This window comes from Hippopotamus amphibius, chromosome 6, assembly GCF_030028045.1.
Source record: "Hippopotamus amphibius kiboko isolate mHipAmp2 chromosome 6, mHipAmp2.hap2, whole genome shotgun sequence".
NCBI lineage: Eukaryota > Metazoa > Chordata > Mammalia > Artiodactyla > Hippopotamidae > Hippopotamus > Hippopotamus amphibius.
In genome coordinates, this window is record NC_080191.1 from 39292698 (window position 1) to 39364786 (window position 72089).

Below are 72089 nucleotides of genomic sequence, written 5' to 3' on the forward strand. Positions count from 1 at the left end.
TATTCTGTTTCATTTTTTCCAAATGAGTAGGGTTTCTACCTCAATAATGATACTAATCACAGTTAGAAAAATCTGACTTTAGAGACTGTACGATCTCACATATTTACATATTTAGCCCACCAATTTTTAAATTCCAATTTGGAAACTTCCAATATGGCCCTCTTTTTAAACAAGGGGCCAGTGCCTTCAATATAGCAAAATAAATAGCTGAACAAGTGTAGTTTCTCAACTATTCATTATTCTGCCAAAGGAAATCATAGGGTCATTAATGACAGATTGATTATGGGTTCCAATTCTTACTCTCCTAACATCTACGTCTTTGTCTTTGCTTCATGGGGAGTGGAAGGTACCCCTCTGTCCTTTGAACTTGAGCTTTGCCATTTGCTCTGTTTTAGCTAAAAGAATGTAGACAGAAATGAAAGTGTGCCAGTTCCAGGCCTAGTCATCAGGAGGACTCACATGTTTGTGAATGTCCTCTGTGCCATCCCCATGAGGAGAACATGCCCCAGCAAAGCCCACTTGTCCAGGGAGGATGAGAGGCACGCAGAGCAGACTGGGGCACGAAGGTATGCAGCACATGGCAGAGTTACCCTAGCTGATCCTACAGATTCATGCACTTAAGTGGCTATTATTTTAAGCTACTGAGTTTTGGGGTAGTTTGTTACACAGCATTTTCATGGGAATAACTAACTGAGTTAATTGTATTTCTAAAAGAAGCCATTGATTTGCTACATATATAAATGGAACATTACTCAGATGTAAAAATGAATGAAATTGGGACATTTGTAGAGTCATGGATGGACCTAGAGACTGTCATACAGAGTGAAGTGAGTCAGAAAGAGAAAAACAAATATTGTATATTAACACATATATGCAGAATATAGAAAAATGGTACAAATCAACCAGTTTGCAAGGCAGAAATAGAGACACAGATGTAGAGAACAAACATATGGACACCATGTGGGGAAAGCGGGGAGGGTTGGGGGAAATGAACTGGGAGATTGGGATTGCCATTTATACATTACTAATAAGAGAAAAAATACCAAATTGTACACTCTAAATATATGCAGTTAATAAAAGTATGTCAACTGTATCTCAATAAAAGTTCTTAAAAAAAAGAAAAGAAGAAGCCATTGAGATCTATTACCCATGCTCTTGCCTTGGGGAAACACTGACAGCACAGAAGTACTGACACCACATGATGGAACACCTGTGATCTAAAGAGCCATTGACAAAAGCTGCAACAGCACAAACAAGGAAAACCTAAAATGAAAATTACCCTTTACTAGGTGAAGCTGAACTTTTACTAAGTAAATGTAACTCCATCTTCAGAAATTCCGAGATATTAAAGTTTGGTTCAAGATATAACACCCAGGTTCACTTATTAACGGTACCTAGGAAATATCATTCATCTTCCTCAAAATTAGTTCAATGTGTGCCTGACTCACGTGTATACCTGTCATATCATGAATGAACGAGAAAGTACAATGCCTCACATATTGGAGTTTATTAAGCCCCAGGAAATCAAAGATCTTATCTGCTTTGTTCATTACTGTCTCTCCATCACCTAAAATAGTCCTGCAAACCATAAACACTCAATACACATTTGCTCATTGAACGATATTGAATTACTGATTAAAGTTATTACTTTTTAAAATTAAACTATTACATTGATATGCAACTCTCATAACTCCACTTGCGTTAATTACTAGACTTCATCGCCAGTCGATCTTCTTTCATTTTAGGTCTAGTTATTTTTTTCATCTGAAAATTTATTTAACCAACAATGACTGGGTGCTAAGCTTGTGAGATGAGAGATAACTATGATTCTTTCTTCCAAGAATAGGTAGCTAATGGTGAGATAGACATGCAAATTAATGGTCACAGTACAATAGAGAGAATGCTAAATGGAAATATAAAGTCTGTGTTATGGGAGCACACAAGAGAGATCTTGTAAGCACATGTGGTACCCAGGAAAGGCTTCACATAGAAGCTGAATCTAGAAAGAAGGTCTCAGAGAATTTCACAAAAAGACTAAATTTAGAATGGGGAAGTACACACAAAATCTTTTTAGTTAGTCTTACTAAACTAATTTCATAGTGGAAAATTAAAGTCCTTTAATTAGTAACAATCATGTTTTAAATTTTTGTTCTTATTCCAGCATCATTTTTATCAACAGAATTGTACTGAGTGTGTACTTTAGGAATTCAGAGTAGTTTCTTTCTGCCTTTTGTTAAACACATGCACACTTAAAAAATATTTAAGCTAGCAAGTGACTTTTTTGCCATTATGTAATGCAGTTATTTTTAATTTTTATTGAAATATATTTGATACATAACATTGTGTAAATTTAAGGTGTAGAACATGTTGATTTGATACATTTATATACTGTAATATGATTGCCATTATAGCAATAATTGTCAATTCCCACTGTCCAAGCACAAAGCTAATTACTTGCTTTCTCCCTTTTGTTGCCTTTGCAAAGAATGAAATTGAGTATCTCTATTTGTATTTGGAATAGTTTAATATAATTTTTATAAATGGCATGTTCCTAAGGGTATGTTGAGATTTTCAAAATATATCTTTAAAATTATTTCTATTACATATGAATAATACTAATTGAGCACTTATTATGAATGGAGTTTATGCTAAGTGCTTAAGTAATACTTTTACTTAATCCTCACAATAATCAAATGAAGTAGATATCATTATTCCCACTTTACAGGTTATGATGAATCTGGGAGAGATCAAGTGGCTTTTCCAATATCACATTACCAAGAAATGGCACAACCAGAAATAAAGCCAAAGCCATGCTCTTAAAGAAGATTCTACACTTCCTCCAGAGACAAGCTCTATAGTATCAGCAGCAGTTCATTATTGAAGGCATCACAACCTCACATAACCGCTTAAAGAAGAGAAGAAAAATGTCATGAAGTGAATTGAGTAAAAGGGAAAATGAGTAAGTAGAGAGACTTGTTCTCGGTAACATGACTGCTTTCTCTCCATCCACATTTTCTTAGATATGAAAAAAATAAAAAAGATCTTTAAGAGAGATTAGAGTGTTTCCACTGAGATAGGCTAGGGCAGTTGGATCCCGATGGTGATGGAGGGGAGGATCTGCCCCCAGGGTACATTAGGTAATATCTGGAGACATTTTTATTTTATTACAGCTGAGGAAGGGGGGACGGGAAGTGTGCTATGAGCATCTTGTGGGTAGAGCCCAGGGATGTTGCTAAACATCCTACAGTGCACACAGGACAGTCCCCACAACAGTTATCCAACCAAAAATGGCAATGGTGCCAAGGCTGAGAAAGCCTGGGTTAAAATGATACACTCCTTATGAGTATTAAGACTGTCTTTAATATTTTCAGAAAAAATAATTTCACATCACCTTCTTCAAGAAAAAGTGACACTTCAAGCAAAAGAGAGACTGCCTGAAATAATAGGCATAGGATAGGACTAGAAGTAAAAGATAATAGAAATAAAAGGATAATTACTCACTTCCCAGTTGTATTGAAAACTTTATACATGGGCACATGGCCAAACTTCTATGAACATCAGCTTCCTAATTATAAAATGAAGGATTGACTGCTTTCAGTTCCACTATAGAATGGCTGTTAGTGAAGGCACAATCCATGTCTCTGGACATGCAGGCTGTCTGCCCATCTGTTCGAGTGGGGCACTCCTGTAGAATCCGTGAGCTCCATGAAGACAGGGAGCTCTATTCACTGCTACAGCCTTAGGGCCTGGCACATAGTAGATGCTCAATAACTACTGATCAGTTGACTGTCTGAGATTTCCAGCAGATTAGATGCATATTCACATCTATAGCACAAGAGAAGTCAGAGCATGTGGTATTGACTTGGAAGGCATCAACTTGGTGGTAATAGTTGAAGCTGTCAGTGGAGGACAAAAAGAGAGAGAAAGAAAAGAGAAAGAGTGAGGAAACAGACTAAAAATAAGGTCATAGGTTTAAAAAGGTGCCATTAGTGATTTTGAAGCAATGTCAGTAGATTATTGTGGACTAGGGAGAGGAGGTCAGAGGAAAGCTAGATTCATGAGACTAGAAAGACAGTGCATAGTGAAAAAATAGAAGTAGCTAGGTTATGTTAATTTTTTGAGACGTGACAGTGACAGGAAGGTGAAAATGGACTATTAGTTTGGAGAGATGAGAAGTTCAGGGACGTATAAGGGCAAATACAAGTTCAAAATAAAAGGCTTAATTCTCCTTTTTGAAAATAAGGGAAGAGACTCCTTTCTCTCCCTTTTCTTAGAGCATTTATTTTAAAAAAAGTGTTGTGTTTTCTCTGTCTCTTTGAAATATATGTAAATTTTTTAAAAGCTAAATAAGCTGGTGCTTGCCAGCTTTATGACCCAGGAGTGCCTTGCTCAAGGACCTGGGAACCATCTCCTTGAAATATAATGACTAAGGAAGATGACGCCCCTAGCTCCCAGTTTCTGTGGGTTGGTAGGAGCCTAACCTTAGCGGCCACTTCACTCCCAAGATGCAAAACTATCTTTTGTCATAAAGAGGAGTTCATATTTACTTTGGATAAAGCTAATTAGTTAGCACAGATGGTCAGCACAACTACCAAGTACATTTAGGATAAACTATGTGTGACAAATGGTGCTGTCAGTCCTTTTTCTTGAGGACTAGTCATTGTTTATCTGGAGAACATGTATTTATTAGTCAGAGTCCTCCAGAAAAATAGAACCAGTTGGTTGTATATACATATATGGAGAGATTTATTATAGAGAGTTGGCTTATGTGATTATGGACGCTGATATGTCTCAGGATCTGCAGGGTGAGCTGGCAACTTGGAGACAGAGGAGAGCCAGATATGCAGTTCCAGTACAAAGGAGGACAGGCTCGAGACCCAAAAAGAGTCAATGCTGCAGTTTGAATCCAAAGGCAGAAAAAAGCCAATGTCCTCATTCAAAAGCAGTCAGGAATAAGGAATTCTCTTTTACTTGACAAAGGTCAGCTTTTTGGTTCTGTTTAGTCCCTCAACAGATTTGTGTTTACCAGAGTGGGAGGAGGGGGAATTGGATGAAGGTAGTCAAAAGGTAAAAGCTTACAGTTTTAAAATAAATAAGTACTTGGGATGTAATGTACAGCATGATAAATATAATTAACACTGCTCTATGTTATATATGAAAATTAAGAGAGAAAATCCTGAGTTCTCATCCCAAGAAAAAAATGTTTCTATTTCTTTCATTTTCTATCTATATGAGATGATGGATATGCACTAAACTTGTGAAAATCACTTCATAATGTATGTAAGTCAAATAATTATGTTGTACACCTTAAATATTTACAGTGCTGTACATCAATTATATCTCAATAAAACTGGAGTTAAAAAATAAAATCAGTTCATCACACACACACACACGCAAACAAAGAGTATGGAGGCTGAAAAGCATAGTACTTCAAAAATTGTGATCCGTTCAGAGCCCTGAGGATTGACCAAATGTTAGCAGGTCTCATACATCTCTTAAAACTCCATTCAGACAATAGATTGACTTGTAAATAAAATCATCCTGATGCCACTAACTCTGAATGTTTTCATAAACAATATAAGGAGGAACTTTGGAGGATTGTTTGTATATTCTTTGGCTACCACAAATAGAAGAATGGAAATGTAATGAGGCATTCGGCTTATATACTTTCGGAAGGATGTTTCCTCTTTCTTAACTGACCAGAAGACACTACACTTTGAGTGCTATTTCTCATTGAATGTCAGTCTATGACCCAGATATTATATTCACATGGACCTACCGAGTGCAGCCTTCTGCAAATTTTTGTAGAATGTAGGTTTTTATACTGGATCCTTCCTCCCACCTCCCAAGGACCCTAGCATGGAGTGACCCAGTCTGAAGTAATCTCATCCTTCTCACCATCTCACCCCATGGGAGGGGGGAGGAGGAATAAACTAGGACATTATTTATAATGGTGGATTTCCCACAGTGTGCTGTTCTGGATCTTCCCTTGCATCTTAGGAACTCTTGAAGACAAACCCTAAACATACCGCTCATGTGGGCACAGGCTAAGCTTAGTTACTCTCAATAATAAAAAAGAGAAATAATAAAGAAGAAGAGGAGGGGCAAGAGGAGAGGTGAAGAAGGAAGAGGAGGAAGAGGAGGAAACATGGGAGGAAGAGAAGGGGAAAAAAAGGAGGAGTAGAAGGGAGAGAAGGAAGAAAGGGGAGGAGAAAACTTTTACTGAACCTGGATCAGCCAGTGGTCTAAGGGAAATCTGTGAAATCTCTAGATTGTTTCCATAACAACTCTAAAGTAATAGATACTATCTTTGTCACTGTCTTACAAAGGAAGGGACTGAGAATTAGATATTTTAAGTTAACACTAATGGGCAGCAGTGGAGTTTGAGTCCACATCTGACTGACTCCAGAGTTTCAGCTCCTAACTACTACCAAGAATTTGGAAAAAAAAAAAGTTTGAGTGAAGGATTTTCTTCCCTATAGCTGATTTCTCCCACAGACGCTCCAAACAGCTAGATAGCGAAAACTGAGATAACTGCACTATTGAGAACTTTGCTTAACATCCGTCTATGGCTAGGTGGGCAGGGAAAGCTTTTTAATTACAAGTTAGGCAGGTGAGATAATAACACACTAACAGTAATTTCAAAACATTTTCAAAATAGGATTTGTAATCATTTTTGTCACTAAAATTATTATAGTATATTTTTATCAGCAGTCTCTAAAGGTAACTTTCACATATTTATTTCAGTTAAAATTGAATTATAAATATTTTCAGGCTAACAGATTTTATTTTTTTGCTATAATGCTTTCATAATCGATCTCTACAACTAGTTTCCTACTACTAAGTATACACGATGTCTGGCTTTTCAATTAATTTTCACTCATATTGCTATAGCATATAAACCCTCAATTAGTTGCCTTTGACAAAGCAAGATGAAATTTTATCATAGACAGGAAGAAAAAAAATCAGCTGGTTCACAATTTCAGTTAAATCAACATCATAATCTGTTAAAACAGTATTTTGTGATACTAATATTTTCATGACTCGATTCAAAGTTTATCCAATCATCCTGTCTACAAAGCATCTTGGATATTGCCCAAATAGTAACTGTTTATCAGATAATCTACCACTATGCTGACAGGTGGCTTTTATTTTCTTTGCAAGGAGTTCAAGGTTTCTAGAATGTATTGATGGCTAAATAGCTATTAACACTGATAAGAGCTCTTGCTGTATTTCTGTGACTGGACCGCCATACGGAGCTGATTTCAAAACAGAATGATTAAAAGAGCTCACTCTTAACCATGTAAGGGAACACATTGAGTACATTGTCTCTGATCCTTCTAAACTCACCTCCCCAGTCTGAAAAATTCCTACTCTTTCTGTTGATTGTCTTCTCTCAATGTCTCAAGGAAAATTTGTATTCTCCATGCCACGTCAACAGATATGATCAACTAAATTCAATCTTTCTTCAGTGTGTGTATATATATTTTATATTAATTGTATACTTTCACCTTGGCCCTCACTCTGCATCCTATCAAAGTTTGTGGCTGTTAAAGCTACAAGATTGACTATGAGGAATGTGGTGTATTTCTCTCATAAAGGTAAGGATGCAATTAAAATCTAACTTCTATAATCATTAAGCAAAATGTCAGTGTCCAGCACTTCAATCAAACAGGATTAACACTGAATCCTTCAGGAAGCAACAGTCTAGTATGGCTATGCAAGAAAACACTAGTAACCTAGACTGCTAAAGAGCACATTGGACATGAATTTCAAAGATTCTGGTTTGAGGATCTGATATACATAAGTTAAGAGATCTGAATACAACACTTTGCTGTCTAAGCTGAAATAGAGGAAAATGTACCTACTTTATGAACTAAAGGAAAACGCATGTTAAAATGTTTTGTAAACTATAAAACACTATACACAAAGCATCAGTGATGTCTTTACATATTCCTGGCAAGAAGATGCAGGTATAATTGTCTTCGGATCAATGAAAAGGGCAGGGAAAGTCTGTGCAACTGTTGGTATTGGCTTGCAATTAGCAGGTACATGGGACGGACAACAAAGTAATGGGGAGAGAGGCAAGGGGTATAACATAACTATTGGTTAGATGATAAAGGAAGGACAACTAGCAGCTTTGGTGACTCATGGCAGACATTAATCATTTATTGAGCGATTTCTATATGCTAAAGTTGAAGAAGAATGTAAGATACATGTTTTTGAGGACGTTACATTCAGTGATAGACATTACTAGTGCTAGCCAAAATTTATGAATCACTTCCCTTTCCTGGACATGCAGGGGAATTACACTTCCTACTTACTTAAATTTGGCATGGCCATGTGACTTTCTTTGGCCAATAAAATATGAGTGGAAATGGCATGTATTACTCTGGGTGAAAGCCTTTAAAAGGCAGTGTGCAACTTCTCCATATTCTTTTCTCATGCTCTAGAAATTATGGGAGCACTGTTGATAAGGAGATGACCCAAGATGAAAAAAGCCTGGAGTTCTGAGCTGTGACATACAGGCTAGCTGCACTAAAATAAATTCTGAATTAACAAGAAATAAACTTTTGTTTTAGTAAGCCATGAGATTTTTTTATATAATTTATTATTGTGCCATGACCTAGCATATCCTGACTAAACCACCTTCTAAAGAGAAAGTATAGCATGGTGAAGGAGTACATTCATCCCTCAGCATCCAAAGGGGATTGATTTCAGGACCTCCTGTGGGTACCAAAATTCTCAGATGTTCAAGTCCCTTATACAAAATGGTATATAGTATTTGTATATAATCTATGCACATCCTCTGGTACACTTTAAATCATCTCTAGATTACTTATAATACCTAAAACAATGTAAATGCTATGTAAATAGTTGCCAGCACACAGAAAATTGGCTTTCTGGAAATTTCTGGAATTTTTTTTCAAATATTTTCAATCTGCAGTTGGTTGAATCTGCAGATGCACTAACCACAGATATGGAGGGCCAATTGTACACACATTGGAGGCAAAAGGAGCTTGATGTTTTATCTCATCTTAACTACTTATTATTGCTTGATTTTGAATATGTTACTTAGCCCCTCTAAGCCTCAATGTTATCCTCGTAAAATGAAGATAATAATGCTTAAACAATTGTTTCATGTGAGAAAGTGCCTATTTTTAAAAGTAAGTTAATTAAACAAGGAAGCCATTAGACTTAGGTGATTCTGATACCTTGGCAACGTATGTAAGCAAACCGAAACCTAAGCCTGCAAATGCCCAGAAGTTAAGAAATCAAAACCTAAGGACAACTAACCACAAACAGCCAGCTAGCCTTTCCCAAACAAAGCAGCCACTCAAGCTATCTCCAATCAAATAGTTTCCTGCTTTGCTTCTTCATCTTCTCTATAAAAGTCTTGCCCCTAATTCCTGTCAGTGGAACTCTCCTAACCACTTCTGGTTTGGTACTGCCTCACTCAAATTGATTTTGGCTCAAATAAACTCTTAGAACACTTAATATGCCTCAATTTATCTTTTAATAGTTCATCCTTGAAGTGCTCATTATTATTATACCTTAACAATAATAAAATACAGTTGAAACATCTCAAAAATAAACACAACTCTTGTGGGTGCCACTACACATGGATGTCCCAGAGCAATGGCCGCTAAAGAGCTATCGAGCGCTGGAAAATAGTGACCATCTTTTGAAGGCAGGAAGGGTGGGGTATTCCCTGGCTCCAGGAAATAAGGGTGAGGGGTCCACACGTTCCTGATGGGGCATTTTTCGCATTTTGCAGTGGTTTAATTTTTTCTTTCTTTTTTGCAATTTTGAATTTTTTTGTGTGAGACCAGGGGCTCAAGACAAGTGGGAACATCCTTACCATAATGAGCAGACCACAGGTACTTTGAAACCTCACCAAGCAGTGATGATTCTTGGAATCTGGAAGTTCTGTTTTGTTTATGTTTTTGTTTCTTTTAATTTTTATACAGATATATTCGGAGATGTGAGGAACTTTTTCCCTTCCCTATCTTCTCCACCAACCTGGAAGTGAATGCGTTTAGCAAAGGAAGGAGGAAAATACCATGGCAACATTTTGAAAAGTTTGGGATTTTTTTTATGAAAAAAAAAAAAAAAAAGGAATGAATTGAGATGGAGAAAATGTCCACACCGTAAGCCCACATTAATTCCTCTTTCTCACCTCCACTGGCTTCCTAAGTCTCTATTAAAGAAGACATTGAAGGCACTCTCCTATCATCACAAAGGTGCATTTAGTAAGGAATGAAGAAGACAAAGAGTTGGATGAAGAGTCACTGTCCATTGGTTCCCCAGTCAGTGTTCTCTGGCACTTAGGATGTGAGAACTGGCCATCATGACCATAGGCTCCACATTCCGCAGCTGTAGCTGGCTGCTCAGCTGGCCCTTCTATCCTGGTCCTGGCATCTGGGCTCTCTTCACCCAGCATCCTGAATCAAAACTGCATGAAGAATCCCACCAGTCCAGGTCAACTGTTGTCAGCAAACCACCAGACGTGGAGTCACGTTGATCCTGACACCATTCATGTCTCTTCGGGGTATGAACCAGATCATTGAGATCGTGCTTTCTCCAGCATCCCTGCCCAGGAAGCATTTGACTGTAGGAAACCCGAGTTATCTAAGGTTGAACTGAAACCACAGTCCACGATTAGGAAAGCACACAAAGTCTTTAACCCTGGCCATTGAAATTTATCAAGTCCTGAGATATGACTAGAAAGAGCAGTACAGCAGCCAAGTGCTCCTGCCACGCCTGGAGCCTGGAGAAGAAGGAGACAGTGGCACAGGAGAACTCAGCCCTCCAAGTGCAAGCCAACTACTTTTCCCTGTGGGATGGCGTGTTTGATTGTTGGCTTTTGAAGAGACGTGTAGATTGTCTCCTGTCTGAGAGGACCATACCCAAACAAACCTTTCTGTCATAAACACTTTTCTAGAAGTACAAACACACTGACTCACATTTTAATCCTCACCTGTGTCTGACTATGTGCCCCCCACACGTGCTCTGGCCTGTGTGTGGTCACCGAGGTGTGTGCGTGTGTGTGCACGTATATGTGAGTGAACACGTGTTCTTTTGCATTACCATCCATTTTAAAAGCCTGCATCCTTAGCTAAAAAAAAAAAAAAAAAAGCACCACATTTTTATTAGATTATGGAGAACACTCATGGTTTTCCTCCCCTGCTTTTTACTTTCCTCCTACCCATTCAGTGTTGTTTCACATTAGGCCTTATTTACTTTTCCATGCTGCTGTCTTTGGATTCACTGAGAACAAATCTGGTGAGAAAGCAGATCTCAATTTTCAACAGTACAAGCTCTTATTTGTTTACTCTTTAAGTTACCATGATAAATGGTATACAAAACAATAGCACGACACTGCAGCACTATCAACATATAGGTTGTTTTCCTCACTTTTTAAGTTTTACTGATAATTGTCTTCATATTTAAAGTGCTATTTAGATTTATTAAGTTCCATATTTACTTACCATTTTATCTACTACATTTCACTTTAATAATGCCATTGCCGGCCAGGTAAGAACAGAATTATTAGAACACAGATTTGGTTTTGCACTGTCTGAACCTAAATCACTAATCCCATTGTACACAAAAGCATGCAGCCTAAGTATAATTACTAGTGGGTGTGAGGTATTTTCCGCATCTAAAAATCTTCTATTCTTTTCAAAAACAAAAATTAAAGTGATGCATTTGGAACGTGCCCAGATCATCTGCAAGATAGAGGATTAAAAGAAATGTGAGGAATGAGCAGTTATTTTCTGTGTAAGAGTCAAACGCTATATTTCAGAACAGTTTGACATTGATATGACTTCCTATTTGACCTTTTCCATTTTCCCCTTGATATTCAAAACACTTCAGTTTTTCAAGTGCAGTTTTTCAATTTTTAATACATACTTTTACAGATTATTTAGAGGACAAAACCTTGAAGATTAAAAAAAATCACCTAATTAAGTAAACATGCTGATTTTTTAAGACCCTTTTTCCTAGTAGTGTCAATTCCTGAATTAATCCTCACTCTCAGAAATTGCATAAGATAGTTTATTGTTTTAAGGTGTTAGGTTGGGTGTAACTTATGTCACAATGGGTAACTAATATATTTGTTAAGATTGAACAGAAAAAGAAGCATTTAGGGTTTTTTGAAGCCTTGAGTATTTTAAACCTATTACTGATCCACATCAGCATGTTTTCTATTTTAAATTAAAATTGCAGGATAGTATTGAAGGTTATCATGCTGATTCCTATTCCTAAATACATAAGGAGCTTCTTTATTTTCAAATAGGTTTTTTTTAAAATTCACTGTTACCCAAAAGCACGAGATGAATTTTACTTATATACTTATTGGGCGATATAGTATTTTTTAGGAAAAACATCTGCCACAAAAATGTCTATTTCACAAGGGTGTATTGCTGGCATGGCTCACTGCTGCCAGTGCCCTGCCCTCCCTTGTAGAAGATCATGTTTTGTACAGTGTGAGGATGGTATCAGGGCTATGTGGATATTTTATCAGTTGAGAGATGATTTCACTTCAAAGATGTTGTTTCAGTAAGTTGTATAATGTCAAGAGATCCTGCTGGTACTGAAAAAGAACATTTAATGCCAGATTGACTGCCTAATTTCAACAATGTGACTTTCTGGTTTCCCAACTCCAGACGATTACCAATAAGCGGGTGGCTTCACTATCAATTCATCAGCAGTGCTTCTCTAGGAGTATCTAGCGGAGTCTTGGGGAGCCGAGCCAGGCTAGCTGGATATTCTTACTAGGTAAACATTTTGTTCAAGGTTCAATTAATGGTGGAAAATGGAAAGGGGTGTTGCAATTTGTATGAGTTTGCTAGGGCTGCCATAATAAAGTACCACAGACTGGCTGAAACAACAGAAATTAATTTTCTCCTGATTCGGAAGGCTAGACGTGTCAGCATGGCAGATGTCTTCTGAGGGCCTCTCTCCTTGGCTTGCAGATGGCTATCTTCCTCTGTGCCTGCACCTGGTCTCTACTCTGTGCATGTCTATGTCCTAATCTTCTTTTCTTATAAGCACACCAGTCATATTGGATTAGGGCCCACCCTAACTACCTCAATTTACTTCTTTAAAGACCCTATCTCCAAATACAGTCACAATCTCAGGTATGGAGTTAGGACTTCAACATATGAATTTCGGGGAGACATAATTCAGCTCATAAGAGAACTGAAATGTATTGTTTAGGTAAACGGCATATCACATCAAAATCATTCGGAGTCCTAAGCAGAACAGAATAAAAGTTATGTGTTATAATAAATGTGGTAATGAATTCAGACTTATTGTGGGTAATAAGGCTCAGAAACTGTGTAAGAAATAAGAGCAGAAGATTTAATCATGGAGAATCTGTCCATGGAGACTGGAAGTGAGGATCACGGGGGGGCCATCTTGGAATGGGCTGCCACAGTGAGTGCGTGTGTATGTGCATGTGTGTGTGTGTGTGTTTTACATCATCATGAAGTTGATAATGTAAATTATATCATTAAATGAGAAAGTGTCAAAAATTACTCTCTGGACCTTTAAAATTCATCAAGGTATAAGTAGATGATTTTTTAAGTATATTTGAGCATTGGTCTTTCTTTGAATTGGGTTGTTTGTATCAAATGAGCATCACGAATATTTTGTACGAAAGAAATAAAAATTACAGTTAAAAAGCACATCAAAACTATCATTAAAAAACATATACGCGTTAAAGAAATCCAGAGTGGAAAAGTAATCAGAGCTGGATATGGATGTATGGATGTAATAAATAACATTTTTTAAGAAGTAAATTCACTGCTGCAATGTTTAATTTTAAGAAAAATTATTCTAAGACAAGCAAGCAAATTTGTCACAGAGAGAAATATCAGGTAGCATATTAATGTAAGCAGTTCTTTGTTGATCTCCAGGAAAAATTTGAAAATGAAAATTAATATAATTTCTTTCAGAAATTTTAGAAGATACCAATGCACCGAAAGACTATGCTGTGGTATGTTACATTGATTAGATATTAATCATGTTTATAAAAATTATATTTACTTGTTTGGGGTACTAGCCTAATAGGCATATTTGGTCATAAGTTATTCAAGGTAATGTTTTTGTGATATTAATATAACAGAAAGCAAATTAAAATATTTTATTTCTTCTGTGGTGGAAGAATTACAAGAAAGACACTCAAGGATTATTTCCCGTTGATTTGTATTAAAGGTTTTCAAGACTATAATCCACTGTTATTTAATACTTTAGAGCAGGAGACAGCAACCTTTTTCTGTAAAGGCAGTAAATATTTTCACCTATTTTACCCACGTGGTCCCTATCACATCTACTCCATTCCACAATTGTAGCATGAAAACAACCAACAACAATACTAAACAAATAAACATGACTGTGTTCAATAACACTTTAGGTATGGAGACTGAATTTTGAATTTCAAATAATTTTCACGTGTCACAAAATATTAGCCTTTTTTTGATTTCCTTTTTCAAATCTTTATAAACAAAAAACCTTTCTTAGCTCATACAAAAACAGAATAACAGGCCAGATTTGATAAATGTCTATTTTAGGGGCACCCTTTTAATTTGCTTACAGGCTGACAAGACAGGCAAAGCATTAAACAGGCAGTAAATCACCACTGAAAAGCACGTAAAAAACATTAAGGCTCTCCAGCAGATTCCTAGATATAAGCCCAGTTGCCTTCTGGGATACATTAGTGCTAATTATCAAGCCACACCCAGCTGGCTGATGTTGAGTTCATTGATTTTCTAATTGAAATATACAGGGTGGCTGAGCCGTCGAAAAATATAAGCACTTTGAGCAATCAGAGGTAATATAATTTTAGCAATAAATACATCACAATTGGTTTTTCTGTGACAGTCCTATATTATCGTAATAGCTAACACACATAAAGTGCTTTCCATGAGCCAGGAACTTATCTAAACACTTTAACTGTAGTAACTTATTGAATTCTCACCCCAAAAACCCCAACAGGTGGGTATAATTGTTGCTCTCATTTTACAAATTTTACCTTTCAAAATTCTTCCACCATTTACCTGGCTTATATTGCGTGGCACGCACACGTGGATGTGTGTGTGTTTATTTGTCTAAACAGGAGAAAAAATGTATTAGTAATTCATTGATATGATAGACCACAACCACTATTATAAATCCCAGACCCAGTCTTCTTTTCACATGCATTTAAGTGATCCAAAGTAAAAGAGAGAAAATGTAAGCATTCTACCAACCTAATGAGTACACAATAGGTATTATAACTATGAGCATTACTCTCAGTGCTTGTGCTGTGAGGTCTGATAGAGCATTGCGTGCACTATCCCTCTCATATAACCTTCCAAACAGAGTTACTGTCAAGATAGGTCCAGATGGTGACTTCAGGTTGAACAAGCGTCCGTCACTTGACACCTAATTAAAACAAAGGGAAGTTGAGTAAGAATAACGTTCAGTTATACAACCTCACAACACACTCTTAAGATTCAGTACAACTGGAAGACAAAACAATAAAAATAATGGCCATATTCTGTTCCATCTGAAATATTTGAAATGGTGCAGAGTATAACAAAAATTGGAGCTAAGGAATTGACACTGATTCATTTATTATTGAAATGCCCATAATCTATATCTTACCCTTTGCGCATCTGAGAAAGCATCTGATGAGTTAATAAACATAAAACAATGGATTTGAGAATATATAAGAGAAATTTTTTTCTCTCTGACAAGAAAAAGACTCCTCCAGAGGGTCAGGAGGGCTTGACTGCCGGTGGGGTTTGAGCTGAGCCTCTATCGTCCCGGACACTCACCACAGCCTCCCTACCTGAGCATTATCCCCAACACCCCACCGCAACTGTTTGGACCAGAAAAGGGGCGTGAGATTGGAACCTGTGGGAAAAGTCAGGAGCAGAATATGGCTGGACACAGCACTTGTGCAGTAATAAATAATTTCTGGCATATTAAAAAAAAAGTTTTGCTCTCTTGCTAATTCAACAACTGTCTGATTCTCTCTCAGCTTTTCCTTCTTTCCTTTCCTCCCATGGTCACACCATGGAGATGGACTTCACCCACACCATGAGAAGTATTCCTTTCAGCTGCCCCAGGCTATCCTTCCCCAGTGACAAAAAGAGGCTTCCTCTGGTGGGACTGGTCCTGGAACTCTTTTTCGAGTCTTCTTTGTACTCTGCAGGCTTTAAACAGCCCAGCCTGCTCCATGAAGTCCCCACAATAAGATATATTTCTTTATTCTCAAGGACACAGTAGTACTTCTCTAAAGGATTTCCAGACAAGAGATCCCGTGTCCTCAGTGTTCTTAGTGAGCCCTAAGGACAATCTTACCTTTTCCAAGTGAAGATTTTAATGATGTTTGTAAGCACTTGTGCAGGTTTTCTACTCAAAAGATGCTTCCTCTTACATAAAATGAATTAGCAGTATTAAGCAAAAATAATCCTACCTGAAATTCTCCAGGTGCAAGCTGAATTTCACTCAGCAACACCTCAGGGAAGACATACTGGGTTCCAAAAGTGCCACTGAGGGAGAACATTTCAAACCTGGTGGAAGCAGTTTCAACTGAGTCACCACAAGTATGTAAGTCCGTCGTTTTACACTTCAATAGAGTACAAATCTGGGAACGTAAAAACAAAACAAGTCTTAGGAAAGCCAGTTGAAACACTTTCTTGACCTAGAAAGCAATGCCTATGACCATTTGTTTACAACGTTTGTTGTAATATTACTTCCTAATTAGGTTAATCTGATTCGTTGCTGAATATTATTGCAACTAGTAATAAAAATAAAGGACTTCAGACCCTAGTGCTTTCTGCAATTCACTGTAAACAGGTTAAACCACGTTAAGAAATAATCAGATTCTTGGTCTATAGCCATGAACAACTGTACCCTGTTTTCAAGTTAGCCATGCTTTTAATAATCAAGAGGGTTCAATTAATTTTAAAAAGTTTAGACACTAGTTTAATTTCTACCTTAGTGCCTACTTCTAACACTGAGGGTACTTTGAAATTTTCGTGAACCCTATAGTTGATCTAGAGACAACTCTTGTGATCTGGAAAAGAAACATCCCTTATACCTGAGCAGGGGCTGAAACAGTTCCCCTTATCCTATGTAGTTATACTATATTACACTATATTATACAGCTATTTGCATGTAAATCTAAGTGTATGAATCATCTCACTATGCAGGTGCAAAGTTCTCAAAAGGAAGATCCATCTTCCTTAACTCCATCTGTACTGCATCTTCAAAGTTTTACTCCAAGCCTCTTTTATTTCTTGCCTGACTAAAGCAATAGCCTCTAACTGGTCTCCCTGCTTCTACTTTTGAAGTTGGAGAGCAAGCGTTTTAGGGCAAGTGTGTCAAGATGGGATACAATAACTTTCAGATAAAGGTAGAATGAATACATGCTTTGATTCTGTTCCCTTGCAATCCTACTAAAACCAATATTTTTTTTTAGAAGATCTAAACCCACAAGGTTAGGAGAACAGGAGGATAAATAGTACAAGTTTAGAAGTTGGGGTGTTGATGCAAAAATGGTAACTGAGGAAGAAACCCAAGTGCCCATCAACAGACTATTGGATTAAGAAGATGAGGTACATATCTACAATGGAATATTACTAAGCCATAAAAAAGAATAAATAGTATCATTTGCAGCAATGTGGATGGACCTAGAGAATATTATACTCAGTGGTATGTCAGACAGAAAACGTGGAATCTAAAAAATGATACAAATGAATGTGTAATAAAAAAAAAAAACAGAAACAGACTCATAGATATAAAAAATAAATTTGTGGTTACCAAAGGGAGGAGGGAAGGTGGGAGGGACATATTAGTGGTATGGGATTAACAGGTATACACTACTATATATAAAATAGATAAGCAACAAAGATATACCATATAGCACAGGGAATTATACCCATTATCTTGTAATAACCTATAATGGAATAGAATCTGCAAAAATACTGAAACAGTATGCCATACACCTTAAACTAACACAAGTTCAATTTAAAAAATGGTAACGGATATAGCAGACCTAAGAAAGCCAAGTTTTGAACCAACTATGGGGAAAGCCAAGAATCAACCTGTCTACACTGCAGAATACTCAAAAGATTCCACCCCTGGGAGCACTAGGTACCTCAGGAGCTGGGAGTAAACTGGGTGCTTAAAGAAAGGGAAATTGATGGGAAGTTGTTAAGGATGCCTCAAACACTGAGTCCCCTGACCCATGGATAGCCAATTGCCCTTCCCCTGTTCCTGTAAACAATGGAACATTTATTTCCAGAGAGGCTAAAGCAGATGATGTTTACATGGAGGTTTTGAAAGACATAGTTCAAGGGGATTCCTTGAATGAGTCATACTGAATGGTAAAAACATCTCCCTCCACCCTGCAAGGGCATTTCCCCCACGTGACTATCTAAATGTCTTAACAAGACACTTATCCTTCAGAAATAGGGTTGCCAGATAAATTATAGGACAGGAGTCCCCGTTAAATCTGAAGTTCAGATAAACTAAAAAAACTAAAACCAGTTTTTAGTATAAATATGTCCCAACTATTGCATGGACATTTTTTTTTTTAATCTATTGTTTATCTGAACTTTGAATTTACCTGGGAATCCTGTATTTTTATTTGCTAAATTAGGCAACCCTATTCAGGAAGGGAATTAGAAGAACTTTGAAACCTGGAAAACCTAACCATCCCAAAGGGATGTCTCTAAAGACACTCACCTCAGGGATTCCCCTATTCAGAAGCCCCAGCTAGACCGTCCCTCTGTGAAGCTTAAAATTGGAAGTATCACCCACATGCTCAGAACTTTTATCCAGTCTTGGTAACCCTAAAAAGTCACCACATCCATGAAGAAAGGGTCTAAATTTAGAGTTTTAAACTCAAAAACCTGTCTGGCACCAGTGGCTTAGCTAAGGGATCACTATCCAGCAACAATAACAGAGGACTTTGTTTCACTTGACAGCACTAACCAACCTCCCAGCACCAAGAAGAGACCTACCGCTGATCCCCTCAAGTGGAGCTAAGACTCTGGGACAGGCAGAGAAGCAGACAAGACTGAGAAGGAAGGATGGAGAAGAGACAGGAAGAGCAGAGAGACTGCTGTCTTGTCTTACAACCAATTTTTTAAGCTTAAAAATAGATCACAAAATAATAAAAAATGATATCACAATTTTTTAATTTTAAAAAGTAATATGGAAATATAATACCATATATATACACCACATATATAATGCAATATATGTCAATATGCCGCATAATATATGATATTTATATGGCAATAAATATTTTTCTACGACATAATTTTTTTAACTAATTTCCAATCATTGGACATTTTCTACCTGTGTTTTTTATACCATTTTTTCCCCTTTCTTCTAGCAGCTCAGAGCACTAATAAGGAATATTGATTCTGTGGATATTTTCATCCTTTCCTTTTTTGTTGCTTTTTCCCTTAGGCCTATAAAGATAATCAAGTCTCTCTCATTTATTGGAAAAACAAAAAACAAAAAAAGCATTACCATGAGTCTCTGTCTAGCACCTGCCTTGTTCCTTTCTTCCTGTATCAGACAAGATTTTTGAAGAAAAATTATTCACTCACTCTTTCAACATCCTCACTTCCCTATGACTTTTCAACCCACTGTAATCTCTTTCACTCTATCATTATGAGCCCAGAAGATTTCAGCAGAATTATCCTCATTCATGCAATAATGGTAAACATAGTGCACAAATACAATTCACAGTTTCCTCCTGAGAGTCTCTAACTTCCTTACCTTCCATAAGAGTTCTCTTTAAGTTCTCCTTTATTTTCCAATCACATATGCAGGTTCCTATTCTTCTGTTTATTTCCTGCCCAACACAGGAGCTTCAAAAGCTTCCACCTATAGCTCACTGTTCTTCACTGTTTATTAGTCAGCTTTTGCAATCAACTCTTATGGGTTTACCACCACCTTCGTCCTGCTGATTTTCAAAACAATATTTCTAAATCTAGTATCTCCCTTAAGTATCAGACCCATCTATTCAATAGCCTATTGGAAGGCTCTAACTGAAAGTTTGCAAAGTTCTTCAAAACCAGCACATCCAAAGCTGAATTGAGCAACACCCCCGCCACCCCCCGCATCCAATTTGCTCCTTCTCTCACATCCTATCCATCAAAGCATCACATTCATCCAGCCACTCTTACCAGAAACCTGGTACATTCTAGACCCTTCATTCTGTTGGCTTGTTCCATGTCAAAAGCTGCTAAGTTTAGTTTTCCAAATATTTCTTGACTCCATATGCTGATTTTATTCATATGAACATAATCTTGGTCCAGCTCCTAATAGGGCTATTTTAATAATCTAACTAGTCATTTTGCCCTATGTACCATGATCCAAACCCTACATACCAGTGCAACCAAAACGATCTACTCAAAAACAGATGTGATAGCATCATTCCCTTGCTGAACACGTCCCAACAGAAATCTATCACTGATAGAATAAAGTCCACATCTTAGGACCCTGCAGGATGTGATCCTGCCTCTGCGCTCATCCTCCACCCATGCTTGCTTCTTATGCTAACGCTCAAGTGACGCAACTGTGTGCTCCTTCCTGCATACCTTGCTTTTTGATACATCCACCCCTTTGCTCAGGCTCTTCACTCTACCTAGAATTCCCTCCCACTGTTTTTCACCTGGATGAAATAGCGTAAGCTCAAGCCTCATGTCTTCAGAAACTTCCCTGGATCCCCAAATTAGGTTAAGTGCAGCTCTTTTGCATTCCTACAGCAAAACATGCCTTCTTTGTTCTATCACATGCCAACCTGTACTGAAATTTTATATTCATCTGTCTTTCTCCCGTACTAAATTCCTCAAGAGGAGGGTCCATACTGATTCATCTTCATCTCATTAGCACTAAATATATACCTGGTAGGTGTCTGGCACTTGAAAAATGTTTGCCAAAATGAACAAGCATTGGTAGAGGTGCTTATCGTACAGCAAACAAAATGCTACACAGTGGGTGTAGCTCCAGCACTCAAAAGGCTTTCAGTGTCAAACAAGTATATATAATTTGACATGACATGCCTTCGATAAAGTTGAGCCTAAGATATTTGGGAGTATATAAAAGAGGTACCTAACCCAGCTGGGGAGTGGGAGTGTCAGAGAAGCCACCTTGGTGAAGATAACACCTGTAAAGCAGTATGAGTGATGAGTAGCTGGGGGCCATCAAAGATTTAAAAAACAAAAAAAACAAAAAACCTGTGCAAACGTCTGGGGGTTCTACAGATGCTGACACAATGGATATGGGAAATGTCTCAATATGATGGGAGCCCAGGGTACATGTGGGTAGAAGTGAGAGATGAGGATAGAGAGTAGAAAAAAGCACATGTTAAGACTTCATGAGACTTACATGTTAAGGAATTTGATTTGCCCATTAAAAAACAGTGAGGAATTTTAAGCAAGTGAGGGAAATAATCAGAAATGGCTTTCAATGATTTTTGTAATTATAGTGCAGAGAATGGACTGGATGGAGCTGAAACTATCAGTGGGAAGTCCTCTTAAGAGGACACTGCAATAATCTGGGTGAGGTAAGATGGGGGCCAGAGCAAGGAAAAGAAGAGCAGAGTAAGAGAAACATGGAAACTGCCTGTTCTTGGAGGTTCCATCTCAACCAGCTATAATAGCTCCCTCTTTAACTTGAGGGCTCTGAGATATCTGAATCTTTGCAGCTATTCTACTGTACATCGCAGAGGTCAGCTTTATATATCTCTGGGACATACTCAGTCTGAAGCTTCTTATAAAACAAATAGGCATCAGCGACCATAAAGGGGAAATGCCTTAATATGTTCAGGCAGGAAATATTAGAGGTTAATTGTTCATTGAAATTATCTGTAATTTGATTAATATATCATTTTAAACACTGGGACTACAAGTAAATGTTCTGACTTTTCCCAACCTGTTTAAAATTGGACTGACATGTAAGATTGCAAGCTTCAGCAAATAAAAATTCAGGAAACCCAATAAACTGGAATTTCAAATAAACAACAAATTTTTTAGTATACATATATCCCCCAAAGTGGGACATATTTATAATAAAAGTAATTCATTGTTTATCCAAAATTCAAATTTAACTGGGTGTCCTGTGTTTTATCCAGTAATTCCCCAGTCACCAAAACAATCATTACCTGTAAATAATAGCTCCCTTCTACAGTATGTAGTCCATCAAATGCCCCTAGCGCATAAACTTCATCTGATCTGTACTCAGACATCTTGTAACTTAGATGACAGCAGAGATCTTTCTGACAAACTGTGTAATTTCCTGCAACTCCTTTGAGCTCCACGAAGGTGAACTCATCAAAAAAGGCGATGCCCTTAAATTCCTGGTTTCCCATCGAGGAGGCGTCTATACCACTGGCATAAGAAGCCCATTTCACCACTGCTGTGGGGTAGGGGTGGGAGTCCAGTTGTGAGAGGAGGAGTTTTCCCTTCTCCGTTTTCATATCGTAATGAAATGTTCTTGGAGAATCAGGTGCATAAATGCCACTTCCTGGAAATGCCAAGTTGGATATAACATTTAAAACAGTAAAGCAAAAAGTGATTGCATAGTAGTTATTGTCATTCAAAACTCATATTAACATTTTACTTTCTCTAAGCTATTTATTTCATTAATTTCAGTAAAATATGCTGATAAAGACAGACAGGTGAGATGAAATCCAGTAGAGTATGACACCAAGAAGCCAAGAGGAGAGGGTTTTATGTAAGAAGCAGTGACTTTTGAAAAAAAGAAAAAGAGTGTACACTCAAGTTGAATAAAACTAAATCAATTTATGAAACAATTTAGGTTGAGATTGATTCAACAGTGTGTCACCAGCTAGATATGCAAACATTAAGAGTTGGAAAACATTGTATTGAGGAGTACATGTTAGCTAGAAAAAAGATGATTTTTTTTTTCCTTTTTTGATTACATCAAAATCTCAAAGATGACACGTTACCTGTCATTTTCTTTACAGGGTAATGTAGGTTGGATGCAAGAAAATTGACTCCCATGCCCATAGCCCAAGCTGAGTGGAATTCAATAGCTGACAAATGTGGCAAAACATTCATCCAAGCTGTCGGGAAGAGTATGGTGTCCACGTGGGAATCTTTGACCAGAGTCACAGCAGGATCATGGAAGAGAATATCAAAGCACGTGAAAATGCCAAACTTTCCAAACGTGGTGTTGAAAGTCACGACCTCAGCTTCCTTGGGTTCATTGAAGTGATCTTCACTGAGGAAAAGGTTTTGCTGCAATGAACAGAAGATGATTGGAGAGGGGTGGGAATCTTTTCTAAGAAGTTGGACCAGATGTCACTGCATTTAAAAAAGTGCAAGCTCACATCTATTAAACAGTGCCAATCTCATCTACCACCACTGTCTCTACAGGGAAAGAGCATTAGAAAATCAGGGATTTTCCAACTGATAGGATTACTATGTCTTTGGTTCAATTTCCACATTTGATACATCTGTACAAGGCAGTTCTTATTTATTCAGGCCTTCTTGAATGTTAAAGACATAGGAGTGAAATAGATAACTTCTATTTGCCATGAACATGTAACAATTTTCCATAGACAAAGAAGTTTCTTAGGTCCTTTCCCTTTAAAACCAAGACTATCTGGTAAGGAGTTTTTACTTCTAGCCTTGAGCCTTTGCCATAGCATGTCATTAAAAGGAGGAAGTTCACAAGGCAACATTTTATTTCAATGCAGATATCTTCTACTGATTATCACTCACTCCTAAGGACACATTCTTGTGTTCTTAAATGTACAGGAAACCTCCTTTTTCTAGGACCTTACCTCAGATAATCATTATTTTCTATGCTTTCTCTCCTCTGCTTTTAAAATAAGCTTGTTGTTATCAACAATGGTGATTTTTTTGGCGGGGGGGGGGGGGGGGGGGGGGGCAGGGCGGGGGAGGCCACAGAGTGCGGCTTGTGGGATCTTATTTCCCAGACCAGGGATCGAACCCTGGCCTATGGCAGTGAAAGCACTCAGTCCTAACCACTGGGCCGCCAGGGAATTCCCTTCCCTTCTTGACCACTTTATTTTGTTAAACAATTCAGTAGTTGAATTATCTGCAAATGAATTCTACCTTATGGTAGCGGGCCACCAGTTTTCCCTCAGAATCAAACACGACATCAGTATTGTATTGGTAACGACCATCAGGGGGACAGTGAGGATCACCGGTATTGCATGGCTTCTTGTCCCCAATATTTGCCAAGATGTAGATGGAGTTGTCCTTGGCCAGACAGCTGAGCCTTTCTTGCACAGGGGTACGGCCAAATCTGGTATGTGTTCATTGGAAGAGGAAAAAAAAAATCAAGCTTAGCTTCTAATAAAATTCAGAATGATAGTTGCCTGAACTTATATGATATACACAAAAATAAATTCTAAATAGCATATATAGAAGGGAAGGATTAAAACAAGAAGAGACTTCAAAGGAAGTACATGCTTGTGGGAACTTGGTTGTAGGAAACTATTCTGGGATAAGACTCCAGGCCATGTAATTTTAATGGCATTTATCATCATCTATAATCATAGATTCACTTATGTGCTCCTCTTGTATGTCACATCTTATAGATATTATGGGGCAAATACACACATCTCCTGTTCATTGAACCCACGCGTGAAAGAAAAGAGGTATTAAAAAATATTTTGAATGAAAGAACAACATCTTGGAAGTAGGATGATTCTGAAAAGATGGCAGAATAAGAAGCACCAGGAATGCATCTCTCTACCCAGATAAAACTTGCCCTACCAGAATCTAGCTGATATAACTATTTTGGAAATCTGGAGTCTGTTCAAAGACGTGAAACTTCCAGGGAAATGCTTGGAAGGTAAATTGCAGTTAGTTTGAGTCAATTTAAACACTTAGCTCAGCAGGGGCTAGCCATGTCCCAGCACCCCCAACCCACCCCATTACAGGCAGCCATGCAGGTGTTCTTGGAGCAATTTGCAGGCAGTCTGTAGGAGTGAGGAGGGCCATAAGGACCCTGTCTTCCAAATATCAAGGATCTGGTTCTGATCTCTGATAACCACTCTGCTCATGGAGGTACAAGTGCAGAGACAGGCCATTATTATATATTGTTGCAAGTACTTCCTCCACTGGCTGAAATGACTTCCACGGGATTTAAAGCACCAGTACCTTCTTTTGTACACCTTTTTGGAGCCAGACTTTTAAGGACTAGGACATGTAAAAGCAGCCACTATTATAGAATTTAGAAAATCACTGCATATGCTCAGGGAAAGGCATAGACTAAGAAAACATCTGAGAAGACCTTAAGGTTATATCTCAAGCTTATTCCCAACACAGAAACAGCCTACAACAATCAAAACAAACAAGCAAAAGATATAAAACCATGGAGAAGGGGGAGAATTTGATTTCTAGGGTTATCACATTATAAGATTCAGATGCCCACTTATCAATAAAAAAAATCATAAGACTTACAAACAAACAGGAGAGTATGGCCCATTCAAAGGGAAGAAAATGAACCAACAAAAACTCTCCTGGAGAGAGACCATATGGCATACTTTACTGGGCAAAGACTTTAAAACAACTGTCTTAAAGATGCTCAAAGAGCTGAAGAAAGATATGGAAAAAGTCAAGATAATGATGTATGAACAAAATGGAAATACCAATAAAGAGATAGAAACCCCCCCCCACCCCAAAAATTCTGGTGCTGAAAATTACAGTAACTGAAACAGAAAATTTACAAAAGAGATTCAAAGACAGACTCAAGCAGGCAATGATCTCTAAAAAGGATGAACTCAAAGAGAGCCATATTAAGACACATTATAATAAAAATTTCAAAAGCCAAAGACAAAATAATAATTTTGAAAGCAGTAAGAGAGAAGTGATTTATGGCATACAAGGGATCTCCGATAAGATTATCAGCAGTTTTTAATCAGACAATTTGGAGGTCAGGAAGCAGTGGGCTGATATATTTAAAGTGCTGGGAAAAAAATACTGTCAACTAAAAATCCTATCTCTGAAACAACTGTCCTTCAAAAGTGAGGGAGAAATTAATTAATTCTATGTTAATATTAAACAAAACAGACTTTAAATCAGAAAAAGTTATGAGAAACAAAGGACATTATATGTTAATATTAATATCCAGAATGCAAAGGGAACTCTTAAAACTCAACAACAGCAACAAAAACCTGATTCAAAAATGGCAAAAAAAACTTGAATAGAATTTTCTCCAAGGAAGAATATACAAATGGCCAATAAGCACATGAAAAGATGCTCAACTTCATTGATCATTAGGGAAATGCAAATCAAAACCACGTTGAGAGATACCTCACACCCATTAAGATGACAACTATTTAAAAAAAGAAACAGAAAAGAACAACTGTTGGTGAGAATGTGGAGAAATTGGAACTCTTGAGCACAGTTGATGAGAATGCAAATGGTGCAGCCACTGTGGAAACAAGTCTAGCAGTTCCTCAAAAAATTAAAAATAGAACTACCATATGATCCAGCAATTACACTTTTCTGTATATATCCAAAAAGTTGAAAGCAGAGTCTCAGAGACCTGCTTGTACACTCATGTTCATAGCAGCATTATTCACAATAGTTAAAAGGTAAAAGAAACCCACATATCCATCAATGCAAGCAAAATGTTGTCCTATATACATAAAATGGAATATCATTCATAATTAAAAAGAAAGGAAGTTCTGAATATGCTACATTGTAGATGAACCTTGAGGGCATTATGCTAAGTGAAATAAGCCAATCACAAAAAGATAAATAAGGTGCAATTCCACTCATATGAAGTAACTAGAGTAGTCAATCATAGAGACAGAAAGTCGAATGATGGTTGCCAGGGGCTGAAGGAAGGGGGAAGTAGGGAGTTATTGTTTTTTTGCCCCTGGTTTCATTGAGATAGGAGTGGTATATAACACTGTGAAAGTTTAAGATGTAAAATGTGGTGACTTGATACATGTATATATTGAGAAGTGTTTACCACAAAATGATTATCCTTCACCTCACATAATTACAATTTTATTGTTGTTATGGTGAGAACATTTAAAATCTACTCCCATAGCAACTTTCAAATACACAGTACAGTATGGTTAACTATAGCCACCACGCTGTACATTAGATCTGCGAACTTACTATTATAAGAAAATCTGGTGCCATCTGCTGGCAATATAAGCAAAACCATGGCAATCATCCACAAAACATGTCATTGAAAAAGACCAACAAGGATGGGAAACCACATCTTAAAAAGTTATCTTAATGCATTTATATAAAAAATGACCATTTGATAGTTTCCCCCTTGTTTGCTTCAATTCATATCTGAAATGCAGATATAAATACAATATATTGAACCACTTGAAACATTCATCCCATGTTTTTTCAAATCATCTGAAGCAGTAGAACAGGTACATGAAATAGAAGCCTACTGTTCTGGATTTCCAAAACAGTCCTGATTACACATTTTCCTCCTGTCTGTATTAATCTTGAAAGTGCATCATATATTTTAATACATTTCCATTTAAACTACATTTTTCAGACTGTTTGCTATACTCAGAAAAGCTCCAAAATTCCTTGTTAGACTTGGAGTTTAAAAAATGCATTTTGCTTACGTGAACCCGAAATCTGCTTCCCACTTAATCTTTAATATTTGCTGAGCCCTTAATGTATGCAGAGCTCTGTCCTAGGACTACTGGAAACAGAAGAAGGAGGTGAATCAGAAGAATTAAAATGTATTGTCGAAGATTGCTTTCAAGGTGTTCAATCTCAAAACATAAAAGTCATCAATTATTGAAGAAGATATTAACCAACCTTAAAAAATTTAAGAAATATTCAAAAAAATATTTGTTGGGTCCAAACACTACAGAAAGCAGCATGCTAGATATGTGAGCATCTGGGGAAAGGACATTCTGGGCAGAGCTTTCCAAGCGCAAGTGTGAGAGATAGAGTGTAAAATATGGCTGGCGCACTTCAAAACCCTCTAATCTTACTGGAGAAAACATGTATGCACACAAAACCCCAAATCAACAGTACAAAATAATACGCAATCAAATATCAAAATGTTTTTTCATTTGAGCTAGCTAATTAGGCACTTTTTTTTTTTTTTGACTTATTGAAGTAATGACTGACTCTTTAATCTGCAGGCCACATCACCTTGATCAGAGGTATAGATGTTCACTGCATGAAAGGATACAAGGACTCCTTATACCCTTTCTCTTATACAAGGACTCCTAAATACTCACACAGTGGAGTACCCAGTACATAGGAAATAGCCAAGAAAAGAAAAAAAAAAAGCTGAGTAAGTAAATTCATCTTTGAGTTAGGTTCCCAGGCACAGTTTGTCTCTCAAGAAACCTACACGGTTTCTTCTGTGAAGCAATGAAAGCTTCTAAGTCAAATTGTTCCTCTCAGCCTCCCAGGAACTCTCAGAAAGGTACTGTACGTTCAGTTGTAATGGTCAGCCCACTACCTCGCTGCCTTGTAATAACTACTTCCTCTACCTTCTTCAGGCAGCTTTTACTTCGTGTTTATATCTAAACTGTTGTGTTTTTGAATTGTATAAGATTTAACAAGAAGCCTCACATCTTTCCGGAAGCATGTGGAGTATAAATGCTAAATAAATAAATAAAATTAAAAAGAGCAATAACAAGGGCCTGTGCCCATAACACCCAGGTTAAGTGGTGATGCAGACTCCCCCAAAAGGTTGGTGACTTCGAGAAAAGAAAGCAATCAACACTGGGTATTTCACACATACTCAACAAGGCATGATCTCTGAGTATGAGAGGGGTAAAGGAGTTGGACTCCTCTCTGCCTTTCACATCCTACATTCAATCTTTGAGCAAAACCTATCAGAGCTGCCTTCAGACTTTATTTGGAATTGGGTCATTTCTTAATATCCAAACGTCTACCATCTTCATCCAAACACTGTCATCTCTCTTCCTAGATTACCACTATAGCTTTTTAACTGTCCCCTGGTTCTTTATGTACATATTTTCTGGAGCCTATTCTCTATGAGGCTGTCAGAGTGACCCTTATAAAACTCAAGTCAGAGCATGTCACTTCTCTGCTCAAAACTCTCCAATGGCTATTTTCTCACGCAAGTACCAAAGTCATTATTATGGTCCACAAAGCCTTATGTAATCAGGGCCCTCCTACTTGTCTGCCTTTCTGCCTCCATCTCCTACTTTTCTCCCTCTGCCTCACATCATTTCAACCACACTAACCTTATTGCTCTTCCTCACATGTCAAACACACACTCTGACCACAGAATCTTGGTATTTAGAATTCCCTCGATCTGGAAATTTCCTTTCTCAGATACCTATATGACCTACTCCCTCACTTCCTTTGTCTTGCTTAAATGTCACCATGATAACCTAAAACTCTAAGCCTCATGCTTGCCACCATATTTACCTTCCCTGCTCTATTTTTCTCTGTAACAGTTACCTCTATCACATATCATAGATAGTTGGTTAGGTGTAGAAAACTAAATAGATAGGTATTATCTTTTTTCTTTCAGTTGGATATTTTCATACTAGAATATAAGCTCCAGGAAGATAGAGGTTTTTAGCTCTTTTTGTTCACCCCATTGCCCAGAAGTGTGCCTGGACATAATAGGTATTCAAAAAAAATGTTGAATAAATGAAAGCAAGGAATGGAGATGTCATTAGTTGATGGAAAAAGGGAAAGGCTACCAGACTTCTTGAAATGGAACAAATGGAACACCCTGGTGGGGATTTTCAGAAGACCCTAGGAAATTTGGTTCCAGGGAAAGGTCATTCAGAAACAAATGAAGTCAATTCTAAATGGAAGTGCTTGCCCTTTAGAATCTGAAGCTCTGGTATAGGACACGGCTTAATAAGAAATAATTATGATGCAGTGAAATGCAAAGTAGATGATTAAGATAAATAATATTGAACTTTGTCAAAATCAAGTTGTCTCTCTAAGCAGATACAGTTGTTTGTGTGGTTTTGAGAGCAGTTCCAAAAAAGGAACCCTTAAAATTTTAGCAATAATGCATTTGGAAAGAAGTGAGTTAACAGACATGCTTCTCTTAAATGTTATACAAAGTTTGTATTGTTTTGCTTGTATTAAAAATAACAGTGCTACTTTTATCAGACTTCATATTTCTTATTCTATGCTTGATTTAAACCACTTACACAGTTCTGCTATATCACCTCCTAAGTTGTCACCTCAAGCTTTAAGAATTTTATGTACATTAACCTCATCCAGCTATCTTATTGATGTGAAAGGATAAATTTTAATCTTAAACTGACACGTGACTCTTTCACTATTTTCTCACACAGTTTTAAAAGTACAGACCTACATAGAGAAACAATGTTTCTGTTCACTGGGAAGGAGTCAGAAGAGGTGAGTTTGGATATGATTCTTCCTCTAGCCAACCACCCTCTGGCCCTAGGTAAGTTACACGACCATCTCCCCAGATTATTCCCCCAATGAAAATTCACATTGAATATGATCATTTCCATGTTACCTTACAACACTGACTTCTGTGATGTCATAATTCAAATTCACTTTCCTAACACATATCTGTAGGAGATGAAAAATTATAAAACTATCTTGAAACTTAGAGTTGATGGTAAATCTTATACAATGATCTTCTACAAAGTTTTCCCAGATAAAGTAAGTTCATGTTCATGGTTAAATTTTCCTCAATATGTTTCTTTACCTGTTGGGATTATTGCAAGGGATCCAGTTCACTTGAGGGTCTGGGATATCCTCCAAGTATGGGTAGATAGATTCCCTGCTGAAGTTAAAGCCATAAATAGCATCTTCTGGAGTCACAATAATATGCGCACCCTGTTAAAAATGGAGCTGAATCAAGATATTTCTCAAATAAACAAAGAATTAAAGAGGGGGCTTGCAAGCTGACTTGAGTGGCTGAGAAACAAACATTTGGGTTTTTTTTTTTTCTTTTCCATCTTACTCCTTTGTTTTCTATATTTTTATAATTTATTTTCTTCGCCCAACCACCTTCATTTTCTAATCCCACAGTCATCATTTCTATGCAACTTATTCATCCTTTCATAGCCGTTAAAATTTTTCCAGGCTACTTGCCACTCACTGCGGTTGTTAACTATAAACTTAACTCTTCCCCGGATAAAATCCCTCCCTGACCTTTGGCCAATTATTAAGCCTGAGTATGTCAGGACTGATTTATCACTCATTCCTCCGCTCCAGCCTTCCCTGCCTCATACCCTGCAAATGTGATTCCTGCTTCTCAGAAGGGGGCTCTGACACAGTTACCTGAAGGGTGCCGGGACTAGAGGCACAACCTGAGCTTACCTGGGCACCTTCGGTGGGAGAATCACCCTGGAAGCTGTTGTATGGCCTTTAAGGAAATAGTTGGACTGAAGGTGAAAAAGAACCTCAGAGTTCTTAATAGCCTTTTAAATCTTTGCATGTAGAATAATGTATGTTGATAGATATATGTTATATGTATATATCCATGACTTTCATCAGATTTTATATATTCCTTGCTTACCTAATCTACAAATAGCTTATTTCAACCACATTTCTCCAAACCACACACTTAAACTTAACCCTTCATTCAACCCAAGAACTTACTATGCATTAACATATGTACTTTTGTCTTGTAATTAGAATGAAGTATGAAGTATATAATACACACTGTTAAGTAATTTGCAACTTTAATTGTCTTGGTGTTATGATCTAGCCCAAGAAACTATAAACCCTTAAGAGCACAAAAGTACACCAAGGCCACAAATACTCTAAGAATAGCAACAAATTCCTAACCCATTTATCTTTTACCCTCCATCTGTAGCAGCAAAGAGCAACAAAATTGTTGAATTTACAGCAAATTCCTCAGAGGTTTGTCGCTACTTAATAATAACCAGCCGTTCGTTTAAAAATGTTGCTCTCCTTATAAGGAAAGCATATAATAGTGTCTTTGCTCTAATAACTAGGATGGGGAAGAACTCTGATTGTAAACCAAGGTCTTGGCTACCCTGAAACATATGTCATTCAACAGTGTAGTTGACCCTGACAGTGATTCTGCCTCCTAAGACCCACCCTTTTCTCTACATAGAAGCCAGCACACTGGAGAAATTGTACCTGCTTTGATGCAGATGTGATTGCTCCCTCCAAAAGGTCCAGATTTCGATTCATTAATACCAAGGCCTCTTCCTGGGACACCGGTGTTAGGGTGGCATTAGGCAGTATCACTGCGTGCTCGTAAACAGCTGCAATAAAGGTATCCAGAGAGCTGGCTTTTAAGACACAGAAAAACAAAATTGCCACATAATCCAGCAACTGAGACTTAGTCATGCTGAAGTCCAACGATTGCTGATAAACAGAGCAAGCCCTGATATTTATAGGGAGAAAACACAGTAAATCACGTGGTTCTCAGAGCTTAGTACTTTAAAAATAAATTGCAAAAGCTGTGTTTAAGAAAGCCTTGGACTTCTAGGTGGCGCAGTGGTAAAGAACCTGCCTGCCAATGCAGGGGACACGGGTTTGAGCCCTGCTCTGGGAAGATTCCACATGCCACGGAGCAACTAAGCCCGTGCGCCACAACTATCGAGCCTGTGCTCCAGAGCCCGTGAGCCACAACTATTGAGCCCATGTGCCGCAACTATTGAAGCCCATGTGCCTAGGGACCGTGCTCCACAGCAAGAGAAGCCACTACAATGAGGAGCCTGCACACCACCATGAAGAGTAGCCCCCACTCTCAGCAGCTAGAGAAAGCCCGTGTGCAGCAACGAAGACCCAGCGCAGCCAGTAAATTAAATAAATAAATAAATAAAAATTGGAAAAAATGAAAAAAAAAAAAGGCTTATGGTTTTATATCATAGACATAGGTGTAAACAGATCTTACATAACAAATGGACTTTTTTTTTTTTCTTGCAAGGGTTTATGAGGATCAAATAAGAAAATGCATGTGTGTTTTCATTTGCCAGGGTTATCACAACAAAGTACCACACACTGGGTGGCTTCGGCAAGAGAAGTGTATTGTCTCTCAGTTCTGCACACTAGAAGTTTCAGAAGAAGGGATCAGCAGAGTGGATTCCTCCTGAGGGCTGCGAGGGAAAGATCTGTTACGCCTCTTTCCCTGTATTTTGCTGTCCTCTCCCTGTGTGTCTTCACTCGATATTCTCCCTGGGTGCATGCCTGAGTCCAAATTTCCTCTCTTTACAAGGACTGGAGTACTGCCCGCCGTACTCCAGCATGATGTCGTCTTAACGAATTACATCTGAAATGATCTCATTTCCAAATAAGGTCACACTCTGAAGGTACAGGGGGTTAGGACTTAAACATATGAATTTCTGGAATTCATACATTTGAGAACTTCAACGCCTAGTCGTCTATGTACATAATTTGGAGAATAAATAACTTTTCAATTTTGAAACGACTCTTACTATCATCATGTGAATATTTGAGCTTCATACTTTTTCACGTTAGTTTCCTCAAAATGGTGAAGAGTCAGGACAGAGGGGAATATAAAAGGGTTATTCGTTGTCTATTCCTATACAAAAAATCACGCCCCCTCCCCGCCCAAGTTAGTGGCTTCTAAGATCAAGCATGAGTGATCTCACATTTTCCGTGGGTCTGGAGTCCTGGGGCAGCTTGGCTGGGTGCTTCCGGCCCAGGGTCTCTTTCACGAGTCTGCAAGGCCTGTGGTTACCTCAAAGCTTGACGGGGGAAAGAGTCAGTTCTAAGCTCCAGGCTCACACGGCTAATGGCAGGCATCTGGTCCTCATTGTCTATGGTCCAATAAATTCTTTGTCATGAAGGCCTCAGACCACACTAAAAGGACACTCACATTATGGTATCTGGGTTTCCTCAAAGCCAGAGAGTAAGAGACCCCATCACCCAAGACAGAAGCCACAGTCTCTAGTATGTCATCTGGGAAGTGACAGCCCATCACTTTTGTTGCACTGTATTCATTCAAAGCAAGTCAGTACACTTGTTGGGAAGGGATTACACAACGGCATGAATGAGGCAGGGACCATTGGAGATCATCTTAGAGACCACATACCATACGGGTCATAGAGGAGGGAGTATAAAGAGTGAGAGGGAGAACCAGAGGGAGATAGAGAGAGGACAGGAAAACAGTAGAAAATAGAAAAATAGATTATAGATTTTGATATGGAATAAGGAGGCAAATTTTATTTTAGTCATGAATTAAGTATAACCTATTTTTTACATTTACAGAATTAGTGTTTATGATTATTCTTTTTGTTTTTTAGATTTCACTTTGGATGGTGTTTTTACAGTTCAGTTTGCAGATGGGTTTTGTTTTGTTTTGTTTTGACTTCAGTACTATAGTAAATTTATTCAGTGGCTGCCAAAGTAGCCAAGAGGTTGTGTTTGTCCGGTCCTTCTAAGTCTACAGCAAATAACCAGCTCCCTCTGCTTGCTGAGCCCCTTAGGGCTTTCTCTTCCCAGGCGGGTGGAATACACATACTTTAACACAAGGATGTTGACCCAGAACAGACTACCAGTTATCTCTCCAGCAAAGATGCGCTTATTCGAGATCAGCAGAGAATTACACTTTGGGACCTGCCACCATGGTGAGCACAGCAAGGAAAGGAAAATGCTTTTATAGAGAGAAAAAGGAAGTTGGGAGGGCTAGTGTAGCAAACAGAGAGTCCATGGCTTTTCCTTGGCTGAGTCCTTGCCTGGAAGAAGAGAAGTGGTCTTCTTCCTGTGGGGCTCTGCTGTTGTCACAGGGCACGAGAACTCCCCCTTCTGGTCTCCCAACTCTACTTAATTAAGGTTTCTGTTTATTAATTTTTTACAAGGAGATGCAGTCATTCCATAAGAATTTATAAAGGAAGCTCTGAAATAAAAGTTAAAACTGGAATGAGTCACCAAGAGATTAAAAAAAAATGACTTCTTTGATCTTAGGATAAAAATATTAAATAAGAAGCTCCCACTGTGTTTCCAGTCTGATACAGGAAGAGCTTGGAAGTCATCTCTCCCATTTTCTCAACAAGAAAAAAAGCTGAACAACTGAAAATCAGCAACATTTTTTAGCTGCATCAGAGAACTGAAGTCACAGGACAAATTACTGCCCCCACAGTTAGAGAGACAGGCTTACCTGGAATAAAAGTCCACTGTTGGAGCCAGTCCTGGTATGATCACTCCAGCTGTCTTGACAAATTGCTGGAGGCTCAGTATGGGCAGGCTTGAGTGATAAAAATGGGGGGTGAGGGGTGGAGGGTGGAGGAGGTTTCAGTATTAAGGAACCCCTCACACTTTTGTGACTTTTACCCCAGAAGCTCAACCAGGTTCTCCAGTGAATGATGAGGAAGTAAAGCACCTTGTGCTTCTTATAGGAGGAGGAAAAATACACCTGCTTTGAAATAAGTCCAGAGCATTCCGTTTTTTTAACCAAAGTCTATCTTCAACAGAAACAATTCAATAGTGCCTAACCTTTCTGGGGGACAGTAAAATCCTATCTCTAACCTCCTCTAGCCTGCCCGTCCCACCTAAGGAGGAAAGAAAACAGCTGAGAAACCCTTGAGAAGGTCACAGCCTAGGGGCACAAGCCCATACAAGACAGAGATTTAACCAATGGGCTGTAGAACCCTTCCCCTCCCCGCACATCTACTACCACATCAAGCTGGCATTTCTGGCCTACCTGGTACATTCCAGCTGGGAGAAGTCTTTAGGTGGACAATTGTGGTTCTTGCAGTAGAATGCCATCCATCAGCTTAAATTAGAATTGGTGGGACACCAATAGCCTCTCCTATGATGCCTGAGCTGAATCTCCTGACTCCTAATGTTACCCCCAAACTGGGTTTGCCTCTTGGTGGAGGTTGAGCCAAGAGATACAATCAAGCCAAAGAGCAGAAGGAAGGATTTTTGTTTTACTTGCAAAGAGTAAGAAGAACACGGGGGATATTTCCCAAAGCAATGTCTCCCAAACAGCAAAATTAGGGAAGTTTTAAACTAAGAGTACATTCATAATCATGAAAGGCCTTGAGCAAAGAAGAATTCAGCACAGACTAGGGGCCAAGGTTGGCGGAGTTCAGGCTCTAGTTGATTGAAGTCAGGAGGGTTAGTAAAGGTTTGCGTCATCCTTACTTAGGTTCTAGTCAGCCTGGTGGTTAAGTGCTCAGTGGAGGTTTGGATCCTGCAAAACAGCTCAAAAATGTGCTTCAGGCTGACCTTTACCTTCGAAACAGAACTGGAAGTTTTTACAACTGGTATATTGTCTCTGATATGGTTATCGTTCAGGCCTGGTAATAGTTGTTTGTTCTTTAATTCTCTTGTTTCCTTAAAACCATTATTTACCAAGATCTATTCTTATGTAAAGACAAGCATTGTGGCCAGGCTTAGATTACAAAGTGGCTTAGGTCAAAAATGGCTTCTCTCATGTTAAGAAAGCTACGTCTGGTTCTTTTCCTCCAGAGGACCCCCTGTCCTATCTGCCTATGGCTACACAAAAGAAACAATAAATGTGGCATTTAAGGGATTAGACTAATTCTTGCCCCAGCTCTGCCACTAGTTTGCTGTGGGACATTGAATAGTTTATTTCCCTTATCAGTTATCTCCCCAGTTGATCCAGCTAATCTAGTTGATCCAGCTGATCCGGCTGATTTACGGCAGTGATCTCACAGGGTGCTTTCCAAGGATGAGATGAGATGAGCCTTTGAGGACATCTGGTGAACTCTGAATATCCATTTGAATATGTGCGGATATCTGCGCACACACATATGTGTTTTATGTGTAATACAGTGACTTATAGTCAGAAATATATATTTGGTCTTTATCCTCCACAGAGATTTTAAAATCCTTAGAATTTTCTGTGATGAGAGCAATAAAGATGTCTTTTGTTTGGTTAATGAAGTGACTTTTGGAAAGCACCTAAGGCTGGGAGCTGGTTGCCAGGAGAACCAACCAGGTGATTAGAAGCTTGGAACTTTCAGTAGCATCCCCCCCCCACCCTCCCGCCCCCCCAACTCCCCGACCTCCAGAGAGAGGAGAGGAGCTAGGGATTGAGTTCAGTCACCAATGGTCAATGGTTTAATCAATCATACCTATGTCATGATGGGGTTCAGAGAGCTTTCTGGTTTGTGAACAGGAAGATGTATGGAGAGAGCGGCGTGCTCCAGAGGGCATAGAAGCTCAGCGCTCCTTCCCCATACCTCACCCTATGCATCTCTTCCATCTCACTGTTCCTGGTTATATCTTTTTGTCATAACTGGTAATCAAGTAAGTAAAGTGTCTTTCTGAGTTCTGAGCGCACTCTAGGAAATTCATCAAACCTAAGGAGAAAGTCCGTGAAACTTCTAATCTATAGCCAGGCGGTCAGAAGGACAGGGGACAACCTGGGCTTAAAACCAGAGTCTGATGTGAGGAGAGGGCAGTCTTATGGGATCTAACACCATCTGCAGGTAGATGGTGTCAGAACTGAGTTGAACTGTCGGACACCCAGCTGGTGTCAGAAAATTGCTATATGTTGTGGGGGAAAAGTCCACACATCAAAATCGGGTATCACAATCTTAGCTAGTAATCAGAAGTGGTATCAGAGTCAGAATTCTAGTGTATGTGATAAAAGATTAGAAATCTGTCTCTCTATTGCTTCTAAATATATGAACCTGGACATTAATATTTAATGGCTAGAACACTGTGCCAATTTCCTATGGACATTAGGTTGTTTCCATTGTAAGAATATATATGTTTGCCATAGGAATTAATAAAAGTTTTATTTTTGTTTTTGATATGACCTCTAATCATTATTATGTGGCTTGAATTGGCTCTCATGAAAAAAAAAATTTTTTTTTGCCTACCAGTGAATTATACTCTGCTGCCTCAGAAACATTAGTTGAAGCCAGGAAGAGTGGCTTCACTGTCCAAAGAAAGAATTTCAATGAGGAAGACACAGCTGTAAGGGCTGAGTCTAGCAAGGTCCTCATTTATAAGTCGTGGTAAATAAAATGAGAACTGTGGAGAGAAGGGTGAGAGGCAGAAAAAGAAAAAAAGAGGTCAAATAAATAAAAGACATGGGATATTAAAAGATAAAGGGCAAAACGACTATCAGAGGGGCACTGTGTTGTTTAGTCATGGTGAGTAAGAGCGGAGAACACCCATGGGACGTGGTGATTCTGCAGTTCCCAGTAGTAGAGAAGGGGCAGAGGTCAGCTTACATAAGATGCACAGGGTGAGCGGTGGTGAGGAAGCTGGGGCCACCAGATATTAGTGCAAGCTCCAGACAACTGCCTAGAAGAGTGATCCTCTCCCACACATCCCAGAGAGCCACCCTGCTCTCATGGGTGTCTCTTCCCAGAGTTAATAAGTGACTTACCAGGAAAAGGACCAAAGGTAACTGGGAGAAAGGTGACAGGGTGGCCTTTTCTAACGAAGATCCTGTCTGACACAGGCTGCAACAAATTCCTGAGTAGGAGGGGGTTTAACCAGGGTTGGGTAAATTTTAGGATAGAATAATTTCAGAAAGAAACAGCATGTGGTCTGAAGGAGCTCATTTATTCATCTGTCTCTCTCTTTTTTTGTCATCTATCTCTTTTTAATTTCCATTCACAAGTATTTAATTTCCACGCAAATATTCCATAAAAGTAGAATAAAGAGATAATGGAACAATTTTAATTTGTTAAAAAGTTATTCATAATCACTTTAAAAGATACTCTTGTTTTTTCATTTCCTGTATCCTAATTGACTAGGACCAAATACCTTCTGCATTTTCAATGCTTACTCTGTGCATTTACAAATGAGAGACACAATACTTGCATACATTAGAGAAGTTACCACAAAAGGACTCTTCCAGGCTCCCCTCCCATAAGTACAATTTGCACTATACATAGACATACTGACACATACTTAAGTGCACCCACACAGAAGATGAATGCAGCTCCCAGAAATGAATATGTAAAATGTAAAATGTTCACATGCATCCATCGCTTTTTAAAGCTTCTTAAGTTTGTTGTTTCAGCAAAGTGATGACATCTCCTCTAAACAGACACTAAGGGCTCTCTCTTTTCCCTCCCTCTTTGCCAGGTTAATCCTGAAAGGACAGCAGTGAAGGGGATCATGATAGTTGCCAGGGTCCCTGCCCTAAGTGCAGGGGGCCCCTCTCAAACACTCTTCCCTACAGGGCCAGGACCAAGACAGGAAAAGGGCCTCCACCTTGGCTCCGCAGACGTCCATCTCTTGAAACCTGATCAAAGAAAGCAAAGGATCAACTTCAATGCAGAGTTGGTATCCAGCCCAGAAGACTTCTCTGACAAGGTCACTCTAAAAGCAACATGAAGTAGTCAAAAGCGCACAAAATTTGGAGTCAGAAGACCCCTGTTTCAGATCTACATGTCTAATAACATCAGAGGGACTTTGGATGAATGTGCAGCAAATAAATCTATTGCCCTGGGGATTAAGTAAGATAATGCATAAAAAAGAGTTAAACTTATGAAACACTATACAAAGTATCGATTATTATTCTCATTATTATAACTTCTCAGAATAATGCACCCATGAAATAAGGGATGCATTATTTAATGTATTCAACTTGGACTTTCTCAACTATGCATATAAAGAAAACATTAGTTGCTGGCTATCATTGGCAATCATATTTTTATTTTAATTCCTCCATAATCTCCTTGTTCTCTTTGGATCTCAAAATCACATTTATGTAGAAAAATAAACCCCAAATTCTCCATCACAGCCTAAAGACAGTCTAGAACCACAGCTTGTCTTCCATATCATAATTTCTTTGTATAAATTGCTTGTATAAGGTGAACCACAATGTTGCAATGTTGTCTCATTATTTCAAAGATTTTCTTTATGCCAGTCTACTCCAGCTGTTGCAAGGAATTTATCCTCCAGAAAATCTCCTACCTCATAATGTCTTTCAGGGGCAAGCTGACTCCCACTAAGAATGATCTGTGGGAAAACATAACGCGTTCCAAATGTGCCCCTGAGGGAGAGATCTTCAAATTTGGTAAAAGCTGACCCCACAGGCTCTCCACAAGTTCTCAGGTCAGTGGTTTGACACTTCAGTAATGTGCATACCCATGTAGGAAAAGAAAAGAGAAGTGGTTGGAAATCTTGGAAATATTTTCTCAGCTAAAATTACAATTTCAAAAAATAGAAGAATATTTGTTAGGTTGTCTCTTAAGTAGTGTTTTGTTTTGTTTTGTTTTTTTGTTTTTGTTTTCGTTTTTGCAGCTCATAATCTATTAGTGAATCCCAAAATTAACTTAGTGAGTCAAGATTAGCTCCTCTTTTTCAATGAAGCAAAATGGAATAGACTAGAATTTTCAAAATTAGAGTGTGTTGAATATAATTATAGCTATTTCTAATTCTGATTTGAATTATTTTATAAAATGTTTGTTTCAATTAAGTATCTCTTTTAACTTAGCCTACATTTTGACTGCACTGGGCTGTGATGTGAAATGGACTTCTTACTCTGGACTCTAGTTGAAGACAGTTTGCAAAACACAGCTGTAAAGTAACCTGATGCAAAAAGAGGATATATGGGGGCTGTAGCTTTTTAAATTTGAACCCCAGTCTGCTGAGAACTAATCAATCTGCTTCATGTTGTTACCTTACAGCTCTAATTCTGTTCTTGCTAAGACTCAGCAAATAAAGTGTTCCAGGGAGAAAAGTTCAGTGACAAATGTAACACCATTCCAATTACTGAATCCAGCACATTTCTTAAAGGAATGCAATGATGACCTAGAAGACAAACTAGTAAAAAAGCCATTCTAACATATGCAAGTGTTTCTACCTGTAAGTAATATTGACCTTCTACCGTGTGCAGTCCATCAAAGGGACCTAGTACATATACCTCATGGGTTCGTTTCTCAGACATCTTGTAAGTTGTGACAACACAGGTCTTTCTGACAAGCTGTGTAATTTCTTGTGCTTCTCTCAAGCTTGGTGAAGGTGAACTCATCAAAATAAAGCATCCCTGGAAAATCCAACAGTTTAGATGGGAATGGTTTGACACCTCTGGCATAAGCACTCCAGTCAACAGCTGCAGGGTAACTGCGTTCTCTTCGAGGCCACAACTTCAATTCTGAGAGCATCAGCTGGCCACTCTCTGTTTCCGTGTCATAGCACACCCACGGCCTCTGGGGTGCAGATTCCACTGCCCATGTGTGACATAAAGAAATACAAATATTGGTTTCAAATTTTGCATGGTGACAAACTAATAATATCACTTCCGTAAGAAATGAAATATAAAGTTATGAAAGGAGAAGCTTTCAAGTAAGGAAGGAGATAGCTGTTACATTGACCTAAATTCCAATTTGACTTTGAGTCCTCCATATGGAACTGCTTATGCTGGAACTATAATTTGACTTGGATGGCACATTTTATTTATTTATTTATTTATTTATTTATTTATTTATTTATTTATTAAGCTCCCCTTTCTTTAGTCAGTTTAACAACAAACTAGAAAATTCCTCAAGCATGAAGAACAATTTTAGCTCTCCACTGACCTAATTTATGGGTGTTTGAGATTCTTCACCTGGATTAATGAATAGCAAAGCAGTCAGGAGGGGAGCCTGCTTTACCTTGAAGGTGGATTCTATAAAGGATAAACTCTAAAAACCTGATTAAGGGGCTTAATGATTAAGAATTCGTCTACCAATGCAGAGGACACGGGTTCGATCCCTGGTCCGGAAAGATCCCACATGCCCCAGAGCACCTAAGCCTGTGCGCCATAACTACTGAGCCTGTGCTCTAGAGCCTGTGAGCCACAATTATTGAGCCCACGTGCCACAACTACTGAGCCTGTGTGCCACAACCACTGAAGCCTGCACACCTAGAGCCTGTGCTCTGCAACAAGAGAGGCCACTGCAATGGGAAGCCTGCACGCTGCAATGAAGAGTAGCCCCTGCTTGCCACACGTGCAGCAATGAAGACCCAATGCAGCCAATAAATAAATAAATAAATTTATAAAAAAAAAAACCTGATTAAGTCTAAAGTGATTTTATCACCTCAACAGCAAGACTTATTTCAATGTTACTCATGGGTGTTGGCTGCAACATTCTTTAGCTCTGGCTTTTTTTTTTTTTTTTTTTACATGACTTGACTTCTCTCTAACTCCAATTTCCCCTCATGTGAAATTGAGAGTATAATGTTCACCTCCTTCTTTACTCCCAGGAATAATGTTCCTTAAATACTGTTGGTATAGAAACCTATGCTTCTTTTCATTTTGCGACGTTAGAGTTAATAAAAGAATCGTTAAAGAGAAGTATGACTCGAAAATGAATGAAAGCTTCCCAAGGCTGTGGCTGCCCATTGGGGCAGGAGCGGCATGAAGTACCTGTCACGTGCATGCTGGTGGTGTGGGTATTGGCGGCTAGCAGATTGACTCGCAGGGCTCGGGCCCACGCAGAATGGAAGGGGACCGCCGAGAGCAGGGGCAGTGTGTTGTACCAGGCCATGGGGTGGAGAACACTATCAACCTGTAACTCCTCCACCACCACCATAGCTGGCTCATGAGAAAAAATGTCAAAGCAAGTGAAAATGCCAAACTTCCCAAAGGGTGTGTCAAAAGTCACAAATTCTGAATCCTTGGGGAAATCAAATTGAATTTCAGGTGCAAAAAGATTGTACCGTTAAACGAAAAGCAAAGAAGGGGAAGAATTAGTAAGAAAATTGTCAAATGGAAGTAAGTGATCAACATCTGCAAAATCTTTTCATGCATGTTGCTGTGCATATTAAAACTGTTGCACGTAAATCAGTGTAAATTATACCCAGTATACCAGTGTGTGTGCATTTTCTTACTGTGACATTCATCAAAACACTTCATTTTCCCATAACCAGTGAATCAACCAATGAGATCACATCTACAAATGATATTTAAAAGGTGAATATTTGTCTTAAAATCACTTGAAATTTTGAACCTCACAAATTTCTGATGATTTTCCACTCTATTCTTTAAATATCAACAGCACTGCCCATGTGAAGTTTAACACATGTTAATAAAATAAACTTTGTCATGTCTCCCCATGGTACTGCTAGGTTATATAAGTGAGGTGAAGTAGACTGGAACTTAATTTAGACAATATAATAGCTAAACCTTATTAATTAGCAAGCCATTAGAAATTTTTTTCCAGCCTGATTGTTGCTCCCAAACTCCACCTACCCTGGGCTCAGGAGTACAGCCTTATGTTCTGCTCAGGTTTTTATTTGGCCTGATGTGTGCATATGTGCTCAGGCAACACCCCACCCCCACCCCACCAGTAAACATCCCAAGCTCCTCGACCGTCGGCTCAGGTGGTAGCCATCTTTCATCCCCAGGTGAGGCATGTGGCTGATTTGGAGTCAAAGAAGGATGAGGTTTTTGCAGGGTTTCTAGGAAAAAGAAATGCAGTCTTCCCCTGGATTTTGTTGCTATTAAGATATGTGCTTTGTGATAAACAGCCATGTGGCTTCTGAAAGGACAGTCAGCCTGAGAAAAAGTTGCAGCAAAGGACTAAGAGAACTAAAGGGATGCCTGACATCTTCTGGGCCTCTGAGGGACAGACTGCATCGGAAACTAAACCTACCCTTTCTATGTTTTATATTTTCTCCAGTACCTAAGCAAGGAAATTCTGTTTGTTTGTTTTTTAAGCCAACTTCAGCTGGGGTTTTTCTATCATTTCAATCAAAAAAGTCCTAATGGAATGAATGACTAAAGCTTAATCCCAAATACTAACAAATATGGTCAAAAAAGTAACTCTAGTATTAAATTATGTGATGAAACAGCATTTCTTCTTCTTTCTCAGCCAAAATTAAAATCCTCGGAGGCTATCAGCACATCTGTTTTAATATTCTGCCAGATTCTATTTTATGACTAATTCAAATTCAGAACCCTTATACGAAGCCAAAGTAAGTTAAATCTGGGACTTTCCTGGCGGTCCAATGGGTAAGACTCCACGTTCCCAATGCAGGGGGCCCGGGTTTGACCCCTGGCTGGGGAACTAGATCCCACACGCATGCCGCAACTAAAAAAAAGAAAAAAGATCGCACATGCCACAACGAAGATCCTGCGTGCCACAACTAAGACCCGGCAGAGCCTAAATAAACAAATAAATACATTTTTTTTAAAGTAAGTTAAATCCCTTTTTCAACTAAATGTTGAAATTATTAAGAAATGCATTCGTAAGAGTTCCCTCACCAACATTCAACAGACAAGCATACACAGACATCACAAACAAAAGGAGTAAATCAAGCTTAGCTAAGGCATAAGTAATTCTCACCTTGTGGTAGCAGGCCACCAGCCTACCCTCAGAATCAAACACCACATCAGTGTTGTATTGGTAATGACCGTCGGGGGACACTGAGGGTCACTGGTATTGCATGGCTTCTTGTCCCCAATATTTGCCACGAAGTAGATAGAGCTGTCCCTGGCCAAATAGCTGAGCCTTTCTTGCACTGGGGTGCGGCCAAACCTAATTCAACAGACGCTGTTTTAAACTTCCTGTGTGCTGGTGATGTTGGAACTTCCAAAGTGATACTTGCCCATAACCTATAACACACAACAAACAGCTCTAGGCTAAGAATCAACAGTAAAGATTTAAAAACTCACATGCAATACAATCTTCTCTTTTATGAAGGCTAACTCATTTTAATTGCCAGACTCAAGACGGCAGTGCAAAACTGAAGCACAAAGCAGATAGAAGATGAAGAGGAGAAGGAAGAGAAGCAACACATTTTCTTATGAAGTTCTCCCAGGAAGACAAATGAAGAAGGGCCTGAAATTTAACACTTTCCTAATGGGGAGAAACTTTTCCGTAATCCAAGCCACAGTCCTTCTGGGAGGCAGTAAGTAGTTGGTTGCAGGCCAATCATCTTCTACAAAGAATGAATGCAGCATTAGGTACCAGAAATATTTTTAAAAAGGAAAGAAAAGGAAAAAAGGATTTCACTATGCTGTCTCAGCATCCCCATCTGTCAATGCAACACAATAGCTTCCCTTCTACCTTAGAGGGCCCTTGTGTGAAACCCTGGGATAAATACAGACTAGGAAACTGCTTTTCAAAGTAATGCCCAGACCATTGAGATTGGGGATATTTATTCTAGAAATAAGAAGGGATTGAGATGAGGAAATACGTGGGATTATAGCTGGCTTCAAATACTTGAAAGACTAATTTGAAGAAGATGAGTCACGTATCTGAACATACTATAGAGGCATTATGAACACTGAAGGAAGTTATAGAGAGACTTCAGTGGAAAATAAGATTAAAATTTCTAGCAATCCATGCTAAGAAGTGGATTCACTAGTCACTGGAAATTTCAAGATGATGCTTCCAGACACTCAGAGTCCATTCCATTAGCATGACTCAGTGGAAATGGCTAATTAGTGAGGCTAATTACCAATTGTGAGACCTTCAGCCCACTTCTTTTCCTCATATTTAAAATGGGAACAGTTATGCCTGCTATATAAATTGAATGAGATAATGTGCATAGTGTGCCAGGTACAGATTCTGGAACCAAATAGGTGCTCAATAAATAAATAACGGCCATTATGGATTTTGTAACTACAAGAAGACAGTCCAGGACACGGGTGATTTGATTGTGTGTAGAGGCCTTTCAGACTCTCCATGGTCTCTCAGTCCCTCTGCAACTGATGTTGAACTAATCTTTGACTAGAAAGAAGAGATTTATGACTATTACTTCAGACCATTTCTTTTATTTTGCCTTCAGGAAAAACAGGGTAATATGGTCAACATTCATATTCATTAAGGCCTTGCTAAAATTATTATATATTCTATTTTGGCTTTCTTTTTTTGGCTAAATAATTAGGGTACTTTAATGTTTCCTATTAGTTCCCATGGGGAAAGCCCAAGGAAGAATGAGATGTGTCAGTATTCTAAATGATAGTATTTAAATACACAGGGATGACTATGTGGACTTTTATTAACCCCTTTAGAAATGGATGTTACTAGGGAAGAAATGGTGGCTTTCTTTACCAATATTAGCATTATATTTAAATACTGGATTTTTCCTTTCTGTACAGAGAGCTGAAAGCTTGCCATTTGAGTGTAAAGAAAGAAAATGCACCTCCTTTTTCAAGTCTTATGCAATTTCCACTCACCATACTGATTACATTGCATGCCAATATCAAAGCCCCTTTGGAACATAAACCCACTTCTTTTCACCATTCCTGCAAAGGAGGCAGGTGTTCATGGGTGAAACTACTTAGTCACATTTGAGAACATGCGTCCTAGATGTCACAACTTTCTCACTTTGTTGAAACCCAATTAAGCACATCTATTATAAAAACTGTGTACACATGCTATTCATGAAAGAAAACTACAATAAATAACCAGCCAAACATCATCATCTCAAGTCCTTTACCAAACAGGAGACAAGCAAGATGGTACACATTGTGAAGAATTAGAGAAGTCTAAATCCAATGCCATTATTTGTCAGCAAGAATAATAGTCAAGCTTACTGAATTTGTTTAAAAATCAAAGGGTAATGACATTACCTCTGGGAATCTCTACATGGAATCCAGTTCACTTCAGGGTCTGGGATATCCTCCAGATAGGGATAAACGGTGCCCCTTGTGAAGACCCAGCCATAAATTCCATCTTCTGGGGTCACAATGATATGCGCGCCCTGCTCAAAACAAGTAGGAGCAAAAAAGTTTTTCCTGAATTCTAAACACTCACATTCCTATCATGTTTCAAATGACCTTTCTAATATCCCAGCCAGTGTAGAAAGGGTAATACCCGCCTGGCTGCCAGTTTAACTGCTTTCTCTAAAACATCTATATTCTTGTTCATCAGGAGCAAAGCTGCTTCTTTCGGCACAGGTGTTTCTGTCCTGTTTGGTAATACAACAGCGTGCTCATACACTGCAGCAATGAAAGTGTCCAGAGCACCGGCACTCAGGACAAAGAAGGCCAAAGTGGCCGCATATTTTGGAAAATATGATATAATCATAGCGAACATCCAGCACACTTTGATAAACTCAGATTCCTGTACTTGGTATCCCTGGAAAAACTTTTATGCTAAAGACCTGCCTGTCTGCTATCACCTGTTTATACTTCCTCACAAACAGATTACACAACACAGGGTTGAGAAAGCACATTGTGAAAGAAGTGCATGATCGGATTGACACCCGTGTGCGATGTTGTTGGCATCGTTCAGCGGTCCATCCAACTCTAAAAGTGGAGCTAATGAGCCAACCAGATGAGTCCGCCCATTCCCAAACACACTGGCTATGAAACTCTTTGCTTTTAATAAAATATATTTTCCTGGTAGCTCAGTATTTCCGTTAATAGGGCCAATATGGGATCATCGTGGTAGGAGCTATCACAGCAACAACTTGTGACAAGGTACATATTTGGCTGTGAGAGACACAGGACAGAGTGTAAGGCAAGCCTGGTTTTAACAGAGCTCACAAAACGGCTCACAACATATACATGCTCACGACCGAACTCAATGATCATGACCAGTGGCCCTCAATTTCCGCTCTATAAGAGGCTGTCAGCAGAAACCACAGCTGCCAGTTTCTCTTGGAAAGACTGCCTAATAGTCTGAGAGGCTGGAACTTCACCTGAACGCTGTGTAAAACAGAAATGATAACATGGCCAGTGATGGCACGTGCCCAGCAGGTTGAGTCTCCCGGCCTCTGGGGAACCCAGCTAACGCTGTGGAGTTTACGTGCAGAAAACCAGGGAGCCAGGCTTTGGGGTCGTACAATTTCTTCATCTTGATAGAATATGCTCATTTTTCAAGTGAAGCCCTCTTCCTTAAATACGTATACTAGTACATCACTGAAAATCTCATTTTCAAGAGGTCGTTTCCTTATGCCTTGTCTGATGTATGGAAACTGGTGGGTTTGGCATATTTGTGTCTGTTTTGTTTCTTTGGTTGCTTCAGTTCTGTAATTTTAAACCCTTTCATTCCAATAACCTTTTTTCATTATCTGAATATGCCTTCATTCTCTCAGACACCCTGGTGAGTTTCCATGTGTCCTTATGTCCTGAAATAATATCCATCAGACATAAATTCATTTCAGAAAAAAATATTTGAGGACAAGATGAGAACTGTGTAAGACAGATGAATTGCTTTATAATGAGAAGGAACTTATTTTCATCTAAGTTGAAATTCTACCAGTTGTTTCCGTTGACCTGACTTTCTGAATAGAATCAAAAAGAAACAAAGTAATTTCTCTTCACTCTCCCTAATTCCAGGCAGTGTACCAACTTTTTACTATGTAGAAATCAATAGAAACATGCATTAAATATTCTGATATCAAGTGTGGTTAGTAATGCCTTTGCCTCATGTGTATATAAGGAATAGGGATTGTGGATGCTAGTTATTTAAAAAAGATTTGAACATAAACATCCCAGTACATAACTTGAATGACAGGTCGAAATTATTGTGAGATTAAGAAGTTTAGAGTCTAAAGTTTTGTATTGAAATAAATATAATTCTGCCTTTAAATATGTAAGGTAAAAATTTTAAAGGCGAGAAGGGCCCTTAGAGTAAAATCTCTAAGTCTGTTGGCTTTCCCTAGGTCTTTAGTTCCAATATCCATCATAAATCTGCTCTCCATTTTTATTATCCGAGTCCTGACTGTGGCCAAGAGTTACTCTTACAGGCTCTCCATCAGCCCTTCTGATCTTACTCTTCCCAACCTAATCTTCAATCAACACTGCTATCAAGTTCCCTTAGTTAAGTGAAATGTTTCCCATGTGTATATCAGATCAAGGCAGACAATCAGAGCCTTCTCCCACTCTGTCCCTTTTCTCCTTTCCTGTTCTTAGCTAAGACCACCCTTATTATATTTTAGTACACTTACTACCACTCTGATCCCTCGATAAATTGATTCCTCACCAAATCCTGCCCCTCCAACTTGTTTCTCACCTCTCATCTCTGTTGCTGTTCACTTCTTTGAACTCTGAGTGCACGTATGGTCAGTAGTCACACTGATAATTACTTTTCATTCTTTATTCTACCCTCTCGACCCCATAGCAGATCCCTTTCTACTTCATACCTTTAACTACCCTCTATGCACTGGTAACTACTGTCTCTGTCTTCAGCTCAAACTTCTGTCTGGAACTCCAGGATTGTTTATCCAACTAAATAGAATTCCGCAAGCTTCTACAAAGCATCAGTCCACTTGCCAGCATCTGTACCTATCAACTCCGCCTCCCCTCCTCTCACGATGAATGACTGCCCATGCCCCTCTCTAAGTCTGTACCCTATCCTTGTCCACCAGATCCCAAAAACATTGCTTTAGAAATTCTCTCTCTTCCTCCTTATCATCAATTTTTTCTTTTTCTGTTGGGTTAATTCCATCAGCATACAAATATCTTGTTGTATCTCCCACCTTAAAATAAAACAAAACAAAACGAAAACAAAACCCTCTCTTGATCTGACATCCCCTTCCAGTTCCTGCCTCATTTCTCGGTTCTATTGTACAACAAAACTCTTTTATGTGGTTGTGTGTATTCTCTGTCTTAATTCCTTCCTTCCTATCAGGATTTTGCCCCCATGACTTCACTGCCTTGTCAAGGTCACCATTGATCTCTGCGTTACTAAACCAGTTGGTCAGTTCTCAGTCCCAACGTGGTTGACAAGTTGGCAGCATTTGGCACAGCTGCCACTACCTCATTTTTGAAGCACTTCCTTCCCCCACAGTTTCCTCATTCTTTCTTCTTGGTTTTTGTATTTATTTACTTCAGAGGTTTGTTTTGTTTTGTTTTGTTTTTGCGGGCTTCTATCTTTCTGCTTCCTTCTCAGCAACCCTAACCTCTTAACATTGTTTGCCTTGGAGCCCAATTCTTAGAAATCTTCTGTTCCTACCTACACTCACTCCCTAGGGGATGTCATCCATTTTGTGGCTTTAAATACAGAACTAACATATAAAACAATTAGAATTGTCACCTATATGGCTACCCTACATTTAGAATTTTCTCTTCTTCTCCATCCTCCAAACCACTAGCAAAGTAATTTTTTAATTGAAGTGTAGTTGAGTTACACTGTTGTGTTAATTACTGCTGTATAGCAAAGTTACTTACATATACAAAGTTATACATATACATACATTCTGTTTTTGTATTCTATTCCATTATGGTTTATCATAGGATATTGAATTTAGTTCTCTGTGCCATGCAGTAGGACCTTGTTGTTTACCCATTCTCTATATAAAACTACAAAGTAATTTTTAAAACTACTTAGTTAATCATGATACTCAACTCTAAAATCCCTTGATGTGTCTTTTAGCTTCAGGATAAAGTCCAGACTTCATTTGTGCTTCAACGATCTGGATTTTGCCTATTTTTCTGGCCTCAGATTTTTTTCACTGTGTCTCCTTACCCTTTCTCCTTTTACCCTCACCCTGCCTTAATATATTGGTCTCTACTTGCAGCATGCCATTCTTGCATGTCTTTGCACGTATTACTAACTCTACCTAGAATGTCCTGATTGACTTACCCAACTGGTCTCTGACAACTCTCTTGTCTTCCAAGGCAAAACTGACCCATCATCACATTCTGTGATGTTCATCGCCTGTATTAAACGAGATACTTGAAAACGTGTAACAGTGTGAGGCATATTCTACTTGCTCAACATCTGATTATCATGATAACAAGTGACTATGGTGATGGTGACGCTCTGTCTCCTCCTCTAGACTGAGATTCTTGGAAATGTTCGTTTTATTTATCATCACCATCCAGCACAGGACCTTCCTGACCAGTTGTAGGAATCCCCAAAAAAAAAGTTGAGCTTCTTAAGACGCACAGGGAGACATGTACAAGAATGCTCAGAGCAGTTTGTTTATAATAGGAAGTAATATTGATAATAACTATAGTAAGTCAATAACCCAAAAGTAAAAAACCTAAGCATCCATTGAGCTGGGCTAAACCACAGAAACAAATACAGGGACAAAGACTGTTGAAATCGTTGATTCAGAGTCAGCTGATGTTACCTTTTGACTCAGATGTTATTGAGAAATCACGTTAAGTCCCACAAAGTATATATTCAAGATCAACCATGTAAATGGCCACAAAGTCTGTGTTCTCCCAGAGGTACACCCAAAGTTTATGGAATCAGTAGTCCTCCTGTAGTTAAGAACATGGCAGCTCAGAGGAAGCCAGAGGATGTGTCTGCTGCTTTTTTACCGATGTGTATGCCAGAGACCGTGACGACATGCCTGGGACCACCACTGCATCACCGTTGACTGCTTCCACATTTTGTTCTTTGCTACACTATCAAGCTTACCCAAGATTTCAGTGCAGCAGTTTTGGCCACGCCCACCATATTCATCAGTAGGAGAGAAGACAAATGAATATTCTCATCCGTTGTATCAGACGATATGCAACCAAGAAAACAGAATTCACACCAGTTATTTTAAGAGACTCTAACACAGGGATTTGGTTAAACAGGTATTAGATGAATGACGGACAAAAAAGGAACACTGAGGTAACACAGACAGGGCAACTGAGGAGAGCAGCTACCACTCCTAGTATTTGTAAACACAGGGAAGAGGAGAGTGGCAGAAGCTAGAAGCTTTCCAGGGGACCTTGCAGAGCTGAAGCTCAGACCCCTGGGGAGGGGGTGCTCTCCAGCTAGTGCTTATAAGTCGGCTCTCAGAGGAGGGCCCCCGCAGACCTAGGACTATATGTTGGGGAGACACTAGTTAGTGCTGGTATTTTTGAAGGAGGGCAATGACACTGGTTCTGAAAGTATGGACAAAACTAAAAACTAGAACCAACTGTTACTGGAATGAACTACTGTTGTCAGGTACCTTACTGTTGATGGGACAACACTGACAGGTGAGCAAAGGGAAGTCCCTCCACTCCTCAACCAATCTTCTGTTCCCTCTAGCGCCCTCTATTGCCAGAACCTAAGAGGGAGCCAGGTGGCAAAGGACAAATATGTTTGCCTAGTTCCAGCCACATCATCACAGAGCAGAACACAGAAAGGTGGGTTTAGAGCTGAGAGACAATAGAAAAATAACTGGCACACTAATGCAAGTGTACAGTGTACACTGTGAAAATGCATGAAGTATATTGATGCTTATTTGTATAGTTAATCCTCACAATTTCTTATGTAAAAATAAGAAATGCAGAATGATATGTATAATTTGATGCCATGTATACAAAGTTTAAAAAGAAGCAAACTAGTACTTAGATATTTATGTACATATGTAATAAACTACCAAGAAGTCATGGGAATGATCTAAAATAATCTCAGGATAATGACTTCCTCTAATAAAAGCAAACAGGGAAAGGAGAAGATGCAATTGGAAGGAAATACAAAAGGAGCCCACTCTATTCATAACATCTTATTCCATAAGCTGGGCAGAGGGTACATATTCTTTCACTTGATTTCTTGTACTAGCACTGTATCATCTTTTTTCAGCATATTTGGATTCCTTTCAAATTAGTGAGATGTTTAATTGATGGATAGGTTCCTAGCCATGAGGCATGAGTTAGGACTTAATACTAAGGCACACATCTTCCCTCCAACTACACACTTCCTACTTCTATTTTCATGTAGTCAAGAGTACACTTATACTAGATGTCTCCCAGCAGGAGTAAATGATAAGCAATTGCTTTTACATCATGTCCAGATGACAGTGCTCTCACTAATTCACTGATATGTTCTATAAATCGTTAAGATACTTAAATCTGAATTCATATATGGTCATATTGGAATCGTGGTCTGGTCAATGAAAGATTGGTATCTCATAGAGTAGGATCTACAGAACTATAATGTCCCAGATATAATCAGACACCCATTCTGGACACCCATTCTCTCTGCTCCATTAGAAATACATCATAGTAATAAAAGAAAATAAGAAAAAAAAAAAAAGAAAAAAAAAAAGAAATACATCATAGTGAGTAAGCATAATTTCTGTCCTTGAGAAGCTCATTTCAGTGGTAAATACATCAAATGTAATGATTTTTATAACATGAAGTGTTACTAGTACTTACAATGCCATGAGGGTTGTAAGAATTTATAATGGATGTAAAATCTTGTAGAATTCATTTATTTTAGGCATCACATTCTTTGCTTTAAAATCTACCATTTCTTATATGTTTAATAAGCCTCAGATTTCTGTAGCTCTGGCTTTTCAATTCTAGCAAATGGTAGCTTACCTGTAAGCTTGAAGTTGTGATAGTGGGCCTCCTAATTGTAGATAAGGGAGCAGCAGGCTAAATGCAGGTGGGTGGGGGATGAAAGTCAAACAAAACAGCCACCTGAAATGTATTTTATGTAAAGTCTGATGCCAAAAACAGTAAATTCCTGTCCTATCATTGGTAACCTTGTGAGTGTCTTATTGTCTATGAAAACCCCTATTTTAGCCTTCTGGAATTCAAATATTTTATACATCTGTTATACCTGCTCTTGATTTATAAAGCCTTTCTGGCTCATTAGTTATCCTGGGTAGATGTATTTACATTTGCACCCTGATTCTAGAAGATATATAAACTGCCATTTTTCTTTGTCATAAAAAGAGTATTGACCTCCTTTTTTGCCTCTTTTCTCTTTGTTCATAAAAAAAATCACTCTCTTAGAAACCTCATCTTCAAACTGTATTATGAAAAACTCAATATTAGCAATCTCCTAAAATGTTTTCATTATTTATTATTTATTTTATTAAAAAGATTGAAATTATAGTGTAAGATGACCTTAGCATAAGAATTCCTGAGTCTCCAGCTAATGGACTGAATTTGAGTTCAACAGGAATAAATGAAGGGTAGGGTATTTTTTTAAAAATTAACATCTGAGATTTAAAATAAATGAAAAGTACATAAGTGGAGCAGAGAAACAAGGGCTTACAACTCTCATAACTGATCAAAGCTATCACCAGGGTTGTTCAACCCATATTTATATGAGACGTCACAAGATTCTTGAAGACAGGTAAATTAATATCACTCAGTTCATCCCTACTATTTTTCTCCTTTGACTTATCATCAGGTGGCCTGGAAATTCTCTAGGAGATGGTTAAAATATTTTCTTTCCTCCTCCAAGTGCTACTTCATGTCTTCAGGTCTGGTAACTCAAGAAATTCTCTTCACAGTTGTTACTGTTTTTATTCAATACATCCAAGTATCTTTCCAAGAATGCCTTTGTTAGATGTGTGTGTGTGTGTGTCTTATGACCATATTTACTTAAGGAGGCGTCAGCCCTTAAGATTTTTTTAGATGACTATACCTAGGACAGATGGTCAGAATGGAGTTAGATAATGTGAATGGAATTTAAGAGAGGCCAAAACAGAAAAAAAAAATGTCACTGGAAATCACTTCTGTAGATGAATGAGCTGACACCATGAGGATGGGTCAAAATGCAGAAAAGGAATAAAAAAGCAGAAAGTAGAGGCAGTGATCATTGCAGAGTAGGCTGTGAATATATCACAGAAATTACTGGACTAGATTATTTCACAGGTGCAATGTCACAGAATGGTAAAGAGATCAAAGAGAATGCATAGACGGTGTCCCAGTACCTAGTGCCTGAAACATAGTATGAAATCAACAAATGCTACCTGAATGTAAGAACAAAGGTCAGAGAGTGAGTGCTGAGGGAAAGCTGAAGCCAAAGGAACAACTTTGCAGTACAGGCACCCGCAATAGGGAAGCTGTAATAGAGCTTTTCGGAGAAAAAAGCCTGGCCAAATCCAGGATGTGTGCAAACCAGCACCTTGTTTATTCCCTCCAGAACCACAGGAGACTCAAGGACTAACATGAAATTTTAAGATGAGACAGAAATATGCTTATCAAAGAAACTGGACTCTGACATTAGATTCTTTAGAAACTAAAGAGCTACTCCCTAAACTCCCTAAATTGTCTTGGCCTGGTGAAGCCCGCCTGTCCCCCTTCTCCTAGCCATGTGGGACCCTCTGAACCCTGGAAGCCCACCATGTGGGGGAGCTGTGTGTCTGGATCCTTGCAGATGTTCAGGGCCCAAGAACTGATTTAGAATCCACAGTGGGGTTTTTTTTTTTTCCTTTAAGTTAATTCATTTTGCACAAAACACCAAAAAACAGAACAAAACAAAACAAAAACTTCAGGTGCATTTCCCTAAACCAATGCCAAATGAAACTGCATTTGAGTTGTTTGGTAAAATTAAATGTGTGTGTGAAAACCACTGATGAGATATGGGTTAAAACATTGTGATGCAATTTTATAACTGAGTTAAGTACTTTTAATTTTCCTTGGGACTGCTGCTATTTGTTTTTCATTTTTGTTTTTGTTTTTAGTGAATTGAAGTACAGCTGACAGCACTAAGTGTGAATCAGGGGGAAAATTGTCCCTTTGAATCTGTGAGAAAATCCTTGCTTGTAACTTTCTCAAACCAGCCGGCTGAGTTTCAGCGGTTGACTGGCAGTCGACCATTGAAATTTCTGGAAGTGGAATATGGTTGCTCAAGAGTCACAAAACATACCACAAAACCATTGCATAATGTCTAACTTCCTCAAGCAAAACCTGGCAAATCTGAAATAGTCTATATTTTATAAGGATATAAAAGAACACACAATTTTGATGATTATGTGATTTTGGACTATTTACGTACATGTGCATGCACCACCACAAAAAATGCAGATATTCGATGTCGAAACTAGTGTTACCATTAACAGTCATCGTCTATGGGTTATGGGATTTGTGTCTGTTAAATTACACCATGGCCTTCAGGTAGGACTGTTTGAAGCTATGAATACCCATGAACCTGGACTAGCTGCTATTTCTTCTAGAACATCTCAAAACAACTTTCATTGTTAAGATAAACTTCAATGTTGGAGTTTATGTTTCTGATGAAACTCCAATGAATTTATGTTGCCATCTGACTGGAAAGCAAATCCCTCACAATCATTAGCATAGAAAACTAGATGAGGGCCTCCCTGGTGCCACAGTGGTTAAGAATCTGCTTGCCAATGCAGGTGACACGGGTTCGAGCCCTGCTCCAAGAAGATCCCACATGCCTTGGGGCAACTAGGCCCATGCGCCACAACTATTGAGCCTGTGCTTTAGAGCCTGTAAGCCACAACTACTGAGCCCGTGTGCCGCAACTACTGAAGCCCGTGTGCCTAGAGCCCGTGCTCTGCAACAAGAGAAGCCACTGCAATGAGGAACCCACGCACCACAATGAAGAGTAGCCCCTGCTCACCACAACTAGAGAAAGCCCATGCTCAGCAACAAAGACCCAACACAGACAATAAATACATGAATAAAGAAATAAATTTATTTATTTTTTAAAAAAAGAAAAAAAAAACCAGATGAGTTCAAATTGTCTTTAATGTCAAATGGAATTCAGTCATAAACCTATCAATCCCTGTCATCAGTGTTCTCTCCCAAGGCCACCACACTATATTCACAATGTCCCTGAAGCTCTTCACTCTGCTCCTGCTCACACACAAGCACACACAAGCACACACAAGTTTCCACAGCAAATCAGGCTGGAGCCAAGACTGATCCTCGTTTACATGACCCAAATATCAATTACACAATTACACCATACTGTGATATTTCAGCGTAGCCAAAAAAGGGGCAAAATTACCAAAGCACTTAAATATAATCCTTGATGAGAAAAAAAATACATTTGGAAATCATTGGTCTATACCAGTGAGCTAACCATTCAAAGTTTCTTAGAATGCAACAATGAATACAATAAAGGAATGTTCTACACCGTCACAATATTTTGCAAAGCTGTGATCATTAATAATGTGGATATTATCACATAAGTTGTTGCTGAGTTACTGGTCCCGCCTGAGATGGAACGTACGTCCTTAGTGTACCATCTCCCAAACAGTGACACTGTTAGGATAGGCTCAGATAATCCATTCTTGTTTACCAAACGCCCATCTTTTAGTACCTAAAGAAAAAGTGGGAAGAGTATAGTCAACTTGGTTAAAATATACATTACAAGCAGACTCATGATTTTGAAACCATCCTAGATATCACAGTTGATCAAGTAGATTACTAGGTGAGGGGTCTAGGGGCTGGGGGGTTGGGGCACAGGTGGGAAAGGTAAGGGACAGCTATTTTCTATGTAAGGAAGACTAAAGCCATTCTAGAGGGTTCAATAATTGAGTTTAAACAATCAAATGTAACCCTTAATGAAAAGTCAGATATCATCAGTAGCAAAGATTTATTGAGTCTAATTATATGCAAGATATATGCATATAATCTAATTATATGCAGGAGCCAGAGGGGTACAAATAACACCCATTCCTCAAGAAGCTTAAAAGTTAATGGTGAAGCTGAACAGATGCCATATATAAAGAGAGAAATCAGTGTATTAGTATATTGGAGAGAGAAACAGGTATGTGCTTAGGATGTCTGAGAAGGACTGGCTGAACTGGTCTGCTTCCCAGGGTGGGATACAACCTGCCACAAGGAGGAGCAGTTAGGAATTTCCCCCTGGGGCCATGTGATGGAAGACATCGTGCCAAGTGGAAATCAGGCAGCCTAGGCTCATTCTGAGACAGGAATGTGTGTGACAGATCTGGGCAGTGTGCTTTCTCACTCCAGTTTGGTTAGAACCAGTGGTGTGCTGGAGCCAGCGTGTGTAAGCTCACAATAACAGACTGTTAAATCTCCAGGAACTTTGACAGCTGGTTGTTAAACATGGCTGTTCTTGAAATGGATCATGGTGAGAATATTTACACCATAATAAAAGACAAATGCCACAAATCAGAGCTTTTTTTTTTCTTCCTCAGAGAGTGGCTTGTTACAATTTACAGCACACCACTAGCTGAAGTTGAAGGTTAGTGAAGAGAAGACTAAACTATATGGTCAAAGAGAAAGATCTGATCCCTACCTTTCTCTTTATGTGAAAGCCGTGAATGATCAGGTTTATCCTGAAAGTACAGGGGCTTCTCTGTAAGGGAGTAATATATGCAAAGTAATGGAACAAGGGCTTCCCTGGTGGTGCAATAGTTAAGAATCCGCCTGCCAATGCAGGGGACATGGGTTCGAGCCCTGGGCGGGGAAGATCCCACATACCATGGAGCAACTAAGCCCATGCACCACAACTACTGGAGCCTGCGCTCTAGAACCCAAGTGCCACAACTACTGAGCCCACGTGCTGCAACTACTGAAGCCCATGCGCCTAGAGCCCATGCTCCGCAACAAGAGAAGCCACCACTCTGAGAAGCCTGAGCATCTCAATGAAGAGTAGCCCCTGCCTGCTCACCACAACTAGAGAAGCCCGCATGCAGCAATAAAGACCCAGTGCAGCCAATAAATAAAATTAATTAATTAATTAAATTAAAAAATTTTTTAAATCAGAGAAGAGATATGAAAAAATACATTTAAAAAAAAGTAATGGAACAAGACTAGAAAGAAATAAAAATAGAGAGACAACAGATAGAACAAGAATTAAAGAAAATGAACTCATCATGTAAAGGATAGTTTGGATGAGGAAGAACTTAGAAGGCGAGAAATTAGGTATTTCACAACTAGAAGTAGAAAATAACTAAACATTCTTGAAGATAATTATTGTGGTGACACATACAGACAAAAACATAGCTCACTGACAAGTTGTCAAACACACAACCTGTTGGTAATTAAATGAACAAATATAAAATGTTAAATGTTCATTGTTTATTAAGTGTTAATTGTTTATAAATAGTCCCTTGTTTATTCAACTGTTCATTAAAGGAACAAAAATGAAATAACAGAGGTTTATTTCAAATTACAGTTGGGTGAAAGTTTGAAACAAGTTAAACACAAATATTAATTTTCTTGTGACTTTTCATCAATATAGTAAAATCGTGTCTATTTTGACCTCCTTGGGATTAATTGTTCCACATCAGTGATTGTCCCATAGGTTCTAGCTAGAACCTAGCATTTTTACTGTTTTCTTGTTACAGATTTTCCTAAAATATACTATATAATTTACTGGCCTTCTAAGTAGTATATACTTCATATAATTTGATCTTTTTGATTATTCCCTTAAACGGTAGTTCTTACCCATCAAAATCACCTGTGTGACTATGAAAAAATATAGGTCTCACCCTCAGAGATTCTGATTTACTGTATCTACAGTGGGACCTGGCCTCTTACTCCTCCAGTCTGTCTGCACATTGATCTATACTTACATGATGTTCAGTACATGTGGCCCAGTTCTGGCAAGCTTTTCCTCCAGTTACTGATGAACTTGGTTAACCAGGTAAACCTTTTGAGGTAAGTACCTAAAAATACATCCTGATGCTTTGTGTAATGCTTCACTGTTCATGAAGTGTTTCACATGCATTACGACGTCAGTAAGGAAGATATTCTACCCATTTTACAGGTAGGAAATTCAGAGGTTAACTGACTTGCACAAACTTACATAAGTAGTTAGTCATAGAGACCAGACTTCTGATAATATACCAGAGTTAACTTAAAATGTTAAAGCAAGATGTTTCCCCACATTTGTGGTGATGGTAACACGTCATGCTCTTAGCATAGAACTAAGGATGGGGAGAAGAAAGGCAATAAATGCATTGGCATCTCTGCAGAAGTGATCCTCTAAGATAATGTGTAAATATGTGTTGATAGAGAGTCCATCAGTCAAGCAAACTGGGGAAATACTCAGGAAGACATGGCTGGTGTGACTCATGTAAAAACTTTGTCATCTATGGTATTAAAACTAATCTCTCTAGGAACAATATGTTAACAGAAGGGCCATGATCTGCAAAGTCTCTAAAGAAAGAACTAAAAAATCAAATTGTTTACTTGTTTTTGTTCATTTGGTCCTTCTTGAGGAAAGTAGGCACCTTGATTCACACAGTCTTTAGAAAGCCAGCCCTAGAGAGGATAAGTACATTGTCTCAGGCCACCATAGCTTCATGAAAATCTTTTCCAGTTTTAAAAATAATAAGTTGATTCTCTCTTTTATCCATCTCGTGAGTTTGGTTAGTGTCTGTTCCTGATGCACTTCAGGGAAAGTCATGCCATGAGAATCTACACTTGTGAAATGAAGACCAGGATTCTAACCAGGAAATGTCTTCTAAGGAACTGCTATACCAAAAACCCTGCTTGCCAGCAGACAAATGCCTCTTTTATAGCTTTTGAGGGTAACACAAAGTATATCTCATTTCCTCTTTCTGTAAGTGAGCTGGAGTAGATGAGACATGATCCAAATGATAACTATACTGCAAGTGCCTAATTTAAAGCATAGACACAATCCTTTCCTCTCCTCCTTTCTTCCATCTAAGAATAAGGGGCCAGTGCCGAAAGATGGGAGACAACATGACATGTTCTGAGAATTTTTAAGAGTTGAGACCTACCAATACTATTAAGTGGTTAATCTTTTATTGTTTTGTATCATTCTCTCACTGTTTCCAACTGCCTGAAACCATTTGGGATGAAAAGTTTAAAATCAAGAAAAGAGCTATCTATGTACATCCTCTCCACCTCCTCATCAACTAGCACTATCCAACTTCTTCAAGTATACTGATATGGTTCAGAGTAATAGTGACATGATATTTTTGCCTCCAGAACTTTAACCTGGTCTGGAAAACTCCAAACAGTTTTTCATCTTTCTTCCATGGATGAGATTCTTTTGTGAGATAAATGCTCAACCCTATTCTGGAATAATTCCTCAAAGAGACAAATCTAAGAGTACGTGGCATGGGGACATTTTTTCAAAATAGTACCCAGAAAATTAGATTGTGTGCTCAGTTTAAACAGCATGGCTTACAAGATACAGTACACCCATACTACTAGACCCCATGTCTTCCTAAGCTTACCTGGGTGAACCCTGCTCTCCCCTTTCTGACTTCCTTGAATTGGCCCCAGAAGCTTTCAATTCATCCACACACTTGTGCCAGTCTAGCCAACTTCCAACTCCTGGATTTGAGTTCCAGACCCCTTGTTTCAGATCTGATCATGATTTTCTGTAGTTGGCATTGAAGATTTTATTCCAGCTATAATTTGTTCATGAGATTCTGCCTAACTGGGTTCTATAGCAGTCAAAGATTCCCATACTCTGGGTTTCCTAGCCTTAAGGCTGCACTGTATGTTAAACTGTTGACATCACAGAATTAATTATTTTTATAAATATGGCATATTCCAATCTGATAACACAGGCAGACACAGATATATGACCATATGCAATATGCAATTTTAAAGATTTCCTTGCTTGATGCTTTAGATTAGTTAACTTAGATCCTATTTTTCTTTTATTTAAAAAAAATGCAGTAATTTCACTTTAGGTTCTAAAACTATGCCACTGTTTGCCACAGTTCAGTGAAGACATTAAGGTCCAAATGTGTGGAGTGTGTGTATGTGTACATGTGCCATGTACTGATGAGCAGATATAAACCTGTAGAATCTTAATTTTAATTTAAGAACAGCTTAATTTGCAGACTAATTGGTTATGGCCACTGTAGTTTGTGAAATAAATATCTAATTTCCTGTTTGTCTCCATATGTGACTAAGAGAAATTAAAAATCTGCAAGTAAATATTCTTCAATGAAGGATGCCTCAGGCTCATAGTGTATAGGTATCTTATTGTCTTATTCCAACAGTGTCATCACTTTAGAATTAGTTGCTATAAGTTGCAAAAATGACCACAAAATTTTCCCCTCCTCTATTCATACCCTCTGCAATATTTCACAGCTCTTCTCATTGAGAGTTCTGCATCATTTATTTCTCCACCCTTTGAATCTACATGGGTCATGTGACTTGCTTTGGTAGATGAGATATTTGCAAACATGGCACAAGTAGAGACTTGAAAAGGACTTGCCTATTGTGCCTTTCCCTATCTGGGCTCTTAGATTCCTTCATCTAACATGTGAACAAGCCCAGGCTTTCTGGAAGATGAGGGACTACAGAGAGAGTGGCCCCAATCATTCCAGCTGTCCAAGACAATGCCACTACAAACTAACCAGCCCCAACTAACCCACCTGCCAGTGGCACATGCATGAATGAGCCCAGCCAAGATCAACCGAGTCCCTTCTAGCCCAGAAGACCAGCCTAGCTACAACCAGTTTGCATCACCAACCACAAAATCAGGGCTAAAAAAATGGTTATTGAGTAAAGCCATGAAATTTTCAGGAAGTTTGTTACACAGCAAAAGTTAACAGATACAATTGTCATAGCCTGTTTTATTTGACTTGCGAAAACAGATAAAATGAAGACACTCAAAATTCTCCTACCTCAAATTTTCCAGGTGCCAGATTGATATCAGTAAGTAGCACTTCAGGAAAAACATACTCTGTTCCAAATGTGCCACTTAGGGAGAACATTTCAAGTCTTGTCAGAGCAGTTTCTACTGGCTGTCCACAAGTTGTCAGATTAGTGGTTTTGCATTTCACCATTGTGCATACCTGTGTAGAACAGATGCAGATAAAATGTAATGCCTTGCATCTGTTGCTTGTACTGTTGACTCAGTTTATAACCACAGCAAAGTAAATATTTTCTCCATTTGATAAAGGGATTTGGATCATATAATTACTTGCTTTATTGGAAATGGAAAATGATTAAGAACCAACCCCCACTTCCTGAGTAACTAGTGGATTGAAAGAAAGAAGCCAGTTTAAAACTAGATTTGTAATAGGAAAAAGCAAATTCAACTCTGTATTGGATCTGTTTATTTTACTTTAAACTTTGTATTCCACTGCTTTTGCTACAAGTTAATCACTAAAGGTCTGTTGCCTATAAGCTTAAATTATACATAATGGACCATCTCTGAGAATCCTGCCTTTCATGTAATGAGCTAAAATACCTTTGTTTAGGTCACAGGAAATATCCAGACCAGGCCTACCTATGAATGGCTGCAGGAAGGAAAAAATTAACACATCCCCTCCAGAGTCTGACTGGAACCAGGACTTTACCTTCCCTTTTAGTATAAAAGAAGCCTGCGGGCTTCCTAGGTGGCACAGTGGTTAAGAATCTGCCTGCCAATGCAGAGAACACGGGTTCGATCCCTGCCCTAGGAAGATCCCACATGCCGCGGAGCAACTAAGCCCGTGTGCCAAAATAAATAAATAAATAAAAGAAGCCTGATTTCTACCTCAGGGAAGATGGTTCTCTGGGACACTAGTCCACCATCCTCTCAGTCTGCTCACTTTCCAAATAAAGTCACTATTCCTTGCCACAGCAACTCATCTCTCAATTTACTGGTCTCTCATACAGAGAGCAGTATAAACTTGGACTTGGTAATAGATATAAACCATTAGTCTGGCATGTCAGATGGTGGCATTTGGCCCAAGAAAGTGGAGGTCTTTGGGCAACAGGAGTATTAAAGCCAATAGGATGATTAAAATTTTGACCATCTCTTTTTTTCCATATCTGTTTCCTCAGGAGACGGCAGTAAGACACAGAGTATAATAAGAAAATACAAATGCATAGCCAATATCATACAAAAAGTTTGCATTTTAAAGATTTGTCATTGGAAGGGCATGAAATGACCAGGACATTTGGTTACAAGAGCAGTTAAAATAAAAGTGATATCCCTACTTATTTTTAGTTTTAAAAGTTAAAACAAGACTTTATATTCAGATGTGTCAGCAAAGCTACTTAAGGAAGCCTCCTTGAAATTCACTTCAATATGTAAACCAGTTCATTAGTCAAACAGAAAACAAGCAATGTCAGGTTAGTATATACTTTTTAATGTGCTCATAGTAAGCAAGCAGATGATACTTAGCTCCCTTGCAAATACCATATGATTAATCCCAAAGTGTGTGTGTGGGTATGGGTGTGAGTGTGTGTGTGTAACACTGGCAATGTGTGGAGTCATGCCAAGAAAAAGCACTTGGTTCCCTGGGACAAATATGAAAAGTTAATCCTGGAATTTACTGACACCCAAACACTCCCTTTCTCTTGAACTGAGATTACCTGCCAATACTCTCTTCTCCTTCGGCCATGAAGTCCAGCAAAAGCTCCTAGAACATACACTTCATTCTCCACTTTTCCTAACATTCTGTAGCTTAAATGACAGCAGAGTTCTTTTTGACAGACTGTAAGGTTTCCTGCCTTTTCAAAGAGTTCTGTGAAATTGAACTTATCCCGGGAAATAAAGCCCCTGAAGAAGTTTTTCTGTCCTGGGAATGGTTTGATGGTGGTGGCGTAGGCACTCCAATTCACAGCTGGTGGGTAGGTCAAAGAGTTTCGGGGATGCGAAAACACCTCCGCAAAGAGGATCTTTCCCAACTCTGTTTCCATATCATAATGGTATACTTTGGGAGAGTGTGGTGCATAGATACCACTGCCTGTGAAGAGAAGACAAGTCTTTTAAAAACAAAAAACAAATCCAACACCACCAGTTTCCCCATTAGAATTGAGCATGTGGTCATGTCACAAGATTAGTCACAATGAGACAGCACAAGGCACTGAACACCTAAGTATAATACTTCTCCTGTTCTCTACTGAAGGAGATTAAACCACACAATCAGCGGTCTCATTTCAAATAAGCTTTGAATATAATTTGCTAGCAGTAAAGAAAATTAAGCCAAATATTAAAATTGTTGTACTCAAGAGTTCCTGAGAGGTAGGGAAGGTAATACAAAATTCCCTTCTGTTCTCCACTGTGGTGGTTTTCAAATATGTTCAAAAATTCTTTGACACTCCTCTCTTCAATGGGTGGATCTAATTTCCTTTACCTTGAGTGTGGACTTGACTTAGTGATATACTCTTAATCAATAGAACATGGTAGAAATGATGGCTGGCAACTAGTCATTAATGGCAATGCAGCTTTCCTCTTTCTCCCTCTCTATCTCTCTCCCTCTCTCCCTCTTTCTCTCATTACTTGCTCTGGAGGAAGCCAGCTGCCCTGTCATAAGGATATGTCACACAGCCCTATGGAGAGGCCCATGTGCAAGAAATGAAGGTCTCCTGTCAACAGCCACTAAGAGAGGAACTCTACCAATAGCCACATGACCGAGCCATCCTGGAAGCAGACCTGCCAGCCCCAATCAAGCCTTCAGAGGACTTTTAGCCCAGCCAACAGCTTAATGTAACCTGAAGAGATGGCCTGAGCCAGGACCACCCAGCTAAGCTACTCCCAAATTCCTGACCAAATTGTAAGATAATAAATATTTGTTGTTTTAAGCCACTTTCACTTTTTACTTTTAATTTGTTATACAGCAACATGTTAATAATACACTTCTCTGCCTTTGCCAGTTTCAGAGCATATATTTCTAGTTCCCTGCTTTGCCCCCTACTAGCTGGTGGCCTTTAGCAAGTTACTTGCATTTTTGTGTGTCTTAGTTTTCTAATCTGCGAAACTGGAATGATAATACTCAGCCCATACATAGAGTTGTAAGGATAGATGAAAAAATACACATAAAGGTCTTAACACAGCCATGGCTGTTATAATCAAGCAGTAGCTTTCCTTTTCTTCTCCTCTTCCTTCTTCTTCTTCTTCTTCTTCTTTTTTTTTTTTTTTTTTTTTTGTGAAAAAATACAAACATAGTGAGAAGTCCCAACAAAGAACCAAAAATGTACAACAGGTCACATCTGAGGCACGAGTTTCTCTGCATTTAGAAATGCAATCTGCAAACCTTATCTGGTCATGAATTACCTGTCATTTTTAGGCTGACATTATGTGTGTTGGCCGCAAGAACATTAACTCGCATTCCTATTGCCCAGGCTGAATGAAATTCAATAGCTGTCAAAAAGGGCAAAACATTCATCCAAGCTGCAGGAAACAATATGGTGTCCACATGGAAATCTTCTACCAGAGTCACAGCAGGATCATGGAAGAGAATATCAAAGCACGTGAAAATGCCAAACTTTCCAAAGGTGGTGTTGAAAGTCACCAACTCGGGCTTTTCGGGGACATCAAACTGAGGCTCAGAGTAGAGGTGGTACTATAACAAACACACAGGATAAAACCAGGAAAGGCTTGTTTATTGATGAGCTAACACATGAAAACCCTTCGAGTTAGTAATTTTGAGAGCTGACAATGCTCAGCAGCAGGAAATCTATAGGAGGTAAATGACTCTGGTGACTGGAAGTTAATTTCCAAGGAAATATAAGGAGAAATATAGTCTCTCTCTCTCCCTCTCTTCCTCTCTCTCTCTCTATCCACCCCACCCCTGCCGCCCTCTCTCTCTCAGTTAGGAGCCAAATATACCTCCCAATAAATCCTAAACACTATGTGCTTCTCGAAAGCTGAAGACATGCATCATTTTTCTTTGAGTCCCTGATATCTAGAAACATAACCATGTGAACAATAAATACCTCTTAATCAAATGAGGGAGGCCCTCTCCCTCTTTATAGTGTCCCATCCAAAGTAATCTCAAGGACTTTTAACCAGCTTTCAAAATTGTTGTCAAAAATAAATGTCTTATTACATTCTTTCTGATTCCTTACAAGTAAACTTGAGAAATGAACCTAGTCTAATTTAATAATCAGGGTAAACAGCTTAATAAAATGATTTGCAAAGTAGGAAAGACCGAGGGTCGGGAACAAGACTATTAAAACTTCTCTCTAAATTTATTTTCTATCTAAAAAAAATTTTTAATTGAAATTTACTAGCATTTTAAGAATTTATTGACAAAAGTACTCTTACCAGATCCATATATCAGAGAGCATGGGTCACGAATTGTTCCGAGGTAACTTGATGGAAGAGTGAGAGTTTCTCACTTTGGGATGACCCAGGTCCTCACTAGCTCTCCACATCCAGCTCACTGTGCCACCCTGCCATTTCCTGGGCTGGGTTAAATGGACTGACTGACTGTGCTACCAGTTTAACTAGGTCAACACTTACAGAACAGAAGAGTAGCTGCAAAGAAAGAGGCTTTAAAAATGATACTAACGGGACTTCCCTGGTGGCGCAGTGGTTAGGAATCCACCTGCCAATGCAAGGGACACAGGTTCGAGCCCTGGTCCGGGAAGATCCCACATGCTGCAGAGCAATCCAGCCCATGCGCCACAACTACTGAAGCCCGTGCACCTAGAGCCTGTGCTCCAAAACAAGAGAAGCCACCGCCATGAGAAGTCTGTGCACCGGAAGGAAGAGTAGACCCTACTCATCGCAACTAGAGAAAGCCTGCGTGCAGCAATGAAGACCCAAAGCAGCCAAAAATAAATTAATTTTTTTAAAAAAAGAAAGAAAGAAATTTCTTAAAAAACAACAACAACAAAAATGATACTAATGATGCAGACACAGTCTCAGAAACAAGGAAAATGGAAGCACTGACATTTCTATTCCCAGTTTGAGACACATTTTTAAGGAGAACACAGAAGTTTAATTACATATAAAAACAAGTTGTGGAACCCACAAGGTTATGAAGAAAACGTTTCAAAAGTTTTGTGTTTCATTTATAAATATACCAACACATAAATAAATATGAATATATTTTATTTTGAGGACTCATGTTAAAATTCTTTTTCCATAGGGGTATATGATCAAAAACATTTGAAAGTCATTGGCTCAATATCACTCCTCTTGAGTAATATTTTTTACCTAGGACTTCCAGGAGATAATTTCTCCACACAGAACATTTTGAAGCTACAATTAAGATGCTTAGAAAAAATATGGAGAGGAAAAGGGACATTCACACTGACCTGCACATCTCATATCCATTTAAAAGGTCAGCCTCTGTCCCTGTCCAATTTAGTATAAAATTATGCCTTCAGGTTATTTTACTCTTTCAATTCAGATTTTAAAGTCATCGCCCAGTTCTCTGAAAGATTTGGGAGAAGATAAGACCAAAGTGGGGATTAAAACCAAATCCCCCTGAAATTGAGTTCCTCTGCGAGTTTATGATTAACATTTACTGTTCCCTTCCTGTCCAACCTCTGTCCTCAAGATTGAGAAGTATCAAAGAAAAGGGTGGAGTGAAACTGAGTGAGGCCCTGCGGGGCTCCGGGGCCCTTTTGTCCCCTGTTTCTTTGTGGGCAAGACTCCAGCCTCCCTGAGTCTTGAAGGCAAGACCTTCCCTGAGTTGCTAACAGTTGCTAATCAAGGGAGGAGCAGCCAAGAAACCACCTGAGGCAAGATGAAAGATTAAAGGGGCCAGAGAAGCTCACTAAGATTAGGAGACCTGAGAATGACCTTCAAGTCCTGCTCACACCCGAATCTTGTCAGAGACAGCCACATTTGAACCACTGCTATAAAGCCCTCCTCAAATCCTCCCAGACTGGGAAACACAGTCAAGAGCCCACTGTGTCCCCTTTTTCCTGGCAAAGCAATAAAGCTATGCTTTCCTACCTCACCCCCCCCAAAAAAAAAAATAAAAAATAAAGTAACAATTTTATGATTTGACCTGAAATAAATGAGGATAATTAAATTAACTGGTATAGAGACTAAAAGAGAAAGATCATTTTTGTGACTTGATAGAAAGCAGGGAAATTAACTTCTGTGAAACTGATTCATACAATGTGAAAACATCTTTTATCATTTCAATATTAAATGGTATCCAGACTACAGTCATCTCAGTATCCTTTGTATCAATATTAAAATTAGTTGTTTTATACTTGCAAAAACTTTAACATATGTAAAACCTTTTTTGCATATATAAATATACAAAAACTTTACAAAACCTTTCTTACAGGTCTCCGCCTACAATTTTATCCATATTTCTAAGATGTCAGTTTTTCTTTATTGCTAGCTTAAAAAAAATTTTGGTAACATCGTGTTATAAGGGAATGAAACTCTAACTCCTAAACACAGAATCCACCCCTCTCACAGCAGGCTCCATTTTACATACCCACCCCTTCTTACCTTATGGTAACGCGCCACCAGCTTTCCCTTTGCATCATACACCACGTTGGTGTTGTATTGATAATGGCCATTAGGAGGACATGTGGAGTCACGGGAATTACATGACTTTTTGTCCCCAGCATTTGCCAAGACATAGATAGAGTTGTTCTTGGCCAGGCAGCTGAGTCTTGCTTGTACTGGTGTATGACCAAATCTAAATCCAATTTTAATTAAGACATTTCAGTAAGTCAGACAAAGAAAGACAAATACTGTATGATATTACTTACATGCGGAATTTTAAAAAGTCAAACTTGTAGAAACAGAAAATACAATGGTGGTCACCAGGGGCTGAATTGTGGGGAATTGAGGAGATGCAGTTTAAAGGTACAAACTTGCAACTAATAGATAAATAAATACTGGAGACTGAATGCATAACATAGTGCTTATACTCAAAAATACTGTATGATAAACTTCAAAGTTGCTATGAAACTAGATCTTAATTGCTCTCACACAAAAAGGAAATAATTATGTGACATGATAGAGATTATATTTACAAGTTACAAATTATACGTAAACTTAATATACTTTTTTCCACATGTTATCTATTGCTCCAGCAGTTTATTATATACTCTCCTGCATCAGCGGTTGTCATCTCTACTAGATCATTCCATCAGCATGCAAATGTGCTCTAGTACCTCCCTTCTTTAAAAATATAAAAAAATTAAAATTGTACACTTTAAATATATGCAGTTTATTGTATGTCAATTATATTTCAATAAAACTTCTTAAAAAATAAAATAAAAAATAAAAACCTCTCTTGACCCCACATGCCCCTCTAATTTATGCTCCATTCCTTAGGTCCCTCTTACAACAGAACTCCCTGGAAGAGCTGGCCATCTTGCTATCTTCAGCCCATCTTCTCCCATCCTCTTTGAAGTGCTCAGATCATCCCACCCGACAACTCTTACTAATGCCAATGATGACATCCACATCTTAATTGATCTTGTGCTACTTACCTGCAGCAGTTGACACAGTTAACTACATCCTCCTCCCAGAAATACTTCACCTTGCTTATTGGACCCCACACTCTCATTCTCCTACTCACTGGGTGCTTTTCTCCACCTTCTTCTCTGTTTTCTCCTTATCTACATTCAGTCTAAACGTTGGAGTTTCCTATAGCTCAAGCATTAGATCTCTTCTGTAACTCACTCCATAAGTGAATCCCTCATGCTGTTAAAATGTTTTTCTCCCTGTTAGTGACAAGTTTATTTTCTTTTTCTAAAGGAAGTTTATTCTTTTATTATTTCCAGCAATAATGCAGCTCCTAAAGTCTTGAAATTTAGATGTATTTGGGAATTTATTTCTTGGTAGTTGGGGAATAGCCAAAAGAGCTCTCCTTCTGGTGTAGGTCTTGGTGGGGGTGGGGAGAGGGGGGTCTCAGTTTGTTAGTGGTGGTAATCCAAAATGAGAATGTGTTATCTGGGTAGTGCAAGAGTGGAACACCACTGGAACTCCCCAGGAAATGGTAGCACTGTGAGCCATTGGACCAAGGCTACCTCTGAGTGCCCGGATCTTTGGAGGCCAATACTCTGGAGATACCAAGATAACTGAACAAATAAATAGCAGACTATAACAGAAGGGACATTATTCTTATCTTTGTGACTTTTCTTTTTTAGCTGTAACTCTGTGGCCTTATGTAGCAGTTATGCAAAATGGTCTATAATTCTTATCTTTGGAGATGAAATGAGTATGAATGGAAATGTTTGCAGGCTTATAGAAAATTTCACTACTGTGTCTTTACAATGAACAGAATAAATTTATATGATGCAACTAATTTTCCTACTATAGAAATACTTTTTAAAAATTTGTTAAGAAGAGGGCAGACAGCAGTATCAAGCAGTATCAGCAGTATTTCGTTCTGTAGAACTGAAAACTGCAGCCATAGAAAGATAGAGAAAATGAAAAAGCAGAGGAGTTTGTACCAGATGAAGGGACAAGACAAAACCTCAGAAAAACAACTAAATGAAGTGGAGATAGGCATCCTTCCAGAAAAAGAATTCAGAATAATGATAGTGAAGATGATCCAGGGCTTTGAAAAAAGACTGGATGCAAAGATCGAAAAGATGCAAGAAAAGTTTAAAAAAAAAAAACCCAAAATTAAAGAACAAACAAACTGAGATAAGTAATACAATAACTGAAATGAAAAATACACTAGAAGGAACCAATAGCAGATTAACTGAAGCAGAAGAACGAATAAGTGACCTGGAAGACAGAATGGTGAAAATCACTGATGTGGAAAACAATAAAGAAAAAAGAATGAAAAGAAATGAAGACAGCCTAAGAGACCTCTGGGACAATGTTAAATGCACCAACATTCGCATTATAGGGGTCCCAGAAGGAGAAGAGAGAGAGAAAGGACCCGAGAAAATATTGGAAGAGATTATTGTCAAAAACTTCCCTAACATGGGAAAGGAAATAGCTACCCAAGTCCAGGAAGTGCAGAGAGTCCCAGGTAAGAGAAACCCAAGGAGAAACACACCAAGACAAATAGTAGTCAAACTGACAAAAATTAAAGACAAAGATAAATTATTAAAAGCGACAAGGGGAAAATGACAAATAACATACAAGGGAATTCCCACAAAGTTAACAGCTGATTTCTCAGCAGAAACTCTACAAGCCAGAAGGGAGTGGCATGATATATTTAAAGTGATGAAAGGGAACAACCTACAACCAAGAATACTCTATCCAGCAAGGATCTCATTCAGATTCAATGGAGAAATCAAAAGCTTTACAGGCAATCAAAAGCTAAGAGAATTCAGCACCACCAAACCAGCCCTACAACAAATGCTAAAGGAACTTCTCTAAGTGGGAAACACAAGAGAAGAAAAGGACCTACAAAAACAGAAACAAAACAATTAAGAAAATGGTAATAGGAACATACATCTCGATAATTACCTTGAATGTAAATGGACTAAATGCTCCTACCAAAAGACACAGACTGGCTGAATGGATCCAAAAACAAGACCCATGTATATGCTGTCTCCAAGACACTCACTTCAGACCTAGGGACACATACAGACTGAAAGTGAGGGGATGGAAAAAGATATTCCATGCAAATGGAAATCAAAAGAAAGCTGAAGTAGCAATATTCATATCAGATAAAATAGGCTTTAAAATAAAAGATGTTGCAAGATACAAGAAAGGACACTACATAATGATCACGGTATCAATCCAAGAAGAGGGAGCACCTCAATACATAAGGCAAATGCTAACAACTATAAGAGAGCAAATCAACAGTAACACAATAATAGTGGGGGACTTTAACACCCCACTTACACCAATGGACAGATCATCCAGACAGAAAATTAATAAGGAAACACAAGCTTTAAATGACACAAAAAAGCAGCTAGATTTAATAGATATCTATAGGACATTATATCCAAAAACATCAGACTACACTTTCTTCTCAAGTGCACATAGAACATTCTCCAGGATAGATCACATTTTGGGTCACAAATCAACCCTTGGTAAATTTAAG

At 38.6% G+C, this 72089-nt stretch overlaps 3 protein-coding genes across 4 annotated transcripts in view; all 3 read right to left on the reverse strand.

Annotated features, from left to right (window-relative positions):
- Nucleotides 1–14065: 14065 nt before the first annotated feature.
- VNN1 (vanin 1) lies at nucleotides 14066–32332 on the reverse strand. The gene is made up of 7 exons (XM_057740160.1): nucleotides 32106–32332; nucleotides 30700–30830; nucleotides 24126–24318; nucleotides 22991–23282; nucleotides 22184–22545; nucleotides 16472–16642; nucleotides 14066–15432 (listed from the first exon to the last, which is right to left on the reverse strand). Exons 1-7 carry the CDS (start codon nucleotides 32316–32318, stop codon nucleotides 15250–15252), a joined length of 1545 nt encoding a protein of 514 aa, XP_057596143.1. The 5' UTR covers nucleotides 32319–32332; the 3' UTR covers nucleotides 14066–15249.
- Nucleotides 32333–39001: 6669 nt separating this feature from the next.
- LOC130855621 (vascular non-inflammatory molecule 3-like) lies at nucleotides 39002–46897 on the reverse strand. Its single transcript, XM_057739484.1, is given in 9 exon segments — nucleotides 39002–39174; nucleotides 39849–40023; nucleotides 40742–40834; nucleotides 40836–41084; nucleotides 42255–42576; nucleotides 44206–44277; nucleotides 44280–44398; nucleotides 46441–46571; nucleotides 46685–46897. Coding segments are annotated over 9 exon segments (1443 nt in total). The 3' UTR covers nucleotides 39002–39105.
- Nucleotides 46898–56191: 9294 nt separating this feature from the next.
- Nucleotides 56192–72089, reverse strand: part of LOC130855442 (pantetheine hydrolase VNN2-like) — a 24474-nt gene continuing 8576 nt past the window's right edge. The window contains exons 3-7 of one of the 2 annotated variants that reach the window (XM_057739123.1): nucleotides 68573–68765; nucleotides 65423–65711; nucleotides 63739–64112; nucleotides 62058–62228; nucleotides 56192–56782 (exon numbers count right to left, since the gene is read on the reverse strand). In XM_057739123.1, the coding sequence (XP_057595106.1) occupies nucleotides 56591–56782; nucleotides 62058–62228; nucleotides 63739–64112; nucleotides 65423–65711; nucleotides 68573–68765 (1219 nt within the window). In that variant the 3' untranslated portion in view covers nucleotides 56192–56590. The remainder of the gene's footprint in view (nucleotides 56783–62057; nucleotides 62229–63738; nucleotides 64113–65422; nucleotides 65712–68572; nucleotides 68766–72089) is intronic. The other variant, XM_057739124.1, reaches the window with a different exon arrangement.

What these genes read in the sequence shown, in the direction of transcription:
- VNN1 (XM_057740160.1), bottom strand. Translation starts at nt 32,318, where the DNA reads ATGACTAAGTCTCAGTTGCTGGATTATGTGGCAATTTTGTTTTTCTGT. An exon ending in TCACATCTGCATCAAAGCAG is followed by an intron (nt 30,831 to 32,105) that starts GTACAATTTCTC and finishes CATTTTTAACAG; the next exon opens with GGTGCGCATATTATTGTGAC. An exon ending in TGGTGGCCCGCTACCATAAG is followed by an intron (nt 23,283 to 24,125) that starts GTAGAATTCATT and finishes TGTTCATTGCAG; the next exon opens with CAAAACCTTTTCCTCAGTGA.